This window comes from Sardina pilchardus, chromosome 6, assembly GCF_963854185.1.
Source record: "Sardina pilchardus chromosome 6, fSarPil1.1, whole genome shotgun sequence".
Classification (NCBI taxonomy): Eukaryota; Metazoa; Chordata; class Actinopteri; order Clupeiformes; family Clupeidae; genus Sardina; species Sardina pilchardus.
Window position 1 is genome coordinate 33,284,923 of NC_084999.1, and position 71,223 is coordinate 33,356,145.

Genomic DNA, 71,223 nt, shown 5'->3' on the forward strand with positions numbered 1-71,223 from the left:
TAAACAGTCTGATAATGGCCCATAAATGTAAAGCAGACTTGTTTTCTTACTACTGGAATGTGGACAGTTGGCAGCGGCCTCGTCTAGAAACAGTAGCTCACTCTTGCACACAATCTCGCTCTCTCGCTCTCTCTCTCTCTCTCTCTCTCACACACACACACACACACACACACACACACACACATACACACACACACACACACACACACACACAGGTGTTATTGCAGCAGTGAGCAAGGAGAGGTGTTTGGGGGGAAAGTAATGGGCCGTTCAGCCAAGTGGGCCACCTGTCACTCCATTGCCGTGGCGATTAGGACTTCCTTTCATGTGGCGTGTGAACGCTGGCGGTGCGGGGTGGACGCCTGGAGGCCAGACGCACAGGCGTGTGTGTGTGTGTGTGTGTGTGCGTGTGTGTGTGTGTGTGTGTGTGTGTGTGTAGGTGGGGTGGGTGGACGCTGTGCCCAGGGGCCCGGCGGAGCTGGTAGAGGTGAGTGGCAGTGGGTGCGCTCGTACAGTACGCACGTCCCTGCGCTGACCACAGCTGTCTGGAGCACTTAGCTCCCCATTACAGCCGACCCAGCTCGGCCTCTTCCCAGGCAACCTCCAGCAGAACTGGGCCAAGTCGGGGAAGATAAGTATGACAGATGATTGACACACGATGTTTGTGTGTGTGTGTGTGTATGTGTGTGTGTGTGAGTGTGTGTCTATATGTGTACGTGTATCCTTCTGGCCCAACTTGCAACTCCATCAAGTCATCCCACTGCGTCAACTCGTAATTAAAATGATTTTGGAAATTGATTTTGAGACCTGGCTGGAGCGAGGCTGGGTTGCTGTTCAAGGTTCCTTGGTTTCACTGTGCAGCTGCAGCAAATTGATAGTTTGACAAACTATTCAGAATTTGGATCTGGCTTACCTCATGCAATGTTTCCAACTGCTCCACTCCTAGTTAGGATCTGATTCCCCCTCACCTCTGGCTAGAGCCCTCGCTGGCGTGGCACAGTCGTGCGGCTGTGGCTGGGTGTGGCTAGGTGGGGTGGGGTGGGGTAGTCGCTCGCTAAAAGCAGATAACCCAGAGTGGGGTGTGGGGATCGGGTTTGGGGGGCACCTGCTGCCCTCTCTAAATGGCTCGTGACTTGCGGCTTTTTTTTGTGTTTCAGAAATAATGAGCGCTGGGATTTTTTATGGCTGGAGGCGTCGCGGTGCAGCACATGCCTGTGTCACATAAAAGAGACGAGAGCCAGCTGCAGCACACCAGGGGCGCCAGCACCACTCAGGACTCAGGGACCCGGGCATCGCCACGCCACGCCACTCCACGCCACGCAACACCACTCCACTCCGCGCCAGTCCATGCTGCAGAGTTTACTCCCTGACGTATGTATCCTGTCATGTATCCACTCTAAGTGATTGTGGTTTGTGAAGTTCACCTCTATGTTGTACCCATCCACTGAAGCAGCTGAGTCTCATCAGCCCAACTCTTCACCTGGTAGATCAGCTAATAAAGGTGCAGCATAAACACATGGAGGGCTTTTCCAACTCTGTTTATTTCTCAGAAAGACGCCCCCTTTTTATTTTGCTCATCCCTCCACTATCCCTACAAAAGGAGACCCAACAGAACTGAAGTTTCAAGTTAGAGTTTTGCAGTCGTACTGACATGTACTGTATGCACACCTTTGGGTCCAACATCAATAGGCAGTGTTTTTGTTTTGGTCTGAGGCTTTTGTGATAAGTCCTACCTAAACATCAAGGATGGATTTGAAAAGTCTGTTGCGATGATCTGTTGTTATTCCACATACACGCTACTCGATCCTCTACAAGGCCCTTACACAGAGCATGAGCTTAGAGTTCAGCCTGTGTAACATCTGAAGGAGTCCCGGCTATCGCCAAAACCTCAGTTATATGAGACAGCTGTTTTCTAACCATTTGTGCAGAGAAAGTCTCCCTCGCTGAGGCAGACCTGACTAAAATAACAGTGTTTCCTTCGCCCCCGAGAAGTTCATTGACCAACGATATTTAAATCAACAGTCCTTTGATGTGGATACATTTGCTCACTTACCTCAAAGTGTCTGCTGGCCTGGTCTGATTGTAATGTTGTTACTGTAAAGTCACCCTTCACTGACTTGCACATCAACAAGATATCAGTACTCTTTCAGAGTTGTGAATGAACAGTTCAGGAGAGTTGTTGTGCTAGCTAGAGCTCCTCTCCTGCGCGTCCGTGGTATGAGCACAGGTGGCTGTGCGTAGCGTAGCGTAGCGGCGGTTGAGGAGCGGGGCCTGTCTGTCACCCCTCTGGCTGCTCCTCCGGTGGTCTTTTAATGAGGATCCACAGCCACGGGACACGGGGGGATCTTTATTGGCTTTGGCAAATGGCCTCTGTGGAGGAGCAGGGCAAGCCTGGCTGCTGGCGTGTGTATGTGTGTGTGTGTGTGTGTGTGTGTGTGTGTGTGTGTGTGTGTGTGTGTGTGTGTGTCTAGCTAGAGCAGCCTGGTCTGTGAGGTGCCCCTTCACCAGGCACAGCAGGGGCCACGGAGCATGGGCTCTTTTTAATGAGCTCACACAAAGTGCCCTGGATTTACATCGAAGAATATATACTGTACTCTTAGAGGAGCAGAGGGCTCACGTGAGGAGGAATGCTTATTTCAGAGTGTGTAAGAGATGTGTGTGTATGTGTGTGTGTGAGAGAGAGAGAGAACAAGAGAGAGAGAGAGAAAGAGAGAGGAAAAAGGAAGAGTCGGTGTGTTTATTTGACCGTAGGGCTGTGTGTGTGTGGTGGAGTTGAAGTTGCAGACAGTCGTTGGGACGGGCAGTGTGCCGCAGTTCTACCTGCAAAAGCCATCTCCTCCTCTCCTCTCCTCCTCTCCCCTCCTCCTCTCCTCCTCCTCCTCTCCTTCGCCTCCCCAGTATCAGCACGTATCTGGGGGAGCAACAGACAGGCCCCCGCTTCCTGTTCTAGGGCTCTCTGCTTCCGTCCAACCCCCCCCCCCCCACACACACACAAACACTCCTCGGGCCCCTCGACTCCTAACGCATTTCACAGACAGCCCCATCACCTCCTGCACATGGAGCTGGGGCAGGTAGTCACCAATGCATCATGGGAGACGCATTTCACTATTTTACGTAATAGATGTCTGAATTCCAGAACATTCTATCCTATCAAGACACACACGCTGCCTTCTCTCTGTAAATGAGAATGTGAGTGGTCACACTTCTTCAGAACTTGTTTTTGTATTGATGGCTCAGCTCTGAATGTGTTCCAGTGAGGGTCAGTGATCCCCCTCTCTCTTTCAAACTTGTCTCAGTGCTCCTGAGACCCTAAGCCAAATCAAATATTTGGTTAGACATGAATATACTGCAGCAATAGAAAATACAGACAAGTCATTGTAGAATAGTTTTAAATACATTTGTATATTTACAACAAAGAACACAGTATATACATCATAGAGATCTTCTTATTGTGACATTTTGGGTCTTCAGTATTAGTTCCTTATTGCTGATTTTCTGTCACGGTCCTTGTTCTGAAAGAAACAAATTATGCAAAATAAATTAATTGGACCTGAATGTGTTTTCATCAAACTGTATGTCTACACAACATGTCAGCTAACCCCTGTTTAACCAATCAAACCTGCACATCTCAACATGTTTAAAATCAGTGAAACCAGGCAGAAGAAAAGTAATACACTACTCAACAAAAACACAAACTCTTTCATTTTCTCTTACCAGAGGAATGGCTTTTTATTCTGTGCAGTTCATGTCACTGCTCTGGTTCTGCCAATTGTATTAAATGGCAAAAAAATCATCTCCATATAATAGGCCATCAGCGTGAGAACTGTCCTCTGGGTTTTAACAGACAGGCCCAGAGCATAGCTGCTGTTGTGGATGAGAAAACGTCCACCTTATTGCACCAGTCATGTTTATATAAATATACCTCTATTACATATGGCTGAGTGGAGCAGTATGTCTAGATGAGCTGTACAGCTGATCCGTCTGCTGATAATGTAATCATTTAATGTCCATCACAGGGCCAACACAACCCTTCTGATGGAGGGGATTAGGTGTCCAAGTGCTTCCATATGTGTGTGCTTTGGCTGCGCAGCGCTAAACACAGCTCTGTGTAGTGGACTGGGAGCTCTGGGACTTCCTGTGAGAGGCCATCTTATCTGTCCTTGTCATCGAGGCCCCCCGTAACCACTCGCATCTCTCCTGCTATCGTCTCACGCCGCGTAGCTCCGCACACGCTCAGAATACGCCCGGCGTCGCCAAGCTCTCGAGCGCCGACTGCAACATCTGTCCAGATGTCCCGTCCACCCCTCAATCAGCGCAAAACATCTTACATCATCAGACCACTCCCGTCATCCCATCTACCTTGATAATCACAAATCCTCTGACAACACATCACTCCAACATGCCCTTAGATACCACTTCCTGTGATGACATCACGTTATCCACGGTATCACACTCTCTCCTGTCCTATCATCACGCAGCACCAGGCCAATGTTTGTTTTGCTTTTGTTTTCCTGACATGTCTCAGCTTCCCTTGCTTTGGGTTCACACAATCTCTCCTAATGCCTGTGATATGTGTGTATGAGGTGTGTGAGACGTGTGTATGAGGTGTGTGGATCAGGTGTGTGTGTGTGTGTGTGTGTGTGTGTGTGTGGAGACTGCAGGAAGCACCATATGTGTCTCATTACCTTTACTGGGCAGCAGCAGCTCTGAGTTGTGAGCAGCAGCCTGCTCCTGCTCTTACTGGAGCTGTGCTGAGGAGCGGTCAGACATGCCACCTCATAATGAGGCACAGAGCACGCTGACCATACTCATGTGTGGAAGTGACCAGAGCACTACGGAGACGCACACACTTGATAATGTGACTGAGGAGGGGGTGTTGTTAGATAAGAGTGGCACTGATTGGAGAGTGAAAATGATTCAAGAATCACTCAGGCATATCTTTTCCCCGCTCGTGTGCAAGACGTAATTATGTGCCAAATGTGTTAGCCTACAGATCAGAGTTTCAAATAGGTTTTATACATTCAGCTGATCCCCAGGCCAACCCTGTCAACTCTAGCTGGCATAAGTGAAATAAAGCACGGCAGCTGCAATCTGTTTGAAAAGCATATTCATCTTCTGAAACTCAAAACAAAACTCTCATTTTTCAGATCATGGTGACAGTTCATTGAAAACATTCCCATATTTTAGTGTTACTGTTATAACATTTTGTATGAGTGATTATAAACTCACATCAATGTCAGAAGTGCTTTTTCTTTTATTACTAGATGTTATTTTGAGCTAAAGATACAGTAATTTATGCACATTTTTCTTTCAGGTAAGCAGTTCATGTGAGTGGTAAATCTCAGGCCAAAAGATCTGTGTGTCTCTATGTCTGTCTGTATCCCCCAGGGTCCCTGCCACAATTACAGGGCTACCGTTTATTTTTCCTACTTTTTTATTCATGAAAAAATAAACCAACATTACTGCAGAAACAGTAAGGCATTTGCAACTGCATTCACATCTCTTCACTTAAAAAAACATGTGATCGTGTAATTTGCCAGGTTTGTCTAAACATTTGCATACAACTGCTTATGAAATGTAAATTGCTTGCATGCATAATATACTGTGAGTGGTTCTCCAGGAAAAATCCAATGTATATTGTATATCCAGTTTGTATCATAGCTTTACTTGCAGAACATATTATGAACCACTAAAATGCATATAGTCCGCAGTAATACTTGTTTTACTGGTCTGTAGAGAATATTTTTAAGGGTTGTAAAAACAATATATTTAGCTCAAGAATTCATGTGTCTTTCTCAAAGTATTACTAATCGCAGGATATAAATTTTCAAGTAAATTGTTGGTAGAAATGTACTGGTTGTGGGATTAGAACAGATGTTTCCAGAATGCTGAACGTGTCTGGGACGCTCACTGGGGACTGGGGCCGTGCAGGCTTTGGCCTGCACATTGTTTACACGCACGCTGCTCTGCCCCTTCTGTTCCACACCATTCATATTTCAGTTTGTTTGCTTCTCAAACTCCCAATAAAAGCCTCACTGCCAGCAGTATACTTTTCAAATGTTAATGAAATAAGATAGAGCACCACAGACTGGGTCAGTCCTCTAGTCTTTTTCCAAGCCATTGCCTCAGAAAGGATATTGGTTAGACATACAGTGCTTCTGCTCTTCCTATAAACCCATGAACAATAATATCTATTATTCCACAAAACTGTTTGTGACCAGACGAATACAGAACAAATTTGCCCTTTGCACTCTTGACACCAACCACAAAAAAAGTAGTTTTCTAATTTCCTTCCATAATCTAATTGTTCTATACGATAAATTTTGCATAGAAAAACAAAATGTAGGGAAACATACAATTATTGTGTTGTCCTCCATTAATTTTGCCTATAAGTAGTGAAAAGAAATACAACAAAAAATAGAATACAAACTACCAAGTAAAATGTTGACTTCCTTCCACCCTATTACCACCCTACTCCCTCTGACTGTACTCTCAGGTTCAAGAGTAGTATTTATCGGTGTGTAGAGCTAAAGTTAGATGAAAATACTTACATTATCATGAAAATTGAGTATAGATTGTATAGATCAAATATAGATCACAAAACAAAAGGAGAATAGATTTGAACCACATCTGCTAAAATGTATTGATCTGATCTGTGTTTGTTGGTCTAGCAGATGAGCCGTGCGGCTGCTCTTGCTGAGTGTGCTAGTGAGCAGTAGCAGTGTGCCATGGGGGATATGATACTCACCATCCTGCGCTGGTTGCTGAGGCAGAAGGTGCAGATCTGTTTGGGCTGGGAGTTCTCGGTGTCGGGGCCGGGGCTGGGGGGGGCGTTGCGCGTGTGGCCCCGCGGGGTCCGGTGGAGGCCGGCGGGCGGGCGGTTGCAGGGCTGTCCGTCCCCGCCGGCCTCCCCCAGCAGCAGCACGTTGCCCAGGTGGGAGATGTAGCTGGACGCCAGGCGCAGCGTCTCGATCTTGGACAGCTTGCGGTCGGCCGGCTCGGTGGGGATGAGCGTGCGCAGCGCCGTGAAGGCCGTGTTGACGCTGTTGGTGCGGTCGCGCTCCCGGGCGTTCGCCGCGTTGCGCTGCCGGAACTCGGCCACGAAGGCGCGCGCCTCGCCCGCCTGGCAGCCCAGCTTGCGCTTCCTGGTCGCGGCCTTCAGGCCGCCCAGGCCCGCCGCGTCCAGACAGAAGGACTTGTGGTCGGAGTGCGAGTCCTCGCTGCTGTTCTCCTCGTCCCCTGACAGGGCGGTCAGCTCCGAGCACAGGAGGTGTCCGGCGCTCGGCCGCACCATGGCGAAGGACATCTCGGCGCCCCCTCTCTGCTAATCCACTCAGCAGCAGACGCGTGGGCCAGAGGCGGCCCGCTCTCTCCCCAGACTCAGGGCAGTCACCGCACAGCACAGTCTGTTTCTCATAGAGCTGACAGGCAGGCCTGTGGTCCTGGCAGATGAGGCTTTTCCACGGCAGAGCTCCTCACCCAGCTCTGCAGAGGGAGAGCAAGATGCTCGTCGCCGACTGATTCATCGCTGTTGTCCCAGCAATCTTCAAGGTCTGTGGATGTGTTCTGTGTGTGTGTTTCTGTAGCTAGTGTGTCTGCGTGTGTTGTTGTGCGAGTCAGGATGTGTGTGTGTGTGTGTGTGTGTCGTCGTCTTGACAGTCTCAGCTGCTCATCTGCGCAGCCCCAGGTCCACGTGTGCTGTGAGGCTGAGTGTTTCCGTATGCTGGGGCTTTATAGCCAGTGGGAGGGTCCTCTGGCCCACTCCCCCCCTCCATGAAGGATCCAGAGCTCAGTGAGTTAGTGGGTGAGAGAGCTGAGTGAGGGTGTGAACCAGACAGAGGGAGAGGGAGAGGGAGAGGGAGCACCACAACAGATGACTGAATGAAGAGATTCATGAAAAAGGGGAGACAAAGTGCTGTTCGTCATTGAGATAAATAGGCATTGAGCTGAGTGTGACAATGAGTCTGAGAGTGACTTACTGAGAAAGTGAGATCACTAGAACAGAAGTGGTAACCAGTGGAAGTGAGTGGATGCTGGGAGTGTGAAAGAGTGAGACTGAGTGAGTGGATGAGTGACTGTGGAAGTGAGTTTGAACACAGTTGGTAGAAGAGGGTAAAATATTACATTAAAAGTAGTACATTATTATACTCTGATATGGTGCTATGAACCAAACAGAGATTTAATTTCAGTCAGATATCTCTTGTTAATGGAAACGATAAAATATTAAAAACTAGGCCTATATTCAATGGCTTAGAATGTACTTCAGCACAATGCAGCTCATTACAGTCTCATTAAGATTACTAATATTACTCATTACTATAATTAATATCATATTGTCGTATATGTATCACATTAACCGTACAGTAACCTCTATTGGTAATAGACTGGCTGTAAAATAATCATTTTACAGCTGATGATAAATATAGTTTACAGATGAGTGGCCTGCCTTCCATCTTTGTTTCCTGTGAAAGGAGCTAGAGCATGGTGCTGTGTGTGTGTGTGTGTGTGTGTGTGTGTGTGTAGGAGCTAGAGCATAGTGCTGTGTGTGTGTGTGTGTGTGTGTGTGAGGGAGCCATGAGGAATAGCCTGCTGCTCGTGAGTGTGGTGATATCTCAGTCTAATATTTCAGTCAGCATGTCAATCCACATCATTCCCATCACTCCAAATATTTACTCAGCAGAGTGGATAATGGCCACTGGCCGTTGGTCAGCACACTTGTTGATTAAACAGGAAGTGCTCCAGGCTCTCGAGGACTCGGGAGGAAGTGGAGGGGAGCGTGCGGCCAGCCCGTAGCCAGCCAGCCGCTGAGAGAATGGCCGCCTGTCATTTCATTGACATGCAACGGCATGATTTCCCCCCCAACTCGTGGGAGAGTGTGGCATGCACAACGTTGGATTCCGTCTTCCTTAATGAAGTGCTTCAGGGTACAAAACACTTCTCTGAAATAATGAAATGACCCATCTGCCAACAAAATGTCCTCAGAATGTATAGCATTGCACAATATGGCTGACTTTGTGCTTCCCCTCCATGGTAACAAATCAGCGAGCCACACAGTTTTATGAATTCATTATGTTTTCAATAACACATTGCCTGATAGTGAAATTCTCCTGCCACTGGCCAAAGGTTACATCACAGCGCATCATATTTCCTCATATGCATTCTTGCTACATTAGGAAAGCCACAGACTGAGGACCAAATGTTCTCTTTTAATTGCAAAGCAGTGATTTTTGCAGAAGAATAGATTTGATTTTGCAGATGCTCCATTTACACAAGCGGTTTCGTAACACGTGCTCGGCCACTGGAGGAGACTTGTCTGAAGGTCCAGCCTCTCTAAAGGTCACCTATAATTTGATTTGACAAGCTTATAATCCATGAAGCATAGTTACAATGACACGGCTGTGGAAACAGCACAATACTGTAGCACTGAGGCCTCACTAATACGGGACACTCCTTAGTGGAGTGGGTTTGCTTGGGAGCTCTTCCCAGGGGCGTTGCAGCACTGTCCTATGGTGACCCACACTTGTTGAGTAAGAAATGACAACACTCATTATCTAGCCTACGCCAGCCTGTCTCCATGCAGGACACCCCAGTAGTGCTATCCACCATCTGAAGACAATCCTTCCCACTCTCCAACATCCTCCCTTGCTTCGCACCTAAAATATGATCCTCTCGGCTGATGAATAAAGACCCCCTTGACCATGCGGCAGCGGCACCAGTCCAGCGCAGGTCAGCGTCCTGTCAAAACGAGGAAATGCTCCTGGAGAGCCGCTGCACGAGGGGCTCGGCGGGGTCATTACGGCGTCTGCAGCGGAGCACGGCGCGGGACAGGGCTGCGTCTGTCTGGTCAGCCTGGGGAGCGGCCAGCGGCTCTCGAGCTCCGCTCCTGACACGACAAAACAACCAGCAGCTGCACCAACGTCTGCTGCCAGAGGGAGAGAGAGAGGGAGGGAGGGAGAGAGAGAAAACAGTGAAATGGGACAGTAACAGAATAGGTAGGAAACAAAGTATAACGTGACAGGTAATTTTCTTTTTTCCGCCTAATTGAGAGCTGAGAGAGAGAGGAGAATGAAAGAGAAGTGTTGTGTTATTTATGACTTTACGTTAAGCGTGTGGGAAGAAGAGAAAGGGAAAAAACAAGCCTCCAGTCTGAAAAGCCCTTTGTGGAAACAACGCTGACTCCGACTTTTCCATTTGGTTCCTATTTTTATAGTAGCTCTTATGAGTTACTTTACAGAACAATAAGCAAAAATAGCATTATAATAAAATCACTGTGATATTTTTATGGAACTTTATTTCCGTCAGGTAATTAAAACAGACAATGAACCTCCAAGCGGTCCTCAATGGTCTCTGGTTTCTGAATGTCATCAAAGCAAATAGAGCAGAACGAGTTGACACTGTTAAATGTAATTACAGAGCAAAGGCATCAGGCACAGCCTTTCAATCACTGCTGATTTGGGACACAGCGCCATGTGATTTCCCACCTGTGCCTGGACTGCTATGCACTGCCATGCCTCTGACCACTGCCATTCCTCAGTCCAGAGCTACAACAGAGGAGGGAACAACAGGTCGTCTCAATGGAAACTCTCTGACCCGTAGCTATCTCACCGCCATGGAGCACGAGCACGATGTCCCTCTTGCTTTACGAGACTCCGGCCCGGCAGTGGAGTTGAGGTAACACCGGCGAGAACAGTGCAGATGAGGTAAGGCTCCGTGGAAGGGGCTCAACTCCTCCGGCCGCAGGGAGCCGGCTTATTCTAGATGCCCACTGGTGCTGGAATTTCTTGGGCTTCCTCTTGCGTCTGCCATCCAGAGGTTTATTTTTTCATTACAGAAAATGAATCAGTCGGCTACACGTCCAAATTCCATGGCGTTACACTTCAGTCCCTTGGAAGCCGAGCTCTCCGGCTTGTGAGGAGCTAAGTGCAACTGCTGTCCCCGATTCCACGTGGGCCAGAGCCAATATCTGGTCTACTGCACTCAACGCCGCAGAAAACACTCAACAGTGTCTGACTGAGAGACACCAATTACACTTATCATATCAAGCTATTTTATTTAGACACTAATTAAATCATTATAATTGGCCAAACTGTAAACTGTATGATTTCACTCTACTGACAGTTGTGGTGAACTGTCTCTGAGGTCATTGCAGTAGAGTGTGACATATACTGTACAATGATGTGTGTGTGTGTGTGTGTGTGTGTGTGTGTATACGTGTGTGTGTGTGTGTGTGTGTGTGTGTGTGTGTGTAAAAGTATGCATGTGTGTGTGTGTGTGTGTGTGTGTGTATGTTTGCATGTGTGTGTGTGTGCGTGTGTGTGTGGGTGTGCGTGTGTGTGTGTAGGGCTACTTGTGTGTGCCCCTCTTTGGATGTGGGTGCTATAAAGCAGGTGAGGCTCAGCGGGGTTCTGAGGCCAGAGCTCATAAAGCGCATTGCAGAAGTGACCTTCCCACCGGGGCCTGTTCTCCCTGACCGCCCGCACCGAGGCTCTGGAACCCGTCCGCAGTCACCCTGACACAGGTCAGCCCACAGTGGACCTCCCCTCTCCATCACCCACCGACCACAAGCACACCAGTAAAACACTAACAGCTGCACTGAGCTCTGGACTGCATTAGCGCGTCTGCATGAGACAATAGAGATGACACTGTGTTAATAGTTTAAATGGCATCTAGAACATCAAATTTACAGTTTAAGATTTTTTTTTTTCTCAAAGGAAAACTGTCTATTCACACCAGTGCAATCGTTCTGTTGTTGTTATGATGATCCCCTGACCCTAAACTGGATGTGGGGAAAGGACTGAGTTTCTAGCGTTCATCACTGAGGCTTCAGTGCATGTAATGGGCACTTCACAAAACTATTCCACTGTGCATGACCTGAGAGGGGGGGAGGAAGAAAAATCACATATTTAAATACACATTTCCTTTACGGAAAATGGCCTACGAGACAGGAAATTTCAAATTTGCAATGATTTGTTTTCATTAAGCATGATTAAGAGACTCCGTTAGCTCTTGTGTGAATGGGAGAAGGAGCAGGGGGTAGCCCTCCATATTCATCACAGTGCGAGGACATTAAGTCAATCAATTACAACTGTTCCATATGAATACTAATGTGCGCGATGGGTCAGCTGTTAAACGATGTCGAGGAGAGTGGGGTCGTAACCCTGCATATAGATCATCTACTGCATACTGTAGAAAACACCCTCCCCTCTGAACATGCATTATTGATCTCAGATGTGGAGTCAGCTTAGATCCATCAAATGAAATCAACTAAACACTCAATTAAAGTAAGCCAATTTTGAACTAAAACTTTAGAAACTAAAGCAATGTTTTAGCTAACCTGCTGTGTTGTTGAATCCATTTGTCAAAATGTAGTCACTACATGTCATTGTTAGACTTAGACATTCTTAGACTATACTTCATAAATGATGAATGCAATGATTCATTACATTCATCATTTCCATGGTGGATGGAAACTTTAAGATGTCTTTAAATGGAAATATTTCATGAATAAGAAGTACAATCATTGCCATCAGTTGCTGAAATTGTTTATCAGTATTCTTCCACAGAATCCATGCTAGCCATTGGTCAGTCCCACAATCTGGTGGAAGTTAATTCATTAACAGAGGAATTCTGACCAATCAAAAAGTAGCCAGCACAACATTTGGATGGTGCTCATCGCTGAAGAGAGACACTTCCATTTCATCCAACTTGTTTCTCAATATTTCATGACACAGAATAAGTGATGGTGTGCTTATCTAACATGTCCTCCCGGTGCCATGGGTGTCCTGGGGGCGAGTGATTCACTTCCTCCCGCTGCGCTGGGCTGCGAGTGGGCCGGGCTCCAGCTCCATTTCATCTCCGTGGGCTCCCTGCTCCTCAGACGGCTGCTTGTGGTCATTCGTAATGTAAGCAGTAGCTAACTAGCTGCTTATATCATTCCCCACTGTATGCTGCACTATGAGGTCATGCCTCTGGCTCTCGGCTGCAGTTAGCGCCGATTACAGCCCAAAATCACTCATCCGTTTTTGGGTGTGGGTGAGTACATGCAGATGGATTTGAGGTACAAATATTTGCTGGCTCTCTGTGTTGTAAAGTAAAGCAAAGCCTTAACTGAAAAGTGTATTAGCTGTAATACTCCACGGTGTCAGCTCCAACCCCCATACTTTGCACTACCTCCTCTCTTTTTTTCTCTCCCTCCCTCTCTTCCTCTCTCTCTCTCTCTCACCCCCTCTCTCTCCCTCCATCTATCCAGCTTTATGGCATTTGGCAGTCTACTCACAGTCATATGCCAGATGAGGAAATAATATGAAAATGCTTAATGCAGATCGTAAATGTTCCAATAGTTTATAGCATAGCCCCTGTGAATTTTGCTTTAGGAATTAAATATCAGTTGTCAAAAAGGCAACTGACACGTTTGGATATAAGATTGCATTTACTCGCAGTACATTTTGAAATGATGTTTGGATTATACTGGACATCGTTGAATGTTTTGCAGTCTCCCTGAGCGATCAATAGTGTGATTCTTTACAAAAGACAGCATAAGCCCAACAACGAGATGACCGTAACTTTGTCAAGCAAATGGTCACTCACACCATGCTGACCAGAAGCCATGACCTTGATGATGTTGAGGTTGGAAGTGGAGTGCACTGGCTGGAGAAGCAAGCTCAAGTAAAACCTACACCAGTATGAGAAATGGACTTGCTTAGACAAACATCCTGTCTGACACCGGGGTTTTGTAATTCTACTCGAATGCTATGAATCTCTCTATGTGAACCTTGGGCTTTCAGGATTGTTTTTCACTGAAAAGAGAGAATGACCTATGGCCATTCATCATTGATAAATACTACTATGAATTACTGTACAACTTCAATATTTAGTCAAAAAAAATCTTCAAACCTCCCACATATTTCATAACCATTTCAGATCCATTTTCACCTCCAATCAAACAACTGATGGAATCCCATCCAGCGTCTGTGTGCGTCTGATCCCACTGTCATACCCTGTGGTGTCCTGACTTGTTTGCAGGTCATATGAGAGCATGGCCCTCACCCAGACTACATCAGGGGCAGCTTTTAGAGGCAGCTAAATCACACCAGCAGAGCATATAGTGACGCTGTAAAAAGAGAGAAATCAACATTGGGAAGAGAAGCTTATGATTCAAATCTGCTGCATGCTTGATGAAACACCATAAATTACCACAAAGACCCATTACAATAGAGTTTTTATTGTGCCTAAGAATTCAAACTTTTTCCATTCCTCCAGCGGGGAAACTGTGGATTTATGATGGAGAGCCGTTTTGGCTGATTGTGAGTGGAGAGGATGAGTCTCTGCTGATTTGCGCGAACGCTATGATACAATAATCTCTCCGGCTCAGAGGGCGTGCAGCTCCAAATCCCTGTCCCTTTCTCGCGCTCCGTGCCCAGTGTATGGCATGACGCCGCATGGCCCTCTGTAGCTCAGCTGTTAGTGAGTCGAACACAGCACTGCAGAGCCACTGAGAGAGGCTTGCAGACTTCTGACATCTCTCTGCCGTAAGCCAGCGAGGACTTTAGGTGGTATTCACCTATATTACAATACAATAAACCAAACGGAGCAGTACTTCCTCTAGGGGAAACAAGAGGGATTTCATGACTGATACTTTCAAGCTTCTCTTACTCTGACAGGAACATTACATGAGTGCGATCCGGCCATGTACAGTGCACGTTCTCACAGCTCGCACTAGTAAAACGAAGTACCAGGGCTATAAAGATCAGTGTGTGTCACAACAGCGCCAGCTCAGCGGCCTGGGAGGGCCCCCCCTGGTTCAGGAAGAAGGTCATGAGAAAGCGAACCTGAATTTCTCTCAAGGGTGGCCGAACGCACCCTGCGCTCAATGAGCCGCAGTTTCATTTAGTCAAATGCCGCATATGAAACCGTTGGGCCATTATAGCCGTCAGCGGGGAGGGTGAGGCCATCTGCCATTTTAAGTATGCAGATCAGCACAGCGAGCCGATGTCCGAGACCATTTCCTGCCATCAGGTTCACTCAGAAGTCACGGACTAAGTGGTCTCCGTGCCTCGGCGAGACCCTGAGCGCGCTCGAGGCCATGCTCAGTTTCACACCGTAGCGCAGCTCCGGACTTGACAGGGGAGGCCCTTCCAACGGATGAAATGTGCTACTGCCACTTTTGTCTCGCGAGCTCATAAAACGCAACCACACATGCATGGACCATGAGACTCCTCGTGAAAGTTAGATCTTCGTGGAGGATCTTGCCAATGGAAACAGCGGTTGACAGAAAAACAGAAGTGGGCCTGAAGGACATTCTTCGCTTTATGGCAGATCCATCATTTTTAGGTCACCGCATGGTTTATGTCAGTGGTATTATTCCACAAATGATAATATTTTGAATTTGTGGAGTGTGTTTAACCTTTTCCCCCTCCTCAACGCAACCTGGGACCTGGACTCATTGCTGTGTAAGACGGAGCGCGGGTGTTACGAGAGCTGTTGAGAGCTCCCAGACCTGGGGCAATGTGGTTGCCTGAGGCTGCGGTGTTGTGTCTTATGTGCAGGCATATTGTCTGTCAGACACCATTCTAAATTACACTAGATCATCCTGTATCCAGAAGAGGGAACTGAGGTCCCCTTGGTGGCTGATAGAAAGTGACAGCATTGCTAAATGACCACAACCCTCAGGTGCGTCAATAAAGTTTGTGCCATGTAGAATGATTTATTTTTTGCCTCATTTTATTTGCAAAAAAGTAATGTTAGTCATTCATCTATTTCATACTTGACACTGTACATTACTCATAGTTTGATATCTCCCACACATGTTCAGGGATTTTGATCCACATTCACACACTGTTGACCCATCACAAACACTCCAAGTGATTAGATGCTCAAGGGCATGGGGTCAAAGGTCAAGTTTAAGTTTTGTCCATGTCCACAATTATGGCCGATAGACATCAAGTAATGGATTTAGTTAATTTAGTTAAAGTTAATTTAGCATTGTTATTCAACGAGGAGCTATGTGAATGTTTTATCATAATCATACATTTTTGTCACTTTAAACATGAACTTTTCAGGGAACTTTTCATGTATAATCAGGGAGCTCTGATTCTATACACCACATTAAGAGCATGGTCCTGCTCTCTCTTCCAAACATCTGAGAACAGTAGATAACACCTAGTCCCTACGCAATGATGTGTCTCCTATTAATCGCATTGTGACACGAGACGGTCCAGACTAGGCCAGTGTGTTTGCTATTGCAGAATCATGGGTAATGTCCTCCAGCTCTCATTAAGGTAAACAAACCCAACTGAGCTTAGCTCTGCACTGATGGATGGTGGGAGTTCAATGCTCTTTCTCTATAAGCACTGCAGTGATGAACTATTGATGATGAGCTGATTATTTTCAAACCACAGACAAAAATTCAATCCCACAGCATCAATCACTCAGGTCATGTGTGAGTGCTAGCTCCAGAGCGTTCACATTTGGACATCGGAGCCCCTCCTCTCATTACTCTCCTATGACCGGGCCAGCTGATGGCTCTGTGTGTAATTATGCTGTACTATCTTGATAGGGCCTTATCATTAGGACATTAGTTTAATTTACTGTTGGCAAACAGCGCTCAGGCCATTATTGATGTCTGAGTCTCACTTGAGTAGTTATTGTGGAAGTGGTTGAGGGAATACCGAACCAGACATGTTATGACTTTCATTTCCAATATAAATCTACTTAAGTAAGGATTTAAACAGTGCTGGATTTTTGAGGAAAACACATATGGCTTTCAGTGTTGGTTTAACTCCACAATGTAACAACACTATATGCTGCAGTAGTGTTTGAGAATTCTTCAAAGCACTCAATGTGCAACCACATTTGAGTATCATAAACTTGTGGTGAATCTATTTAAAAAAACAGACATTAGAATACTGTCTTCTTTTCACTGAGCAAACTATGATTGAATCAGTAATCTGCAATGATTGAGTAAAGAAAAGCTATTGTATTCTACATGTCATCCTGAACAGCACAGATAAATATTACTAAAGTTTCCCTGGACATTTTCAATGGAAAAACCTTGACATACTTCATCCATGTGCACATTTTCCCTGTTTCCCTTTCTTGAAAAATCTTTTTGACACTAATATCGGAATTTTGGTATTAAAATGCTTCCCTGATGATGCATTTGAAAACAATCAGTCTTCTAGGTCTGCCTAATATAAAATATTTTTTTGGTAAAGAACAGAGGAGAATGTTTTGTCTCAAACTGAAGCAGAGAAATATAATGGGGTCAAGCACAAAAATCATGGAAAGCTAAATGAACAGGAGGTCGGAGCCATTGTCTCAGAATACTTCCATCTGCTCATCACTGTTATATAATCGTTTTATTTGTTGCATTAACTTAAATTACTTTTATTCATTTGGCAGACGTTTTTATCCAGTTGGACTTACAGCAAGAGAATAACATTCAGGCTACAGTGCAGATGAGGCCTTAGCTAGGATGTCTACTGCATCTGTCAGTGCTCTTACTGAATAAGAGTGCCCACATTATAAGGACGAGAAGCGAAGGTGCTAGAACGAGATAGAGGAGGGAAGAGAAGGAAGCGGCTGTTTGTGCCACACACACACACACACACACACACACACACACACGCACACTCACACGCAAAAGTCAAGTTCAAAATGAAAGACCCGGGTTCAAATCCGATTGGTGGGCATTTCCTGACTCCACCCCTCTCTCTCCCACTTGTCTGTTCTGTCACTCTTCACTGTCCTATCTGAGTAAAAAGGCCTAAACCACACCAGGGCACAGGCCTCCATTTACCCCTATGAACTCTGCTACCATGCCAGTGCTGTGAACCCCTCTCCTGCTGGACACCCACCACTGACTAAAGCTACTAAATGTTCTCTCTGTCTGCTTGCTTTTCAGTTTGTGAAATTGTGACTGTGGAGAGGAGACTGCCATTTAGCCTGAGCTTTCCCAACCGTGTGGCGTGTTGCAAAGTGAACTGTGTGATCTATGAGCAGAGGTCCATTCTGGTAAGCATAAGCACATCTTGTGGGGTTCAGTTTAGAATCTGTCTTTTCCCAAACCTGCCACTGAAGAGACTGATGATCCAACAGACTGATGATTTTGTTTTAAATGTATGCTCCTTCTCGATGCAAAATCACTATTTTTTACTGTTATTTATAGTGATATGACTGACATGTATGGCAGTTGTTAGGGAGAGTTGTGCAGATTTCTCCCTGGTGGCTGTTGAAGCTATAGAAACCCCTTCTCCCATCTCTGGAGACACAAGTAAATGTTATGATAGGAATATGAGCGCGGTGTAATTTATGCACACAAAGTCAAGCCACTAACACTAACAGAGTGGAATGTACGGGATCCCGTTTTCCAGCACTGCCGCTCCTGCTTTTCCTGGTTTTCCTGTTGCCTCCAGACCAGCCCTCAAGTTCCTATTTCTGTTGCCCCTACATTTTCTGCTGTGTCCCTCCTGCCATTTGAGCTGGCCTTTTGTTTCTATTGGCCACAGAGCTGTTATCCATAGAGCTCACCTCACACAGTCCAGGCCTACGGCTGAGCTAACTCTAGACCTCCGTCATACATGACTGGTGTCATTTAGAATTGGTTAACAAAGGTCTACCAATTTTATAGGTCAGCTGTTATGAACAGAGGGCAATTATTTATGACAAAACTATTATTTTTGCATCATAAATCAAGAACAATCATGATGACAAGAAAATGGTCTGTTTTGTGTTTTTTCAGTTGGTGGACAGAAGAGTTACCGTAGATGAAGAAAACTCTTCTGTGTCAAACCAAAGGCCTGGCATGCAGTATGATCACTCAGTTTGCTCATCGCAAGACGGTATTGAAATCAGAAAATGTATGGCTTAAAATTCCAGTATAGGCTTAATATAATTATTTTCCGGTTTACTGATTTAATGGATAAAATATCATGTCACCTGCTTTGTGAATCCATTTTTTAGTAATAGCCTTTATCCAAATAAGCAAGGCTAAAGTTAGTAGACAAATGATAAAATATCATCAATTAATTATCATTAATTCATTGACAATAATCTAAAGGTGATATTTTTAATTAACTGAATGATGAATAATGATCAATCTATATTACATGTTAGTATGAGGGTCACTGAAACGTAAAATCGAGAGCTTCCTATTTTTGTATACAGTATAAGACTCACTGGTCTTCATTCCCACATGCTTTCCCACATTATTCCCAATGTCTCTGACATTCACTTGCAACACTAACATACTGGAAAACATGTTGCCTACTGTTTTGCTTTGATGCCAGTTAAAACTGAGCAGTGAAACACAAGTCAATCACTGTGGTCAAATGAATATTAAAAAGCACGAGTCCAATGTTGTTGGGTTTATCTTATGAGCTGAGGTGGCTCAGCCTTGTTGTTTAGCTGTCGAGGAGATGCGATCCTGAAGCAGACGTGCCTCTGGATGCTGGCTAAGCGTTCCACAACAGGCCAGTTTCCACAGCAGTGCGCTGATATTACATCCCTTTAGCAGTCTGTGGGGGAATATGTAATGGCATGCGCAACATCCAAACAAAACACGAGAAACAGGAGACTGCTCTGTCTCTCTGTATCAAACCAAGCTCTGCAGAGCCAAAACATATTTTCACCTTCAGTAAATGTCATACGAGTGCATGTTTTTTTTCTTCAAACAAGAATAGGGAACTATGATTTATGGAATTTGGAAATTAAACTGGCAATTAAGGGATCCGCTATCCAAACATTATCGTATGTCGACCCCTATATCCATGTCAGCGCGACGGGGTCAGCCCAACACAAACACATGAGCTCAGGGACGGGCAGCGCGGGCGAGAGGGAGCGAGGGTGGCCCGCTGCTGCGACTCAACTCCGACTTTATGTGCGCAGATTTACGGATGTACAACCTGGCAGAGGTCAGCTGGAGAAGTGTGAAAAAAGTAAAGTGTGCTCATATTTTGCAAGTGTTGAGAGCCCTCAGGAAAATTCAAATTCTAGTTAACAGCTGTTCAAACACCCAACTATAGTTAGTTAGAGAGAGCCCACTTGGGTTGTAAAACTCCATAAAAATGCCTTGTCTACTTAGAGGGGAACATGGCAGAGATGTCCCCATTTTCCTTAGTGCCAGAAAATGTGCACAAAGTGATATGACCGGGGGTGATATAGCATACTGTAGGCTACAGGTGCTATAGGATAATGTGAGGACACCGTGTGTGAGCACATCAAGGTTCTTAAGAGCTCTGAGATTCTCTGAGAATTTTGAGACTCTTTCCCTCTTTTAAATGTTGAAAGAACAATGACAAGTGTTTGTTACAATCTTCAGTGGAACACTCCCTGTGGACAATAAGTGCTGAAACTTTTACCGATAAAGTAACTGCTTGTTTTTTACCATTAGGGGGCAGTTCTGATTGACTGACATGACTCACTCCCCTCATGATGGCCCTTCTAAAGTGAGCTGTGAAATACAATCAGACCTTTCAAACAGGGACATACCTAAGGATGTTTGCCTCAAAGTTTTTCTGGAATTCCTGGAGAAATACCGTAAGTCTTTGCATTTAATAATTTTGTCTTAAATGAATGAAATAGGCCTCCTCTAATTTTATGATTTGGATTATTTTCCACTTTAGAAGTTACCCTGCATCTGTTTTCAGATTAAATTAGCATTCCCACATGGCTTTTTAAATTGTACTCTCTCATTTTATTGTCTTTAAACCTACAATATGTGTCCACATAGCTATGCAACATGTAATTAACCCCATGACATTCTCTCTTTCTCTAACAGAGGTGGGTGTGCATGAAGCTAAATCAACATCTCCTAAATCCGGACCATTCCGTGTCCTTGCCTCTCCTGCAGGCTGTTATTCGCCAGACGCTGCATCACCTGCTTTAATCCAACTGATTAGTTCCCTCTAATTGGATCAGAATGCGAGCAAATGACTCCATCAATGGCGGAGTTGAGCAGTCATCCACGCATCATGAGTGCCATGTGTGGCCAGTGACTTTCTCTTTCACGGCGTCTTTCACACTGAACGCGTGCTCTTCATAATGAGCTGCGTGTGATCCAGCGTGAACCACTGTAAACACAAATCCCCTCAGCTGGATGACACGGCTTCACCTCACACTGCAGCGTCTGCTAAGGTTTCTCCTCCGAGCTTAAGGGTGATTATTCCACATTAAAATAGAAAACACTGCGATGCTATATTAAATGTCATTGTAATAACAAAGGTGGAGGTGATCGATTAGCCATTTGATCCACGTGGACATGCACACATAAACACACAGCAGACATGACAGACGCTCATTCATGTCTCCCCTTTAGGTCATATATGATCTTGGATTTACACAGTGCCAAACCCACGGCAGGTAGATTGATTGAACTGTTACTGTATTTGCCTCTGGAGCTCTCAGCTGAGGTTACATTTCTGAAGCAACAGCTCCTCAGACTACAGCCATGTATCTTGGGCAAAATATTTGGAGCACATCCTCATTACAAATACAGCAACCAATAAGCATTGACCTGCCAGCATAACGAGCCAATGGTTGCTGTGTACATCATCTGTCCCACAGAAATCCTCTTCTCCATCTGTTCAGCACCACTTAAACTGCCAATCTCGGCGACATGACTTATGTCAAATGGAATGGAATGATTTTTTTCCAGCAAACTGTAGATAAAAATGAGTGGCTCCATCGGGTCCCTCCGGACAGAGGTGTTTGGGTTTAGTGTGGGACCACGAGCCCTCAGCTGAGCAAACACACCTGCTTTCCCCGTCTTCATCGGCGCTGGACAGTCTTAACAACTCTGCTGTGAGCCTGAGACCCAGCTATTATTGCGCATTACACTGGCCTCACTCTCTCTCTGTTTAGAAGTCTCAACAATGACAAAAAGCCTTGCCAAAGAGGCATAAATATGTGTATCCTTTACCTCAGTTCCACCGTGCCACAACCCTTATTTATGGCTAATATTGTAACTGAATAGCTATGGTCAGTAGCATAGCAGCTGTATTCTACATAGCGCTTGATGTTAGTAACATGTTAAATGTTTCAACAACACCAATATAATTTGAGCAGCCTAGCTAGTGTAAAACCCCCAAGCAATAGGGCCAGCGCTTCTCAGACTTGACTTGTGTCTCCTGCCATCCCGTCGTTAACCTCACATTCTCAACAGGACAAAAACTCATGTCCTGATGGCACTTGTCCATTGTCCTCCACCCACCAATACACACACACACACACACACACACACACAGTCCTGGATCTGAGCACACTCACTGCTCTTTGACACAGTCTCTGTGGCCTCATCATTTGGTGTGTTATTAGTGTAGTGTCATTTAATGAGACAGCAGTGATGCGCTCTGTCTGGTCTAGCTCTGTAAAGCTGTCAGTGGTCCGTCAGAGCTGGAGCTCCAGAGCACCCAGAGGGAAGTGAGGCTGGCCCAGACCCCTGTGCAGAGAGACACAGAAGAGAACGGCCAGATTTGCAAATCACGCTTTTAATTAGGGGGAATATAACTTGGATACGAATCAGTCTGGCATCCGGTGAACTGGATTTTATGTTCATTTAATGGTCAATTAGGTAATACATCAGTATTCTGCAGAAGTCACCAAATCATCTGGTAATTCATAAAAAATCAAAGAGAGAAATGGAGAGAGAGAGAGACTGTGTGTGTGTGTCTGTGAATGCATGCACTTTTCCACCTGCCCGTTAGCCTACTTTTTTTCACAGACGCGCAGACACACACACACACACACACACACACACAGAGAGTAACGAAATCAACATAAAACGTTTAATAAACATTTTCATTTGTCTTATAGGCCTACAGTCGGCTATCAAGATTGAGGCGAGGCAGCCAGGTGCAGATCATGGTGCCATCATGGAACAGCAAATAACAAACACACGTTGAGACTTAATCCACATTTAGCCTACACACTCTGAGTTGGAGATGCACACTGATAAAATGTACTTTTGAACAAATGCTGCCTCTACTGGCAGTTGGATGGAGGAGGAGAATAGTGAAACCTTGAGGGGCCCATTCATCTGCATCTAAGTGGATGGAGTGATGATGCACTCCTGTGAGATTCTTTGAATGATAGGCTTTTGATTGGCCTGTGCTACATATAGTTCCTTCCACTGCAATTAATGTAGGCCATGCAGAGCAGGCTTGAGTTGATGATGAAATGAAAAAATAATTTGGATTCTGTAGCCTACTGACTGGCATAGTAGCCCATAGGCTATCATGGGAGAAAAGACTGCTGTCTTCAAAAGAACGCGAAGTGATAGAATTATTATAATTCAGTGATATAATGATAAACCGTTGAAGCAAGACTTCCCGATCCACACTACAGTAGGCTGTATCAGAATAGGATACCATTCTCCCTACCAGTCTGCAGTAGGCTTCATTAGCTGTTTCTTCCTGGTTAAGGTTTGGTGGACAGGTCTGTCTGGCACGCCCACTCGGATATGATACGCTCTCGCTGAGTAGAAGCACATGATTAGGCGTGTTTACATGGAGTGTTTTGTGCAGTCATACACTACATGACAGCGGTTTCACCATAGCGATTGAGAAATAGCATTACTGTATCGAAACATCAATGACACTCCCGTAACCTTCTGTATGTTGCCGTCTTCATTCTCATCATTTTGCCTTTGAAACTGACTGGCCTGCACAGGGATCGGATTAACTTCGTGTAGCACCTTCTAGGAGAGGAGGAGCGCTAGCTACACACTAAAACGGTAAATTTAACCAGACAAGCTTATCTTGGGTTGTAAATGATATCGGCCCTGCATTCGTGGAATCGTTTTGGGCTAATAGGATAGTGTTGTGTTCTTAAAGGTAGGGGAAATAGCCTATGCTAACAGTTAACAGACACCAAAGCTTGACGGCTGTTTGGCTATAGAGCTAGCAGTTGTCATCAGCAGCACATGCAAGTTAACGTCAGTGCATAGTCTTTTAACAAGGAAGTGCAGTAAGCTAACCTGTCCTTTCTTCCGACCGTGGAGCTTCGTAGCCTGCAGACAGTGATAACATAATCGGGTATTCAATAGTCTTCATTTATTAGATGTAATTTATGGAATGTGTCGCTGTTAATGTTGCCTGATAGCGTTTTGGTTGATAAGAAACTCGATATGTCAAGGTGGCTGAAAGTGTAATGCATACCCCATGATAAACACAGCACCTGGACGTTCTTATCGTTACAGAAAGGTTAACAGAGGAGGGGACCATTCTGGAACGTCATTCCTCGATGCATTCCTAATTCGCGTGCTGTTAGCCTTTCATCAGGCCAAATGGAGGACTTGGATGTGGACCGTGAGTAGACCCGAGTTACAGTGCTGCTCTGATAGGAACCCATCAAACATGTACTGTAACAGCACGACCTTTAATTGAGATTGGTTCCTAAGTCATAAGCCTAGTGTGTAAAGTATGTTACCTTAAGCAATTATCATCCACAGATGACACACCTCTTGTTGTTGTGTATACCCCCATTGCATTTTAACCATAGAGTTGAGAACAAAGTAAAGCTTCAGGTACAGGTGAAGACTGGTTGGAGTTCTGACTCTTCTGTTTGTGTTTGTCTTGCCCAGAGGTGACCCTGGCATTGCTGGATGCGGCTAATGATAAAGACTCATTAGTGCAGGAGCAGGTGCGGAAGTCCATACTAACTCTGGGCAACCAGCAGCCAGAGAGGGTCCTCTCCATGTGCCAGGACTACCTAGTGAAGCATCCTAAGGTCAGTCACTGCTACCAGTGGTTAGAAAGGACCGCTGTTTTCTTGCTGATAGTAATTCTTATTGCTAGGACCTGTACATGATGTATAATGTGTGTAGCCCATATGTGCGGAGTTTATGTGGATGATTGACATCTTCATCATATCATTAGACATGTAGACACTGCTGTGTAAGCATTGGTCCTGTTCATATGCAGGGTGTGTCTTCTGTAATTGATTGATCACAGCATGATGCCTGACCCGGTGCCCTCCTGTCATGGTGATATTGTGGTTTTCACGATAATGTCACATGATATCATGTGATTGCTGGCCTGTATCAGTTCAAAACAGGAAATCAGGCTGTGTGTGTGTGTGTGTGTGTGTGTGTGTGTGTGTGGGGGGGGGGGGGGTGGCGGGGGGGGGGGGGGGGGATAGATGAAGATCTCAGATTATCTGCCTTTTTCTGTGGTATTGCATAGAGGTGTAAAGGTGTAATTAAGGGGACTTTAAAAGCCAAAAAATCTGCATCAGCAGTATTGTTGGTGAATTTTAGGGTAGTGGTACTTACAGGCTTACTAATTTTGATCCAAACTGTGACTTAAGGACATGGGTACAAGCCAACTTGTCTGTTACACCCCAGGTATTGCACACTGCTGCTCTGGAGGAAGTGTTAGGCCTAACTTATGATGCTAACAAGACTAAGCATGTGATGACTGTGGGACTAATGTTTGAATCCCAGTGTTTGACTTGGCAAGCCCTTCAGAGTGACGCAAGATCCCAAAGCCAGTTCCACCTGAATGACAGGAGCTGCTCCCTTCTCCCTGTTTCCTTTGCAGCTGATTGTTGGACACAGAGTTGTCATCCTGCAGACTATTGAGCTGGTGGTGAAGAGCAAGATCGATGAGATCAGTTACCCTAAAATCAAGAGCACCATTTCTCTGGCCTCAGATGAAATGACCAGGTCAAAGGTGAGACAGCCCCACTGTTCATTTTCATAGTATCAAAATAATTAGAATGTTCTAAATAATTCTAATATTAAATATTCTATTCTAATACATCAAGGCATCTGAACATTAATATCAAAGTGCTCTAATTATACATTACATTATACATTAGGATGTGAAGAGCCATGATTTTTTTCTGATATTTCCTCCTTTCAGGAGGTGGTTCCAGATTGGCAGCAGGCAGCTAGCAACATACTGGTTGCAGTTGGTAACAAACACATCAATGACATAATGGAGGAGATCCTAAGCAAGTTCCAGCCAGGGGTCCTGCCACATTTCTTTGTGGTCCAAACATTAGCCAGTCTCTCTGATTCTAATGGTGAGATATGCAACATGTCTTTTGTAACAATTTGCTTTCAAAAGCATGTAACACACTAGACATGTTTTGCAACCTTTTTGTTGTCACGGTGCTCTGCAAAATTGATTCACTTCAGGTGTCATGCTCAGTGTTGAGTAAATGTTTCATACAAAATGAACTGCATCCACTCCCATATATAGAATATAGAGAATCCTTTATATTTATTTTCTTAGTTTTTTTTAGAGCTGTAAGAATCCAAGGAGAGTTGTGACAATATAGACAATAAATGCTTAAAATGTATATCTAATGTGCACTAAAATACAAACATATAATTGTTTTATAGTTTACGGAATGGTTCCCTTCCTCAATGCCATCCTGGGGACTATGCTGCCTATGCTGGGCATGGCTAAACAAGACAATATGAAGTGGGTGTTCTCCTCTGGTGAGTCAACTTGATAGCATTTATTTCAAGGTCGCCAGGGCCGCCATGAGTTTGTTTAGTTACTGGTTGGTGTTGCCTTTGTTTTTCTAAAACCGAATAAACACCAAGTCTGTGTTTAATCTTTGGCTATGTTAGGACAGCTTTGTGTTGTGCACTGTGACTCATTGCGGCGTGTGGATTGAACTGAGTCAGGCCAATCTGTGCCTTCTCTCCCTGTGCCGCAGCACTCTCGCACTTCAGTGAGAGCATTCTGGAGTACCTCGCCAACTTGGACAAGGCCCCGGATCCCACCGTGCGCAAGGACACCTTCTCCAGCGAGATCTACGCCTCCTATGACATCCTCTTCTCCAACTGGCTCCAGAGCCGCGAGTCCAAGGTACACTTAACGAGGGAGAGCAGCGCACCAATTAGAGCTAATCCAGTTTGTGCACAAGAGCTGTGCTTTTGTTCAAATAGAAGTCACGGCCTGCCGTCTGGCCCCTGATCTCCCTCTCTGAAGAAGTCTCTCTGCGCTGTCTAGAATTAGCTCAGACTGCTTCAATTCAAAGGTCCTCCTGGAGTTTGAGACTGAATTTAAAATAGGGGAATAATAATGATACCATGGGAGTATTCTCTCTATTAGTTCCCCCTTGTACATGTTGTGCATTGGTGAATAACTAGAGTTGCATCATTCAAGCATTTTAGAGGAAGAAGGCTAAAAGCAGATGACACATTTTGTCAACCCTGCTCTGCCTCTAATTGGGCCTCAATTGAGAATAGGTCTGGACACTCTTAGTTCACTTTCAATGTCCAAGGGATGTAACCAGTGGTGAAATTAAATGGAAGTTGTACATTAAGTTCTTACTGAATCCTTTTGGAAGTACTGCAAACATATTGTTCTTGTAAACAGAAGAACAGCAGTTTTTAATGCAGTTGTCTCTTCAATTTGAATGAAAATACATATCTGTGTTGTTTAATATTGACACCATCTATTGGTTATGTACATTGGTTAAGTGGTGTCAACTGTCCTCCTCTGTCATCATATAAATCCTGCTCCATGCTGGATAAAACTGCCAAGATTCGACTGGTCTCCGTCATGACCACCTCACTCCTGACCTATTAACCAGCAGAGGGAATCTCTTCCACCCAGTGTAGTTTTAGCTTTCCACACAATGTTCTCATCTTTTCAGTTCTATTTCTGGGCCTTGTAGCTTTTCTATCATAGGACAGTGAGGAGATGAGAGGAGATGCGTAACGGAGAGAGATGGGAGTAGTATAGGCCCAGACTCCAAATGGAATGGAACGGCAATGCTTCCGTTGTACTGGGACATCTGCACTCTTTTTTCAACACCTTTTTTAACCATGACCAGTGTGCATCCCTGTTTAACATGGTGTCATGACCACCTTGTTTCGTGCATAACTCAAAGCCACAGTGTGGCCAGAGCAACAGTGTAGATGACTGAGGATGTGGGCTATGTTGCATCAGCCTCACAGATAAGCCCAGCTGAACCGGTTTTGTGTTGCTAACTGAGCGTGGAGCCCTGACTCTGTCGTGTGTCGTGTTGTGCACCCCAGCTGCGGTTGACTGTGGCGGAAGCGCTTGGTCCCATGAGCCACCTGATGGCACACGATAAGCTGGAGGAGCAGTTGCCCAAACTCCTACCCACAATCCTCTCTCTCTACAAGAAGAACCCCGAGCATTACATCATCAGCAAGGTAAGCCCACTCATGAGGCTCTGTATGGAGGCTAGACTTGTCTTGTCCAGTTGTTTCATTTCAGTTAGCAGTGCATGTGAATTGCAGTGTTGTTAATGATGTACGTTATGGTGGGCATCTGTGTGTTAATGTTTGATAACTTTGGTGAAATGCTCACTCAGGCACCTAGCAGGTGTTTAGCAGTTCTGGGCCAGAGACCGGGCATGTTGTACTGTAAAGGGAGGCCTTTCAGGGGTACAACCCTGTCCAGCCCTGTTGTGCATTGTTGTTGTATCCTACTGTACATGTGGTGCTATATTGATAATTGACATTTTGTTGATTGACTGCTGTATGCTCAGCCAATAGCACAAGGAATAACACATTTCCTGTGTGTAGCTAAAAAGCTGATGCATGGTGTGTTGTCCTTTCAGAGTCTGTGCCAGGTTCTAGATGCTTCCGTGAGCATGGGGAGCCGGGTTCTGGAGACTCAGCTGGACAGTCTGCTTCAGGCTCTGCACCAGCAGGTAGAGTATTGCTGGATCCTCTTGTGCTTGCGTTGGGTTTCAGTTCTAATGTCTGAACTGAAGATGGTCAATAAAGCTTGACGGCTGGATCAGGATGGGCGATTAGATGATGATTTATTGTAGATGATACAATAAATGAATAACAGAACACATGCTAAGTCTCTCAGCGGCTGCTGAGCATCCTGACAGAAGACTATCAGATTCGCTTCCTCGATCCATCTTTGATTCAAATCCTAAGACCAAGTCTGTTACTAAAACATTGTGACGTTAAAGCATGCCAACGTGGTACAGTAGGTGGCAACCCTTGTACAAAACCGGCTCTGACCAGATGGCAAAATCCACACATACAGCTCCAGCTGCTATCTCCTTTGGCCCATGTTATCACTGATGTTCCTGAGCTACAAGGCCTTGGTGGTAAACCGGCCTAAATGTCCTACTTAATGTCGGCCTTTCTGGAGCCAGAGAAAGCCCTGTACAACGGGGTGCACTTTACTACAAATGTTCTACCTAGGAGTAACATGAACGCATCAGAATACAGTAAGAATGTTTTACTTACGCCATCACACCCCACCTGGTAGACCCTCACCACACTAACACCTACCTAGTGTAGATCATTGCAGTGCTCCCTGACCTTTTAACTGCACTTGTCTGCCAGTCAAACTGTTATGAGTTCTGTTGTACTGATGAGACTTTAAGATAACCCATATTGCAAATCATTCAGTATGTGCAACACCACAGGATGTATCACTTTTGTCATATACTGTCATTTGCTGGGGGCAGCCGTGGCCTACTGGTTAGGGCTGCGGGCTTGTACTGCTCCGGGTTAGTGTGTGCTTCACCTCACTGTGTATTGACTGTGTGCTGTGTGTGTTCACTAATTCATGGATGGGATAAAGGCCAAATTCCTTGCATATGCAAGTACACTTGGCCAAGAAGCCTGATTTGCATTTACGATGTACATTACTGGAATTATAGATATGTGTTGAATATTGCTGAAAATTGATATTGTACTGCATGTTGACCTGGTTGAAGTGGTCTGTTGTAAAGCTGCATTGGTGTAAGCCTATATACCTGTGCTACATTAACTTCCCATCATCAACTTCCTATCAACTGGGTTGAAAGGTTCCTCTTTATACTGTACGTGCCGAACAACCATGTCAGACTTCTGTAGAAGTCATGAAGGAGTCCATATTCTCATGTACAGTTTATGAATGAAAGCGCCTCAGTCCACTAATTCTCCACTAATCTCTCCCATTCTAGATTTGTGCGCCCATTGACTACAGCAACCCTCCCACTGTGAAGAACCACAACGAGATCTTACGATGCTACAGTATTCTAGGTAGGCAGTAGACACTGACCCGAGGACACACGTCTTCATCTCCATGTCTCTGTTTAGCACCTCGTGTATAAGGCCCTCCAGTGTTCTCAGTCACAGTCATTTGACCGGGCCGGTTAATCCAGCAGTCATGTGATGGGGATTGAGTTAGTCCTCACAAGTCTGGACACACACAGCATGCATGTGTACTCTCTCAGGTGACACACGGGCTTCATGTGCCTTCAGTAAAAAGCAGTCCACTTCCAGCTGGCAGCTCTGCTTTTCTAACACATTTACACCGAATTACTGTTGGTGCTCTGGTTCTAACCCAGAGCTACTACTGTTTGGTGTTGTGAGATTTAGCTCTAGTCGCTGAGAAATATGAATGTTCCGGACTTGCAACGGTGATGTAACTCTTGACTGCAGGATGAAAGGAGGATTTTTTCACTCTTTCTTTCCTCTTTGCCTCTGGCCCTGTGAAAAGTTGTCAGAAACACCTGAGGCAAGATGGAGAGGAAGCATAGAAATATTGAGAAGTGTCACACTCCTCTTTGGATTATGACAACAACATCACCAGTGCCTTGATGGAGAGCTTGTAGAGGACATGCCGTGTGATCTGTCCCGTTCCCAACATGTCCCATATCTCTGACTTCCTCTTTCCTCTGTTCCAGCCAACACCTTCCCTGACAGGCTGCTGGTGTTTGTTCTGCAGAAACTGGAGAACAGCAACGAGAGGAACCGTGTGGGTTCTCTGGCGGTCCTCAGACACCTCATCAACTCCTCCAGTAAGAGCCACGGCTCAGGCCCTCCTGCTCCACATGCTGAGTCACTCAGACATGCGCTCATATCCGCCATATTTACATATTTCATATGTGTCTCAAGTCCTCTGGGGCTCTTTGTAGGTCAGCTTTAGATGCAGTGTGTATGTGTCTGTGTCTGTGTCTGTGTCTGTGTCTGTGTCTGTGTCTGTGTCTGTGTCTGTGTCTGTGTCTGTGTCTGTGTCTGTGTCTGTGTCTGTGTCTGTGTGTGTGTGTGTGTGTGTATGAATGTGTGTATGAGTGTGTGTTGTCTGTGACGGTGCAGATTTTCACTGGTGATTTACCTTCTTCCCGCAGCGTCCATCATGGAAAGTAAGAAGCTGCTCATCCTGGCCAGCATCCGCCAGCCCCTGGCAGACCACAGCAATAAGGTAATCCAAGTCCAGGTCCACTTTTACACTCCGTCTTACATCAGTTTAGCCACACTTCTGCTGGACATTAATGGTTGTATTTGTCCTAGTCGTCCAGCAGCAGCTGCCTGTTAACCTTTCTGCTTTTCATGACTAAGGAATTAGGTATTCTCATTTGTGTCATTGAAGACCTTTTCTTTTCTGAGCAGCTTCCTCTAGTTCACATCATGCAGAGTCTAATGTGATGTGGGTGAACACAATTGTGAAGACCATTTGTGATTTGATGGCTAAATACTTTATGTTTAATAAATTAAGATGTGTACACGTGTTGGTTCTGCATGTACAGTATGTCTCTCAGGACATGAGAAAGTTCAACTCTGTGTGTGTGTGTGTGTGTGTGTGTGTGTGTGTCCTCTCAGGTGAAGAAAATGGTTGTCCAGGTGATCAGCGCCATGGCTCACCACGGCTACCTGGAGCTGGACGGAGGAGATCTGCTCGTGCGCTTCATCGTCCAGCACTGCGCTCTCCCCGACACGTACTACGTGAGTCTCCTCCTCCTCTCCCGTGACCGCTCCAGCTGTAATCAGGAATGTGTTCCAGTATGTGTGACCTCTGACCTCCCTTCACTCTGCAGCGTGGGCAGCGTCCCGCCGACCCTGAGGAGGTGACCAATGAGGCCCTGCGGAGCATGTGTGACAACACCCTGCACCTGTTCACCACCACAGTGGGGCGGCTGACTGACGTGAGTCCTCCTCTCTACACACTCCTGTTCCCAAGCTCCAGCTTCAAGAGTGCTAGAAGTGTCTGTAGCTCTTCTGATTGAGCAATAGATCCATAACCCCTAAATTCACAGATCATAGCCAATGTCTAAATGGACATTTTCACGACTTGTGTGAGCAGTGCAGAGGTGAGGTGTGGTAGGCCTGTATGGGCCTAAGCCACCAAGTGAATGTGCTTGGACATGCAAAACGAATGGAACTGGCACATTTGCATGTGACTCTCCTCCCTGCCAATCTATCTGAAGTGGCTGACGCTGCTGTACGAGAGCGTGTGCTTTTACACGGCACCCCTGAGATCGCCGCCTTCACTCTGAGGAGCGTGAGCACAAGCAGCATCTGAAGACGGCTCCGCCGTAAATCAGCCGCCGCGGCTAGATGTCCTCGTCTGTCCCCCCCCTGTGGGGTCAGCCTCCCGTCGCGCCGCGCGGGGGAGGACGTGGGCTCGGCTTTCCCACCGCTCCGGCGCGCGGGCTTTAGCGCTCCATCAGCGCTCTCTCTCTCGCGCGCTCGCTCGCTCGCTCACGGCGTAATGGATGAGCTCAGGAAGCCCTGGGCACACAGCACCGCGGCCCGCCGGCCAAGTACAGCAGCAGTCAGGAGATATGAGCCCTTTTTCCAGCCGCGCTCCCAACACCAACACATACCGCGCCGCCGCTGCCAAGACGTCTCCGCACACGTTTTACAAGCTGCTGAAATCTCCCATGTTTGTTGCACTCTCTCCACCAGAGAATGATGGTAGCCGTTCATTTTATAGGGTGTGCTATTGGATGCTTTTTGTCAAGGAGATGAGATAAACTTTTAGATAAAACCCTCGTAAATTCTGCTCCTCGTGCACTCCCGTATGGTGAGAACGCAGAGTTTGTAATTTAATTTGTTCACAAAAACTACTTATTTCCAGATGATTAACCTTTGCCATTTTATTGTCTTTTTATGGGTCTCCGTAGGTGTTATGGCCAATGCTGATTGGCTACTTGACTCCGGGACTGTATTCCAACGCCACCACGCCCCTCTGCAAGAGCCTGATCCTGCTAGCCAATAAGAAGCGAGCCGCCCAGGATCCCAACTTCACCATCGACTTCAGCGCCCCAGGTAGCCGCGCCGGTGATGTCATAATGAGCCGCGCGTTGCCGTGACGAGGGCTTTTCCACTGGTGCGGGCGGCGGGCCAAGGCCCCTGCCCGGTGTCGGGGGTGTGAAGCGTAAACAGGCCGAGCGCGCGCGTGTGCGCTCCGCAGTCTCGACACGTCAGCTCTTCTCCGCGTGGCCAGGCGCTCTCTTTTTCCACCCGGCCGCTGGAAGGGCCTCGCCGCCCGCCCGCCGCAGACATTTTGTTTTCATTATAGCCCCGCGCGGCGGGCCAGACGTGTCTGCTTTTAATTAGTCGAATGAAAAGCCATATTTATCACCGAAATAATGTGCGCGGGGTCCTGAACTGTGTGCCATAATCGTTTCTTTGGGGGGGGAGACGATGATTAAGCGCGGGCCGTGTGCGAGCGGCGTGTAGTGGGTAATCATTTACTCGTTAATTGTAATGCTGGGAGATTGGTGTGTCCCGGGAGAGCGCTGGCCTGAGTTTGCCCCCCTGCTCTGTCTCCTCCCACAGGCACCCACCTGCCCTCGCCATACGTCCTGATGACCCGGCTCCTGGTAAGGCCGCCAGCACACCTCGCCACACACCCACCTGAACAGTCCTGCATGGGGACATGAGTGTTACACACACACACACACACAGACGCACACACACAAACATACTCTATTCTGTATTTGAGCAGACAGTGCTGCTGTGTCCCGTAAGCGCTGGCGTTGAGCCAGAGTTCTGTCCTCAGTTCTACTGAGTAGAGGCTCCGTTTCTCTCTCTGGTTCCCTCCTCTGTGTAAGCGCAGGAAATGTTCAAAACAACAAACCTGACATTGTTAGATTATATGCTCACAAAGCAGCATGCTACAGTATATTTGACGTCACTTTGTGGGATGAATTGTGCCTTGTTTTCCAGTGGTGCTGCATCTCAAACTGTTGCTGCTGCTTTGGTTTGTGAGTGACCGCTGGTTGGGTGTGCCCTGTCCCCAGGTGAACGCTGCCTTCCCGCTCCGCTCCCGTGGCCACGGCGCCCCGTCCCTGAGCCTGCTGAACGTGCTCTCGCCCAACATCCACCCCAACGCCGAGCAGCTGTGGGACAAGGCCATCCCCCCGCTCCTGGCCCAGCTGGACGGTGAGTCTCCTCTGGACGCCCGGGTCACCTGCGGCCCCGTGCCGCGCGCCCGCCCGCCCGCTCCCACTTCTGCGGCGAGGCCGACTGGGCACAGTCCAGTGTGAACCCAGCTTTTATGGGCCACTCATTCTGCCATTCACCCCAATACCGGCTCGCCAAGCTTTTCTTTTTTCACGTGGGATTTATTTCATGAAGGTTCATAGTTTGGAGGTATTGCTGGGCTTGTCATAAAAAATGGATTTGTGGTAAATGAATGGGGCCCTTTTTTTTCTCAACCACAACACCTCTACTAATGGGATGTTATAAGAAACGGCATTTTACAAGTCCACCACAGAATATTTCTTAAGAGGAAAAACTTATCTCACTTTTTGGCTGCGTTCTAATCCCCTTGTGAAAGTGTGCATCTTGCCCCCTAACATTCCACCCAATGTAATCGCTTGTTCGGAGTCTTGTTGACTTTTATGCTGTGGTGGACCACACAAAGTGCTTTTATGCTGCTGCTACTTATTCTCAGTTTGTGATCTGTATGATCAATTTATCAGGCTGTGTGTGTTCATGTTGTCTCGGTCTTTCACAGAATCCTCGTCTGACACTATAGACAAGTACAACTGGGAAGATGGGATACTGCAGGTAGGCTGGTGCAGTTGATATTCCAGATGTATTCCTGAGCTCTCTACTATCACCACGTCTTTGCCAATCTTGCGTTAAATTGTGTTAAATTGTGTTAAATTGTAAGAGCTGGCACTTTTCTGTGTCATACAGGTAAGGCTAGAGAGGGACTGGTGACCGTTTTAGTTTGCATTTAAGTATGTGATCATTCTGAACATAGACTTGACTGTTTTGCCTCCAGCTCTTGTCCAAAACTCTGGTGGCCATAGCTGATGACAAGTGGAGCTGTCAGCTGGCCACTGAAGCGACGCGTTATCTGTCTACCTACAACCACTCCCTGGAGGAGAAGGTCAGTTCACTGGGGGGTGTTGTGTACTGCCATAATGGAGTGTGTGCTAGGACCATCACTTTACTCTGTCAGTGTCTACACAGCTGAAGACTGTTTTACACGGTGTGATCCCTTTCATAACTCACCACACACACACACACACACACACACACACACACAATTTCACAGAAATTCTTCATTCCTTGTATTGTATATACTGTATGTATAGAGTGAAGTAGTTAATGGAGACGAGGTGAGTGTTGTCCTGGTGGTGATGGTGCTGTGTGTGTGCAGAGTTTCCTGTACAGGTTCATAGGGGTGACCCTTCAGCAGTGCTACAACAGAGAGCTGGTCAAGAAGCAGCTGCAGGAGGTGCTCGTCAGCGTGCGTCACCATGACGCCATTGAGAGAGAGGTACGTACAGTATAGCACGAGCCCTCACTGTACTCCCCTGTACTGCCTACTGGGTAGTGTACCTCTGGACAACGCTGCAGCCAGGCTGCATATGAAGCTGATGTCTGTCAGTGTCCGTCTGCTGTATATGGCATACAGAGCAGTTTCCTGTCAGCACAAGCTACTGTATCTCTGAGTGGCATCTCGCTTCTGATGTGCTTCCTGGCTTTCTGATGTTGCTCAAGATGTCTTGTGACAGCGAGTACACTTCGTTTCCAGTGAATCTTTCAAACGAAAGCCTTGACCGTTTTTCAGAGCTATCATTTACTGTACGTCTCAAGTTAATCCCTAGTTTGAGCGCAGCTTTATCAGAATTGAGCGTAATCACCTTTCTCAGGGCCGCATGAGTAATGAGCGTGTGGTTGTTATTGGAGGCCCAGGCTGACTTCTGAGGTCCTGTATTATGTTGTAATTGCTCTCACAGGGAGTTGCAATGGGAGTCGGGCTTTGTGCCAGCAACCATCTTGATGCCACTCTGGCGAAGCTGGACGAGTTCGGGAAATCTGATGCCTTCAAAAAATCCTCAGGGATCTTCGGTCTGCTCAAAGTACGCAACACATTGATTTGCCCAATATACTGACAAGGAACAAATAAGCAGAGATACAAACACTTGTCTGTTTTTCCCCCAATTCATTTTGCTTTAACAGATAGCATCGTATTTTCTTCTCTCTGGGAGTTGTTGTTGATGAGAGATGTAGAAGTCCTTTTTAGACTGTTGAAAACACCGAGGCATTAGCGGACATTCCTGCTTGGTAAGTTGATCATTTGTAATTAGATCAGCCCGGGACTGACCGTTGGGGTTGTTGTGGCGTTGCAGGACAAGAACGAGGTGGACACGGAGAAGATGAAGAGCACCCTGATCCTGTGCTACGGCTACGTGGCCCTGAACGCCCCCGAGGACCAGATCCTCGGCCACATCGACGGCCAGATCCTCAAGAGCATCAGCAAGCACTTCAACACTAAGGTACAGCCGGCTGCCTGGCCCCCACAGCACTGGGGGTGGCCTCTCTGAGGGCCCAGGTCCCCTCTCTCCATGCCACGGCTTAATTAGCCATAGCAAGTATTTCTAAACAGTGCGATCACACTCCATTAAATCTGCCATTCTAGCGAGAGACGGCTTGTTTATTGAGCCTGACACAAACAGTCTCTGGGAGGGGACCCCAAACACTCCCCCCCCCCTCCCCCTGACCACCGCGGAGCGCTGTGCTTTTGCGCCGTGAGCCGTAATAGTTTCCTAATGGTCGGTGAGCGCCGTCCAGATAGTTGTGGCTGAGCCCGTTGGGCGGCGAGCCGCTGCCTTTTCCACTGCCCGCCCGGAGCGACGGGCACAGGCCGAGTCTGAGAGCTGGCGTCCGCGGGGGATGACCTCACGTCACAGGGGCTCACGACACTCGGCGCGGCCCTGACGGAGCGGTCCGCGGGCGACACGTGTGGCATAGTTCCCCCAGCGGTCCGCCTGTGCCCGTTTAACCCCTTACCAGTAGACCACCACCGGCAGGCCACAAGGCAGATTGGCAGATTGGCAAGACTACACAGTCATGCCAGAGTGACACAATGTCTCCAGTAAAAAGCTTTTTTGGACAGACTCTCTAATGAGTGTGGCATAAGCCTTGAAAGGTCATTGAATTCTTTGTTTTCCATTTTTGACGATGAACTTTCGCTGACTTAGACTGACGCGCTCCCGTCTCATTTTCTGACCTCTCTAAGCATAGCTGTGTGTGTGTGTGTGTGTGTGTGTGTGTGTGTCTGTGCGCGTGTGTGTGCTTGTATGTGTGCGTGTGTGTGTTTGTGTGCCTGTGGTCATGGAAAACTGTTGGCTGTGGTTTTCATTGTTACAATCATGCTCCTGGCAGTGGCCTCTAAACCTGAACTTCTTGCAGGGCTCAGCTCAGATTGACGACTGTGTCCTCACATCTGCTTGGAGCTTCTCAGTTTCACACAAATATGAATCGAGAGCTCGGGGCCAGCTTTGGGCATGTGACATGAGAGTTAACTAATAACAGTTAGTGGTTGAATTGATTCCTGCACCGCAGGGCTGTTGGTGTTGAGCTCCAACAACAATTAGCTTTAGCCAGATAGCACTGACTATTTTGGGGTCAAGCTATTTGTTTTCCATTCGGCAAGTTTCACACCTGCCTAAAGCGTTCCGCATGTAGGCGTCGACAGAAGTGTGCCGGCACTTTCCATCAACTGCTCGCGCACACCAGCACCGATATTTGTAACGGAGAAGCATACACAATAAACAAATGGATTTACAAAACTAGAACCGAATGGTAATAGACAAGATGGCGACAGCAGAGTACAATGTTGATGTGCAGGGCTGTATTGAAAAATGGAGTGGAGTGGAATTAAAGATGGGAAGCGGAGTGGACCGCGCTCGTGTGTGCAGAGGCCTTGAGTGGAGCCAGTCAGTGGAGCACTGAGCTGCATGGCACACTGCTAGTGAAGCTGCTACTCTCTTGGGTCTCCTTATTGAATGTAGTCTTGCCTCTTCTCTGGTCTACTGTATGTGATGCCCTCATCGGTGCCCCACAGCATAGTTTCACACATCATGCTGCAGTAAAAGGAATGAATTCATGTGTGTGTGCTCTAGAACTAAACATGCTCCAGAACTAAACATATGCTCTAGAACTAAACGTATGCTCTAGAACTAAACGTATGCTCCAGAACTAAATGTATGCTCCAGAACTAAACGTATGCTAAACACTCACTTGGCTGCAGACTGGCAGATGCACTCCACTTGCAATCTTTCAGATGCTCCTTTGAAAAGGAAACTGGGATCTTTGTCAATTTGTCAATTTGATTTTATGAATTGGTTTCAATTTCAAAGTATTCATATACCATGCAAGTAAACATCATTGTGACTGAATTGCTGGCCTACTAACCACCACTAACACTGGTATTAACAACTGGTCAGTGGTATTTGCTGTTTTTGTTCAACAGTGCCTTAAACTCCTTCTTAATTTTATGTTGTGCAGGTTCTGGGGATTAAAGTAGAGACCAAGGTACCGTGAGAGGAAACCCCACAGGAGGAGAAGCCCTCTGCCCCCTCTCCCTCCCCCCACCCCCATCTTCCTCCTCCTCCTCCTCCTCCTCTTCCTCTTCCTCAGCCAGACTCTCACTAATGCCATTCACTGTCTGGGGCACTGGCCCGCGGACCCAACTTTCTGAACCTCTAGAACAAACTAGCGAGCTGATTTAGACCGCTGCTAATTGGCATGGGGGCTCCAATGGGGCGTCATTAGGCGCTAATGACTGGCGTGGTGGAGTGAGCATTTGGTGATGAGCTGTTAAGCCGCTGGTTTGGGCTCCATCCAGTGGCGCTCTGTGTTCCACACAAACACGTCGTTGTCTGCCAGAGTTTCTTTTTTTTCTTCTAATTTTCTCGTCCTCTCAGAAGTTCAGAAAGTTAGGGGCTTTTCGCCCAGGTCCCGCTCACTAACGCAACCGTCTTTTTCTTTTTCACTAATCACTGTGCAACGATGTGCTCTGAGCTCGAGAGTCTTTTTTCCTCCATACTGGGTTTCAGATACTCGTCCTATCTGATTCATGCAATTACACTTGGCACGGTGTGAGCTCCCTCTTGATTGCAGGGATCTTCTCAACTTCCTCTTGGCCTGCCTCTCACCCAATCACAACCCGCCATGCAGATTGTGATGCCTGTTTTTCTAATCTGTTTATATGCGATGCTGGTTTAAAATAAGCTCATTTAAGGTGTGTACGGCTCAGTGGGCATGCTGTAACTCGTGTGTGATGTGTAATCGGACTTTAATGATTTTTTAAATGTAGTACACTTGGGCCAACCTTGCACTCTGCTCTGTCTGGAATGGGTTTCTCTTTGGGCTATTCTTAGTCTCTGTAACATTTCCACAGTCTTAGTGTGTGTGTGTGTGTGTGTGTGTGTGTGTGTGTGTGTGTATGCGTGCGTGTGTGTGTGTGTGTGTGTGTGTGTGTGTTTTCCGCTCCACTCCTGTGCAGGACATGACCATGAAGATGAGTCTGATCCAGAGTGTGGGTCTCATAGCCAAGGCCATCAGCGCGTGTGTGCGTCGACAGAGCTACCTGTTCGCACGCAAGCAGGAGCTGTTGGGAGTGATGATGGTCAGTCAGTGTCCAGTGTGATCCCCACACACCTCAACACCCCATCACACCACAGTCACTCAGCTGTCCATCAATCTACTCTGTAATCAACTCAAACACTGTTTATCTAACTTCAGTTCATGGGTTTCATCAGGTCCCTTATACTGCGTTCATGCGGTTTTGAACCTCGGAGGCCCGCCTTTAAAAAGTCCCGACCTCCGAAAAAAGTGTGTTCATGAGATCAGTTCGGAAAATAAATACAGGAAACGCATAAATACGTTATTACAACTGCTTATTATGGTTGAGCAAGAAGGAAAATGTCTTGGGCGAGTGTCTCCGTCTATGTTGTTAATTTAGTGACAAATTACCCTGCCTATTCGTAAGGACAGTGAAATTCACATCTTGTGTTGTTGCAAGGGAGGCCGTCGTGGTTGGAGAATAGGATAGTGACGTCAAGTCGGACACCTCGGGGCACAAAACTTCCGCACGAGTCTCCGAGCAAAAAATCCAACCCGACCTAGCGTTCATGTCATTTTTCCGCTATCGGAGGTCAGAAATTTCCGAGGTTCCGAGCTGCATGAACGCAGTATTACTCCCTTTCCACAGGTGTACAAAATCAAGCCCCTAGATTATGAATGCAGACTGTATGGTGCTTGATTAACCCACCTGTGGAGAGGGACCTGATGAAACCCATGAGTAGCAACATAGCAGCTTGTTTGTCGATTCTTATGCAAATTGCTATTGTATCATAAGGTTATTATCAGTACCAGTGCTGATCCTGCAGCATTGCTTATTGTCATCGTTATCATCTGTTAAAATTGAGATGCAGCATTGATTATTGTCATCGTTACCATCTGTTAAAATTGAGATGCAACATTCCACTGGCACTGATACCCAAGCGTGTTGAACTGTCATTGCAGGACTTTATCAAAGCAGAGCCCACAGAAGCGATGAGGACACCTGTGCGCCACCTCGTCATGACCACGTGTGCCAACCTGGTGTATCCTTTAACCCCTCACCAGACCGGTCAACTCCTAGGGGACAGAAAGGGTTGATGTTCAGGCGTGAAGGACGTTTGAACCGAGTGTGTTTTGGCCCCATTTAACTCTAGGCCATTGTGTGTCTGTCTTGTTGCCATGATGTTGTTCTGTTGTTACCTGGTTGGTCCTTGACGCGGCGGTCAGTAACCTGGACCCTGCGCTGACGGAGAACGAGAACTTTGAGCTGCTGCGGACCTGCGTGAGCAGCGTGTACTGCCTGCCTGCGGTGGACGCGCCGGACAAGGGCAAAGATGACGAGGTCCTGGACCCTCAGCAGCGGGAGGTCAGACACTGTGGCTACTATAATGGCCTTCACTCTGCATTGAGTTCAGCAGTGCTACGGCTAAGGGCTCAGTTCTTACTGAACACTATAGTGATAAACAGGACGCTGTTAAGACACTGGTTTGTGTCTTTGAGATGGCTACATCAGAGTGTGTGTAGAATCCTCGGCTCTGCTGTTTTTCCCGCTGCTACAAATCTGTGTGTGTGTGTGTGTGTGTGTGTGTGTGTGTGTGTGTGTGTGTGTGTGTGTGTGTGTGTGTGTGTGTGTGTGTGTGTGTGTGTGTGTGTGTGTGTGTGTGTGTGTGTGTGTGTGTGTGTGTGTGTGTGTTGACGAGAGCTGGTCTCCACTGCTGTGCCTTTTGAAGTTGCGGAGTGGATTCCCGACGCTCCATAAGCCGCAGCACTGAGTCGGGCTCGTCGTCGTCCACTCCCCGCTGTGCGCTGCTTAGCTCCCAATCACCACGCGCATGGCAGCTCTGGCAGCCGCAGCTCCTCACATTACCCTGATTAATTCTGGCCTGTGAACGTGTGAGAGGAGAGAGTGGAGATAAAAATGTTTTCTGTTGATATTGGATCACAATGAACTCTTTTTATGGACAGCTGGGAAAGCAGGCTGTGCAAAAGCACTATTGCTCTGGCGCCTCGCCGCGCCGTCCAACCTCAGGTTTGTCTTGCAGGTCTTGTACTCGGAGACGTTCAAAGCGCTGAGTGACCTGCTGCGCAGCGTGCTGGCGCGTGACCTGAGTCCAGATGGACTTCAGACCGTCTTCAAGGTATGGAGCACTCCGCTGTCTGTACTGTACATTACTATTACATGACTTTCCCCTGGTGTTTGACCTCCCTACTCCACCCCTGTATGGGTTGTGTTGGTATGTTCAGCACATAGAGGGATGGTTGAGTTCCGGGCAGGACCACGAGCGAGAGAGGGCGATCCTGACCACGCTGGAGGTCCTGCAGTTCTACTTGGATAGTCTCAGTGTGAAGGTAAGATAGAGAGGTTATGTCTTGTTTTAGTATCTTAATATGCCCCATCTCATAAAGCATATCTAATGTCATTTTCATGCCATTGCCTACATAAACTGTATTAGCTTGTGTCTGAACTTACTTCACAGTATTTGCTATCATCACATAGCATGAGTCTGTAGGTGTGTACTGTATGTGGTGCATGTGCTTTAAGATGTCACAAAGGGTCTATCTCTAGCCTTGTGTGTACGGGTTCTGCTCCTCTAGAACATGGTGACGTTCCACAACCTGGGCGCTCTGCTGGGCCGGCTGGCCCCGCGCTGCACTGACCCGGTGTCTCTGGTGCGCCGGGCGGCCGTGGACTGCATCTACACCCTGCTGCACATCCAGCTGCGCTACGAGGGTGAGGCGCGCCGCCAGACACCTCCTCCCACACCTCCACCCACACCGCCTGCGCAATAGCACTGTCATAGAGCTGTCAGCCTTTTGGCAGCCCCGCGCTCCACACGCCGTAAAAAAAAGCGGTATTGTTATCCTGGTGATCGCCGTTAAACCCTCTGACATTTCTCGGTGGATCTGGAACGCGCCACTTCCTCAGCGAGAAGTCTCGTCTTACCTCTCGGCCCCCGGGTCTCTGGTTGACGTTCCTATTTAATGTTACTGCGAAGGGCCTCGTCCCAGCCAAGTCTCCCAGCTCCCTCCCTCCCTCCCTCGCTCCTGCCTGTGATGAAGAGTGCGTGTTGTTTTTCCTCTCCGCAGGGTTCTCCCTGGACTACCGGGATGATTCAGTGGAGGGCCTGATCAGCCTGCGGGAGCGACTGGACAACCCTGACCACTCCGTTCTCTATAAAACCTGCTCCGAGCTCACCAAGGTGAGAAAGGACTCTGGCTCACGCCGGTCCACTGAGATCACAGTCTATGCTCTACTAGCACTGTGATGAATGGACGAATTAAGATTGGGGGGTAACAAGCATTAATCACACATTAATCATCTCTCTCTGAACTCAGCAGTTAGCACTGCAGATGGGATTGAGATTACACTCTCCTGTCTTGTACTTTGGATTGAATTAGCAATTAGTGTAGAAGTCTCTCTTCTTGTCTCGTGTTAGATCATCAGGAAGTGTCTGTGCTCTCTCCTTTGTTAGATCATCAGTAGGCGCAAGTGCTTTCGCCTGTGTGTGTGTTAGATCATCAGTAAGCGCCTGTGCTCTCTCCTGTGTGTGTGTTAGATCATCAGTAAGCGCCTGTGCTCTCTCCCTGTGTGTGTTAGATCATCAGTAAGCGCCTGTGCTCTCTCCCTGTGTGTGTGTTAGATCATCAGTAAGCGCCTGTGCTCTCTCCTGTGTGTGTGTTAGATCATCAGTAAGCGCCTGCCGCAGCAGCAGCTGAGCACGCTGCTCTTCATGCTGTTTGAGGGCCTGGTGGACTCCCAGTCCAACTGCTCCAGGGCCTCCAGCGTCATCCTCAACACCCTGATGAAGAACCGAGGGGCCAGCCTGCAGGACCTGGTACACCAGCACTGCGAGAACTCTCTACTCGCGTTCTACACCCTCTCTCTCCCCGCTGTTCCACAGATCTTTTTCAGAACACCATTGCTCAGTGGTGTGGTCTAGTTAGCTGTAGTGGGTATACTGTGATGTAGTAGTTAGCTGTAGTGGGTAGACTGTGATCAACCCCAAATGTCAATACTTATCCTTGCCTATTTTAAGTGGCTATACTGAGATGATGGTGCTTTTTAAGTGGATATACGTACTGCGTATTCCTGCATATCACATCACACTACACCACTGCCATAGCTTTAGTGCTCCCCACTCTTATACAGTTGAATGGACACTCTCCCAGATCCAGTGCTGATGTGCTTGAGTTGTCTCTGTGTGTGTGCGGTAGGTTCCCGAGGTCCTGGAGGTGCTTCACATGAGGCTGCAGGTGATCTCCGAGGATCAGGTGAAGGTGGCCGTGGCCCAGTCCATCCTCATCCTCGCCACGCAGCACCTGCAGACCGTGGTCAGCACGCTCATCTCCTACCCACTGCCCTTCGACAGGTGAGCGCTGCCCCTGCCAAGCCTGAGTGTGTCAGGAACCTCTACACACACCGACAAGTGGCTGTCAGCTCATAACTGAGCCAGACTTCAGAGGGACATGCTTGCGTGCCAGTTATGGAATCATTCTGAAAGACTTCTCCAGAATGAGGTCAAGATCCTCAAGATGGGGATCGTGCTTTATGAGGTGTCGTGTTCTAAGCGCGTTCTTTCCCTCTGTCCAGCTGGAGCTGTGAGATGTGGATCGCCCTCGGGGCGGACAGCAGCATCGCCTCGCGGATCATGGAGATGATGATCGAGAAGCTGAACACGATGGCGCCGTACGTGGACAAGAAGGAGTCCATGATGAGGCCCGGCCTCACCAAAGTAGCCACCAGCCAGCCGCTAGCCGTGAGTGCAGCCGCTTCAGAGACTCCGCGATCAATCATGACCTCTAATGTGTCTCCACATGCTGTTCACATCCATGGGTGTGTGTCTGTGTTTGTGTGTGTTTTGACATGCTTTATCTGTTTGTGTGTGCACGTGTGTGTGTGTGTGCACGTGTGTGCACGTGTGTGTGTGTGTGTGTGTGTGTCCAGATGACGTGCGCGCTGCGGGAGCTGATGCTGAACGGTCAGACGGTGGAGGCGGTGGCGTCGCTGTTCCCGGCGCTGTTCAGCGCGCTGCTGCTGCGCGTGGGCTCCAGCGTGGCCGTGCAGCTGCCCAAGGACATCAACAGCAACAGCATCGGCCCCGACAGGAAGGGCCCCTCCAAGAGCGCCGCCGCCGCCTTCGACGTCTGCGGGTGAGTGCAGCGCCAAGGGCTCTGGGACCCTGAGGGGTTAGCACTGCACTGTGTGCTAGTGATAGAACACTGTTGGAACCCTGGCTCAGAAACGGTGCTCCTCACAGATAACGTATGCATAGGGATAAAACTGGGTGTTGATGTGGGGCGGTGGAAGTGTAGTGGTTAAGGAGCTGGGCTGGCGTCCAGTAGCCTGAAAGTTGTCAGTTCAATTCCCGGCTTCCACCGTTGTGCCCTTGAGCAAGGCACTTAACCCCAAGCTGCTCCAGGGACAATGTAATCCCTTGTAATGTAGTTGACATATGTAAGTCACTTTGGACAAAAAGTGTCTGCTAAATGTAATGTAATGTAATGTAATGTGTGAAATGAGGAAAATGGAAGATGTTGAGCATGTGTCTCCTGGCTTTGGTGGTTTAGTACACCTGGGGGGAGCAGGGAGATCAGACTGCTGGTCAGCCTTTTGGACTGCGTGAGCCACTGGGGCTATAAAAGACTACTGTCTGCTGTCGCTAATCTATCTGAGACGCACTTAATGCATTGTGCTCCTGTGCTGCTTTAAGGAGTGCAGGCTTGCACATTTGAGTTTGCAGCCAAGTAATTGCTTTTCCTGTAGCTGAAAGCAGTTGTGTTGGTGCCCTTTAGTAGAGTCTGGGTCCAGCCTTAGACAAATGAGGGTGGAGGGTTATTGACAGTCCTGAAGAGAGTGGTGTGTGTGTGTGTGTGTGTGTGTGTGTGTGTGTGTGTGTGCCCACAGGGTGGCGGTGGAGGCGCTGCGGATCCTGCTGGCCCGTGCCCAGCTGGAGGAGGTGGTCAAGCCGCTGGACCAGGACGGCGCCTGGGAGAAGATGAAGGACCCCCAGCAGCACATAGAGGGCATCACTCTCCTGTCCAGGTGAGCTGGCCTAATACTGCTGATCACCAGAGTTTGCCCTCAGGGCACTGGGGTATTTTACTATGCACTTTTCTGTATGTGTGTGAATGTGTGTGTGTGTGTGTGTGTGTGTGTAGCTTCAGCTGTATGGCAGGAAATGTGCAGGTCGGAGTTTTGCATTTTGTGCAGAGAGGCCCCTTGTGATTTGTGGCCAAGCTATTTACGCGGTGTTATTATTTCACATAAGTGAAGTGCTTGTGTGACAGATTTTCTCTGTAGCACAGAAATGACTCTGCTGTTGCTGAGGCGTGTGTGGAGTACTGTGTGTGTGTGTGTGTATACGTATATGTGAGTGATTGGCTCCTACTCCCTGCAGAGCCATGGCCAAGCATGCGGGGCCTCGTCTCCCTGCCATCGTGGAGGCCTTGTGTCCCTCCCTCAACAACATCTACGAGTGCCAGAGGATCGCCGTCACTGCCTTCTTTGCTGAGGTGAGACCCCAGTCAGCTAGACTGCTCCCTTCTCTACCAAATGTGCTAGTCCTTCAACACCAGCATCCAAACTCTACATCAGCTATTCATTCCCACCTGTACAAGTTCCTCCAGTGTCCTACAACTGCAGTTAGTCTTATGCATGTGCAGCAGGATATCACATACTTACTCACTCACTAGAGATTTGGCATTATTTAGCCTAGCTGGTTCAAGGGCACATTGGTGGAGCAAAGTGTTCAGCCTCTTGCCTTTGTTGACACTGTCTCTGTGTGGGTGGTGTATGGTAGCTGCTGAACCACCACGTGGTGACGGAGCTGATGATGATGGACCTGCTGATGAACAACATGATGGAGCGCATCTCGGAGCCCTGCTGCACCGTGCGCATGCTGGCACTGCGCGGCCTGGGCAACATCGCCGTGGGCTCCCCAGAGAAGGTGCTCATTTCTCCTAACCCCCCTCACAATGTCCCAGACACAGTCACAGGTTATATAGTCTCTACACAGGTTATAGCTCCCGTTCAACATTCTCTTAGATGCTTTTGGAAAGGTTTTCATTAATGTTCTAGCTATGCTCTGAAAACCAATAAGAACAAATAGGCTGATTGTTACAGCCTACTTGGATGTTGAATTGTACATGCATTGTTAGCTTCAGTCTGATAGGTCTGCGTCTCTAGGCATCTCCCAGCTGAATGTCTAGATTCCTAACAGGGGTGATGTAGAAACGATACACTTTTATAATTTGTCCTTTCAATAGCCATTAAAGGCAAGAAAGGGAACGCTAAAATTTGAAAACCCTACCTTATTTCAAAGCCAACCAGAAAAGATGCTTTCCTGCGGCATAACCACCTTTAAATGTGTCCCGATAGAAAAGTGCTATTCCAATGCATTCATCCTTTTTGCTCACTCTGGGACCGTGTGAAGTATTATTTCATGGCTCTTCAAAGTGCTGCAGAAAGTTCCATTCACATGAATAGGCCTCCCAACGTTCGGAGGTCTGTTGAATCATATATTGCATAATGACCGCTGCAACATATATAATGACTGCTGTCGATGGTCAGACTGAGCTTGGCTAGTTTTGGTTAATAGCTGATGTGGGCTGTCTTGTGTGTGTGCTCAGGTGAATAAATATGCCAAGGAGCTGTTGGCAGCCATGAGTGCTGGGATGGAGGAGAAGGACGACCCCGGCAAGCACATCACGCTGGAGGCCATGTCCGGCCTGTCCAAAGTGCTGCTCTACCTGGACCAGAAGAACGTCCACCTACTGGTGGTCTACATCTTCATGAAGATCAAGCCCTTCCTGGAGAACGTGAGTGCCTGCCTTTGGACTCTGAATCCTGTCACTTGTGCACGCTACTAAATGTGCAACTTATTACTACATACTTACTTTACATACTTATTAGTACATACATACTTACATACATACTACATACTACATGCCCCAAGCATCATTAGTTTAATACAGCAGTGAAACTCCTGCACAGGCGTGCGGTCTATTGCTGCGTCCTCCACTCAGTCCACCCATGCCCTTGCCCTGGTCTTGTGCTCCCTGCTGCAGGAGAGTGATGAGATCCGCTGTGCTGCCATCATGCTCCTGGGGAACCTGTCCAAGTTTGGCTCGGGAGAGCCCGTCTTCAAAGACCAGATCCACAACGTGCTGGTCAGCATGCTGCTGCACCTGTGTGACCCAAGCCAACAGGTGGTCAAGGTAAAGCACGAGCCCTTCCACACGGTCAACAAGGAGAAAGCAATCACATTTACAATCCTGAATCCCAATTGCATTTCATTCTACCCCCTCACTAGACTGACTGACTTCAGAATGTAATGCCACTGCTCTGTGTTGGTAGATGTCCAAATGAAAACCCATTATATTCTCCAAAGCATATTAGAAAAGGCTGCTGGCTGCTCCTTTGTGCCTTTCTGCTTGTTAAGCGAGTGTGTGTGTGTGTGTGTCTGAGCTGCTGTCCTGTTGTCTGCTGGCAGGCCTGTAAGTACTCCATGAGGGTGTGTGCTCCACTGGTGGGCTCCGAGCAGATCACCACCATGTTCCAGAAGCACCTGCACGAGGACAAAGGCTTGCACTACGGCGAGTTCGTCAACGACCTCACCAAATACCTAGTGAGTAGCACACCAGCTTATTTACTTTCCAGGCCCATCCCACGGCTGCCTTTGGCCCAATAAATATGTGGCAATGTCCTCCGACAACAGCACATGAATATGTGTCTGGGAATAAATACTAAAACGTAGTTAGTATTCACAGTGCGCTAAGTAAACGCAGCCACTTCATTTTTAAGTGGGCACCCGGTTCTTGTTGACTTGTTAGACTTGTACACAGTAATTCATTAGAAATTAAACAGAAATGCTATTCTCCTGTTTCAGCGGTTCAGTAGGTGTTGCATCACCTGTGAGTGTGACTCTCCGGTGGGAGCCAGATGAAAGTTGTGATGACTCTTTTGATCCTCCTGCAGATCCAGGACTTCCCCAACATGCTGAACTTCTACCACAACACCGTCGTGCAGTTCTTCAAAAGCAACTGGGCTGATATCCGCGCTAGTGCCGCCATGTTTATCGGTGAGACGAGAAGAGGGAGCATATTTGAGGGCACTGTGTTGTTGAATAAACGTGCATCAATGTACACACATGCACACACACACACACTCTCTCTCTCACTCACTCACTCACTCACTCACTCACTCACTCACTCACTCACTCACTCACTCACACACACACACACACACACACACACACACACACACACACACACTCGCCCGCACATGCTCACACAGGTGGTATATTTTGATTTTACTCTATACAGCAAAGTGACACATTGCCAATATGGTTCATTTGATTGATGATTTGTCTAGATTGTGAATAAACTCTCTTTCTGCCATATTTCAAAAACTGAAACACATGTGGCATGGTACAGTACACATGCAGAAGGCAGGGATGAATGATATTGCATGAAATGCTGCTGAAGTCTAGAAGTGCTGTTGTGGGGGAGTAATGTTCTCATGTTCTGCTCAGCCAATCTGTAGTGGCTACTGAACATTCATACCTCTGAGGGGACTTGTTGATATGGCAGTTGAATTTAGCTTTTTGCTGACAGGCAGTGAGACAGAAGTCACACCCACTCTGTCAGCCGTGTTTCCAAGTGTGAATGTGTGATTGTTCTGTACTTTTCCTCCAATAGGCTTTCTCTTGGGGAATCTTCCAGAGGACCTCTTCATCCACATGAACATGGCAAACATAACTAGGGGTGAGTAATCCTTATATATGTGTATGTGTGTGTGTGTGTGTGTGTGTGTGTGTGTGTATATGTGTGTGTGTGGGTGTGTGTGTTATCTGTCTGAGGTCCATTACAGCATAATATTGTGGCTCATTTGTGCAACCCCACGTTATGAAATTCCACAACTCATCATTGCTCAAGTTGGAGTTACTTCATGTTATTTTATGAAGCAACACAAATTGGTTATTCATCTGACATCCACTAGCAACTGATCTCTCTCTCCTTTTTTTCTTTCTCTCTCTCTTTATGTCTCTCTCTCTCTCTCTCTCTCTCTCTCTCTGTCTCTCTGTCTCTCTGTCTCTGTCTGCAGGCCTGGTGATGCTGTTGCAGGACCCTGACCCTATGGTGCGAGCCAAGGCAGCAGAAGCCATGGGCCACTTCCACTGACCACCCTGCCCCTGCCATTTAGAGTTAGCGCTGTTTCTTTCCCTTTAGAAAAGTCCAGAACGGTGAGGGAGAGGGGGGTTGGGGGGGTGGGGGGGTGGAGGGGTGCTTGACTTGAATAAGCCCTTGAAGGATTTTAGTGACCAAAGAGTGTGTACCAATTCCGCTCAGACACCCATGTCCCCCATCATTCCATGACCTTGGAGTTCTGTTCAGGAACTAGTTGCCAAAATGGTTCTGTTTACAACACATTAGCGAGAGGAGGTTTAGAGTGGTCAGAGTGGTGAGAGGAGTATGGGAGCATGAGAGGAGATGAGAGTGGTTATGGGGGCATGAGAGGAGATGAGAGTGGGTAGGAGAGTATGGGGGCATGAGAGGAGGTTAGAGTGGTCAGAGTGGTTAGAGGAGGATGGGGGCATGCTGGTGTTGGAGGAGTGCCTGGGGGCATGTGTGGAGACACGACCATCAGAGGCCATCTAGTGGTTCAGATGGTCACTTTCAACCAATGAGCCGAGTTGAGCATTAAGCGCTTGGGCGGCGGCATGCAGATGAGTGCTGGAGTCTGCTCCGTGTGGACGCTGTCCAGAACGCACCCAAAGTGACCACGTCATTTCAGTCCATCCTCAGAGCCCAGTGCAGCGATGCACACCTCATTTAGTAGATTTGATTTGCACTGAGTGAAAGGGCGCCTCCTGCTGGAGGTGACCGCACTGCCCAGTGTGGGCTCTCCCCTCTCAGCCCAGCCCTCTGGACACCCTGACCACTGGGCTGGGGAGACGGCTGGCCTTTGACTGTACCTCAGCACTTAATCTTAAGAGTCTTAATGGACAGGGTAGCTTTAGATGCCTTTTGGCTGTTCTTCAGGCAGGGGATGTTCGAGAGCCCTCAGCGCTTACGTCCTGCACAGCCTCCATGTTTCCTCTCAGAGGTGGCTCGGCCGTCACGCACTTATGTAAATATGAAGTGCCGGGCAGGAAGTTGTCCAGAGCATACAATGTTCACCATTCCCCCATCAAGAGCCAAATGTAACAAACACTGTTGAAGACTTGAACACGGTTGTAGCATGGAGCTGAAATGCTACTGTATGTTGAGGGTCTTGGCTGATGAGCAGTGATGTACGGTAGACCCCGGGTAGGACGTGATGGCTTCCCCTAAAGAGGTGGGGCTGATGGTGGAGGTTAGACTACAGATTGCTTATGCTTCCTTCCAAACTAAAGAGTAGGTCCTGAGACAAGCCCAGCCTGTTGAGAGAGCTGCCGTAGACACAGTGCCAAATATTTCCTATCGATAGAGAAACGGAGTTACCCTGAGAGTGATGCAATAACGTTTTGTCATTTTCATTCTCTGCCTTTAGCGACCTGTCTGCCATGTTAGATTTTGTATCGTCCAGCCTACCCCACCCCACTCCGTCCATCCTCCGCCTCGTGCGCTACGGTGTGTGTGTGTGTGTGTGTGTGTGTGGAGTGTGTCGGGGGAGAGGAGGCTGCTCCTACTGCAGTCGCTCCCACTGAGCCACTGAACAGTACATTGCACTTGTCAGCCTCCCTGCCCCATCTACACAGCACACACACACCCACACACACACACACACATTCACATTCACATTCACACACACACACACACACACACACACACATTTGCATTCCCACACACACACACACACACACACACACACACACACATTCACATTCACATTCACACACACACACACACACACACACACACACACACACACACACATTCGCATTCTCACACACACACACACACACACACACGCACATTCACATTCACACACACACACACACACACACACACACACACACACACACACACACACACACACACACATGCACACTCTATTTGTGGTGTTTCAGGTGTGTGTGTGTGTGTGTGTGTGTGTGTGTTTCATTTCAGTGGTGGGAGCACTTTTCCATGTATAGGGGGGATGTACAGTAGTGTCCGTCTCCTCTTGTGGACAGCATATGTGTGGGTGTTTGAGTTGGTAGAGATGCTTTAGTATGTAGTGCGTAGAGTAGAGTAGCATTGGGTGAAGTGAACCTGGGAAGAGTGTTGTGTCCATGCTTGTGTTGTGTCATGTTTTTTTATATACTGTAATGATAATAATAACGGTACGTAATATGAAGATGTTACTGCTCCTCCCCATGAGATGGGATCAGACTACTGAGAGTGATGGCAATCGACTCCTTTTAACAAGTATCATTAAAGAGATCATTCCTGACAACCTCACACCAACATCTCCTCCTTCTTTCATCAGACGTCCGCTCACAACGGCTCCTCTCTGTTACTGTGCTGTTGACAACACTCGTCCTGAATTGATCTTCATGAATAAAGGATGTGAATCGTCTGAAGTGAGATTAAACTATTCATATACAGTATGTGCAATAGTGGCGTAGTGTTGACCTTTTTACCTGGCTGTTGTAGGCACATTATTAAGGTAAGTTGGTGTGATGTTATGTGAGTGTTGTTGCAGAGCTGCCCGTGTGAGGACTACAGCAGCCTCTGCTAGGTGCGCCTCTCCAAGGCTCACTGCTCACCACTGAAACTTCATTTATTTTATTATGCTTCTTCAGCTAAAAAAAAATCAACTCCCAGCTTATCTCCCGCATTACATATGCATTGTAAAAGCATTTTGCAGATTTGCAAACTGTAATAGCCTGTCGAGTCGCCTTCTACCAGCGCAGACAGATCTGATGCCAGCAAACGGAGGTCTCTGGAGGCCCATTAATCACTCTGATTGCCCGAAAATGCATGTCAATCAAAAGACGCCCGGACCAAAGTCAATTTTTGTCACTGTGTTAAAACAGATGGGTTTGTTGTGTTCAATTGGCTAACCGCTCCCATTTGCGGGAGGGAGTGCGCTCGGCGGCGGCCCAGGGTGACGAGGTGGCGAGATGAAACCCGCGGGCCGGGAGCAATCAAATTAGAGGAGCCTGATAGCAGCCGCCGATTGAATTGCACTCCCGCATGTGAATGACAAGCCGCTCTCCGCAGGTGGGCGCGGCGAGATGCGATTCGTTCACCCTGAGTGACCTGTGAGTGTTTACATTGAGATGCAGGTAATTTCAGACATCTGCTGATCCTCCCCAGCTGGTGACATTGAGCCTGATGTTTCATTACAGTTGAGCGGGACGGCAGGAGTGGCAGCTTTGGTATGCAGAGCAGAGCAGAGCAGGCGAGAGCAGGAGAGAGCAGGAGAGGCGGCTGTGTAGTGGGCAAAGGCAGGCCTCTCACGTCAGAACCCCACTCAGGACTCCTGCAGGGGCAAGTACATCCAGTACACCTACTACAGTACGCTACAGCATCAGCAAATGTGCCTCTCCATCTCGTGAGATGAGCCATTGTTTTATTAGAGAAAGGTCAGACAATTATTACAGTGTAGAGTTGTAGTTGTAGTTGTAGCATGTTTAATGGGCAAATGTGTTCAATTCTGTTGCTTCTCCTGCACATTGTTCATCTTCGTCCCTCCTCTTCATCAGTGAATCCTCCGGCCCTGCATATCATCACAGCAACCTCAGTTGAGGTCAGTGTAGGGATGGAAGGCAGCCACTTGAGGGCGCTGAAGTTCATGTTTAGTACAGTGTTCTGGATTCTCCTCGCTGCAGCCAGAATGACCAGAGGGGGGGCCTGCGTTAACACAGGGGAAGCTGGGGAAGAGTCCAGCTTACTTATCCATTCCAAGGAAAAGGCCCAGTTCAAAGGGTCACTCTTATTGTGATTAGATTTTTTATTTTCCATCCATTAAGGCTGACAAACTAATAGGACTACGTTTAAAGAGAAAACTTTATCTAAACGAGGCTATTTGCTAGATTAGAGTTGAGGTCGAGCGGTTGGGGGGACTGCGCGGATGGTGATGAAGGGTGCAGGGGAGGCTAATTGGCGGAGCTGGCACAGTGAACTGTCCTCCACTGTAATCAAGCTCATCTCCCACTTGCATCCTATCGACGTTTCTGTCTCCGCCGGCCTTTCAGAAGGGATTAGAGTTCAATTGTAGCGTTTTGATAACTCGTTTTATTACCCTACTTAATGCAGCAGCTAACATGATTGAGCGGACGGAGCGACTGACTGCCGCTTAATGACATGGCTGCAGAGTTCAACGCGAATATGCTCCGCCGTGCCTTTCACGCCTGCCTGGCTGCTTAAGTGAGAGATTACCGTGGTGAGATACTGTGGTGAGGTCAAGGTAGAGGTGGCGCTGCTGTGTCGCGGCGCGGCGCGCGGTGAGGTATTTATGCCGTTGCCGGCGCCAGACCTCTCTCTCATCACTGGCAGCTTTATCAGCCGCGAGCAAACAAATTCCTCCCGGGACGCCGCCCCACCGAGCGGCCATCATTTACTCACAGTCCCTTTCTGCTGGAGCGGCCGTGCCAGTCGGCACTACTCACTGTCAGCCGCACTCCCATATCTCACTGGACCGCAACCACCTGGAATTTTACAGGGAGCGTTCCCATTAAAATAGGGGAGGTGTCATTTAGGCAAGGACTTTCACAGCATCTCTCCCTTTGCATGCTCATACTATCACTCTCTCTTCTCTCTCCCCAACTCCCTCCCTCTCTCTCCCTCTCTCTCTCTCTCTTCCTCTATCAAACTCTCTCTCTTTCTCTGAAATTACAGTCATTCATTCCCTGCTGGCAGCTGAGCAGGGAGACAGAGGGTCTGTATCAGACTCTGACCTGACTGTGGGGACATATGGATCTAATCTTTGGCCGGATTGCTTTTGGCTCACATGTGATAGTTGCCATCAATTTATACCGCCGCGATGCAATGAAAGAAAATCCTTGTTGCGTTCCAAGGGCCATTATATTTTAGTTCCGGCTCTAATCTTGATGGCAGTTGAGGGGCAGGGTGATTGTCTATAGGTGGGGAGCAGCCAAGGGAGTCCATTGCTATGCTCCGAGCGCTGCTGCGACTATATGCTCTCACCGCGATGAACTTGAGTGAACTTCACCTCTTATCAAAGACATTACAGTTCCTCACGTCCACCTGCTTCCTTAATATGCAGCTCCTCTGTGCCTACTGTTAGTCTCATAGACAAACTGCATCTCCTTATCATAACGACACGGCCAGAATATTTTAACCCAGGAAAGTGGAGGGGGATTATACAAGGAACTGCGATTGAACGGCACAAAAAGCAAACTTAATGTATGTGGAAGCCCACTGCTTAATGTTAGAAATGTTTATAGGAGCCATTACCCCCTTTTATACAGAACTCTCATCATTATCATTGCCTTCTAAATTGTCTTCTATGTCTGCATCGAAAACTGCACTGAAAATCTCTGTTTCAGTTTTTCATTCAATACGTTCCCCGGAGTGTTGCAAAATTGTATCGGAAGATTTATGAGTCTTTATAACCCTGCAAAGGAAAATCCGTTAGACTGACATAGACTATGATATTGCTATCCAAATCATTTCAACAGATGATGAACGTCATAATCAGAGCTCCTTAGACCCTGGTGATGGATCTTCTGTGGAGTGACGGGGAGGGGAGGCTGGTGTGGCGTCGCGTCACTGCCGCCAGTGTGGAGTGGCACGGGGGATGGCGGCATGGCACTTGTGTCAGGTTTGGGCCCACATCTGCTGCTGTGATCCGAGCTACTTCCTCTTCTTTCACAGCTCTTCTTAAAGGTCTCCAGGAAAAGACACAGAAGAGGAGGCAGCAGTCTCCACACTTGTCAGGCGCTAAACGGAGCCCTATAGCTCATGGTGTTTACCACTGGGTGCTACATGTACTGAGAGACGAGCGAATGCTTCTCATAAGACAACTGTTTGGGTTCCGAGTGTGGCCAGGGTCAGTGCCAACAGTGCTGGCGTTCCTGAGAGCCGAGGCCTTGGAGTGGACCTGCTGCATGTCCCCCTCCACATTTAGACCAGATTCCCATTTGACTATTCTTTTTCCCATCCACATTTAGACCAGATTCCCATTTGACTATTCTCTTTCCCATCCACATCTAGACCATATTCCCATTTGATTATTCTCTTTCCCATCCACATTTAGACCATATTCCGCTTTTATTATTCTCTGTCCCATCCACATTTAGACCATATTGCCATTTGATTATTCACTTTCCTAAGTCTGTTGGAATAATATTTGTCTGGCTATCCAAGAATGAACCAGAGCTGAAAGAGTCCAATGAATATGCAATGATTTTAACTTTGCAATTATTTTCTAAATGTAACTATAATATTCAGTAGCATTTGAAGAGCTATTTGAAACCCCTCATGAGAACGGACATACAGCATGTATACCCAAATAAATATAGCAATGGCATTGCCTTCCCACAGCAGCCGTTATATTTCTGGACCATGAGATGGACATCAGACTGCATTGTGAAACATTGCCAATTAGTGCCCTGCAACGGCAGCCTCCAAACATCATGTCACCAGAAATACACCTAGCCAATAATGTCAGGTGCCACACGATGCCAAGTCATTTCAACTCATAAAGTATCATAACATCTTATAGCTGACACCTTGCCCTCACAGAATACAGATTGCAGCCATAGCTACACACACAGCATAGCCCCAAGCACAAAGTCTAGCCTGTGTTTTAGCCACATCATTGCAGGACTTGAAGCTTTTACTATCGCACCAATAAATGAGTTCCATGCATCTTCTCTGGTTATTTAGGTGGCACTATTAATGAGGAATCATCCCACTCTAATTCCCTCTTAATTAACTAGAAATCACTCACTTCCTCAAACTCATTAAATGACACTTGGAGCATTAAATCGGAGGAGCTCTTAAAGTGTTTTTAGTGGATTGTGTCAGTGGCTACCTCTGGAGAGCAGCTCAAGTGTTTATCCAAAGGGCTCTTACAGACCTGGTGTGTTTCTCAACATTATGTTGTCCTATTGATGAGTGGAGAATTGATTTTGAAGGATGACCACGGCATCAAAGTCTAATGTTTTTAATCAGTCCATGCACCCCCTCCCACTCAATTCAAGGATCTGTTAGAGGAGATTTAGCAGTGAACATATTGAACAAGCTAGACACACCCACACACCTCAGAGTGAATCCTTACCAATCTTGTTGCGGACGTAATTGGTTTGATTTAAGGGATCCACTCAGGGCCGGACTGTGTGGCCTGCCGCGTTGTGTCCATCCTGGGGGCCGGACGGTACAGCTCACTTCTGACCCACATGTGATCCGCATGCAGCCCAGACCTCTCTACTGCTCTCTCACTGGTGTGTGTGTGTGGGTGTGTGTGTGTGTGTGTGTGTGTGTGTGTGTGTGTGTGTGCGCGTGCGTGCGCGCTTCCTGACAGGAGGGCACGTGTCTGCTACAAGAGCACTGAACACGGCGAGCGAGAGGGAAGAGAATGAGAGAGAGAACACAGGGATAGGCGCACAGACGAGGGGAGGGAGGGAGGGAGAATAGGAGATGGAGGGAGAGAGAGATGGAGATAGATAGATAGAGAGATGGATGGAGAGCGCTAGAGAGAGAGAGAGGAGCGGAGAGCGAGCCCTGGCCGATGCCAGCGGCCCCGTGTGTCCCTGGCCAGGCTGCTCGTTAGTGTGCCAAGCCCTCCGCTGCACCTCGCTGGCCCGCTCTGCCCGGGCAGAGCCAGGGGTTACACAGAGCCAATTTAGAGTGATGTACATTCAACGTGTCAGCTCCCAGTCTCCAAACAGGAAATAATTACTCACACAAGCATCTGCTTTCCCCCTCCAAGTGACTGTACCGTAACAGCGCTCCCACTAAGCCAGCGACTGAGACCTCAAACCTCTCCGTCTTCCTCTTCCAGCGCTCTTTTTCCTTCTTTCGCTCGTTTTTCTTCATTTCTGTCTTTTCTCTCCTTTTTTCTCTCCTTTCTTTTTTTTGTGTTCATTGTGGAATCAAGAGTGGCGAGGCAGTTAAACTATTACCATTATACCAATAATGGGGCTTTATGTGAGAGAAGTGCTGTGATGGAGGCAATTAAGTACTCTGGAAGACGGGTTTTAAACTGGGGATATGGTCTGATTTCATTTTGTGCAAAATGTGATCAAAAGTCTTTCCGTCTTTCCTCCCTCCCTCCTTCCTGTCTGTTCATCCATCCGTCCGTCCGTCCGTCTCTGTGTGTCCCTCTGTCGGCCTGCTGTGATTGGTGGGCCACCTGGTGCAGAGCCCTCCCTGAGAGGCGCTTGTAGAGGCCTAATCACCCCACCTTGCTCCTAATTAGAATAGCTGCCCTGTGTTGTGCTGCACACACTAGTGGGCCGTGTCCCGGAGAGAGCCTGCAGACGAGAGGAGAGGCTTCACACATATGGCTCACCTGTCTCCACAGCAAGCTCATTACTCCACACACACCTGCACTCTGTGCCCATTTGTCTTGCTGTCAGGGCTTGGAGAATATGCTGCAGAACTTTTTATGTACAATATACATATAGTATGGAATACATACTGTCATTGACTATAGAAAGCCTGGTCACCGAAGCCAATCATAAGCAGAGTATAATCTCATCTGACCTTTAAACTAATTTTGTCTCTCAGACACATTACACGCTCACACACACACACACACACACACACACACACACACACACACACACAATTACTTGTGAGTGTGGCGGTTGTCACCTAATGCAAAAATATTTAGATGAATTCAGCTTGCTTCATGGTTTGCCATACATTTAATAGATGTTTGATTATTTAAAAGCCCCCCTCCTGGGGTATTTATTCAAATGAGAGCTTTCTTATTCCAGCCCACATCTGTGTGATGGTGGCAAATCCTTTATGACCCTTTACAGGCAGCTGCTGGGAGCCAGCGGGGGGGAGGCAGTGCCAGCCATGGCTCCAGTGTCTGTGATGTCTCTGTCCCAGGTCCGCGTCTCCTCACACTCATACTCATACACCCATACACACACACACTCACGGCCTGCAGCAAAGCCCTCACGTGTCTGGCACACACCAGTAAAGATATCTGATACAAACCAGTGGAATTGTTTGCTATGGAGTAATAAATATCTCTGACAGAGACGTGAGTGGAAGTGGTTGATAAAGCAGGATAGGGGTGGCCAGGGGTCAGCGCTGGCCTGGATGGTCCGGTGCTCCGTACCGCTGAAAGATTCAGTGGCGATACGCACTACAGGAGGAAGAGGAGAACAGCTTCCTGCCAAAAGCCGTCAGCGCTGCACTTTCATGTCGTATCATCTGAAACAACGCGTTATCTCCTTCGGAATTGCTCCTAAGCGAATGGCCCCCAAACTGTCCGTGTGGTGTTCTGATCTGGGCTGGACGCAGCCCAGCTGCCTTTCATTACTGCTAGTTAGCGTTAGCGCCAGCGTGCTGCAGCTGACTGGAATCCAGTTGTGAGGATTTGACATTTTCACCGTAACCTTTAAAACAAATCTTTTGTACTGTATGTAATGTATTGTATTAAATCTTTTGCTATACACAATGTCAAGTGTTTCTTATCTCTCTCTATTCCATACAGGTATTAAAACATTGATTTCTTTTTTTCCAAGGATGCATGAAGCTGAGGAGAGGTGAACAATATGAAGTGATGAAGGTTGTGGTAGTACCAGCAATAATTTAAAACCATGTAGCTGTGTGTGTGTGTGTGTGTGTGTGTGTGTGTGTGTGTGTGTGTGTGTGTGTGTGTGTGTGTGTGTGTGTGTGTGTGTGTGTGTGTGTGTGTGTGTGTGTGTGTGTGTGTGTGTGTGTGTGTGTGTGTGTGTGTGTGTGTGTGTGTGTGTGTGTGTGTGTGTGTGTAGGGGGACGTTAGTGAGGTGATGCAGAAAGCGGAGCTCTATCGGAGGCTTCTCTTCAGTGTTTCCAACCAGAGCAGGGATTTGACAGAGGTCAGTGTGGATATTTGATAGAAGCGCTTCACCCAGCGTCACCCTTTGTGGGGTAAAATCCGTGGCCTCCCATAGTCTGTGGAAAAACATGGCAGCTCAAGACAACCCATAATGATCCCTCCATCTTGATTTTTGTAGGTTTTGCCTCTGGCCTTCTGCTGTTGGAATCCCCATGCTCTGAAAACCCTACTGAAGAAATCAACAGCATGAAGGCCTTCATGAACACCTGCCTGTCCACACTGCCAGTGGTAACTACTACAGTAACTTTACAGACCTTCGTTTTCAATATCCATCGAGCTGATGAATGGCAACTTCCACACTGGATAATATAACAACACTAACATGGTGGGCAATACACAGCGATTGTGTGGACCACAGAAACACTTACAGAGCCCATTGAGTTTTAGGTATCACATTCATTAAGATGATGGATATCAATGAGAGGCTTTTTATCGTTATTGTCAGCATGGATGCTTATTTCATTATATTCACAGTTATCTTTGTCAGTGTCATTTTTCCCTAACAGTGAGGGAGGATTATGCCTGAAAGCTCTTTATTTTTGAGCAGTTGATCTTGAGCTCTCTGTTTGTGGATCAAAGGTAAATAACATCCGTAGGAAGAGCTGAGACAAACAAGGAAAGTAAAACTGCCATGGGGACATTCTTCTCCATGTCTGTCGTCTCTTAAGCTGACCTTACGCCACTCCGATAGCCATCCCTTCAGTCCAGCACCTCCTTTACCCTTGAGTTGCTCTCCAAAACATATTTCTTGATCAAACTGACACCGACAGCGCGCACTCCCCGCAGATTTATCAGCTCCGACTTCCTCCTGCTGCAGCGCCGCGTCTGTCAGGAGAGACGTGAGATTTTGGGATGGAGCGACAGCTGGGCTGAAAATAGGCAGATGTAATCACAGTCCAGATGTGGCGCCCGCGGCGGGTTTATTAATGTACACGCTGATGGCGCCGCGCTGCCGCTCCGCTCCGCGCAATCCACGTCGGCAACGACGACTAATGAAAACAGCAGCTCGCGCTCGACACGCGGCGCCTAGGTGGCAGGGATGCTGCCGGCGCCGGGGCCAGGTGGCGCTGGAGAGAACCCAATCTGCCTCCGACGAACCAACCGGCGAACGAATGCACGAGGTGGCGTTTCTCACCCCTGTGCCCTCTGCTGCCTCTCAGATGGCACCCGGCCATGCCCAGTCCCAGCTGTGCCCTCCCCGTGGCCCCGCAGAGATGCTGGAGGCCAACCATCTCCCTCCTCTCCTGCCTTAGCCTACACACACACACACACACACACACACACACACACACACACACACACAGGAACATGCGATCACTTTTCTCTCCTGTGGTACCATCACTAATCCTGCAAGGTGAACCTTTCATAGAGGCTTCAAAAGAAAGTCATGTTTACATTCCTTTTGGACCCTGCTGAGGATATATTGATGATGACACAGTAGGTGGCATTCTCAGAGGAGCTGTTTCCCCTCCACGTGGAGAGACGATTCATTTAGTGGCGTTGGGACATGAGGCCCACCATCTACCACAAGCATAACAACACACTTCATGCGCTCACGTACCCTTGATCCAGTTCTTTTTGCTTTCAAAGGCGGTCATACCTTAAAGGGAAAAATAGTCGCCCCACTAACATAAATGCACTTACATATATGTGCCCTTCATGTCTCACTATGTTCCATATTCACCTCATTCCATGCCCAAACAGGGTTCACCATCTTTCAACCATACACCGTACAGCCATTGCCATACACTGAGATGGCAGAATTCTATCAAGATGGCATCTGGCATATGTTATGGGTCAACTTAAAGTTAGGAACGTTTATTTAGAATTTTGGTGACTCTGTAATGCACCTTTCCTAGCTGAAGTTAAGAGAACACTGACTTAGGAGTGGATGTTGTTGTGATGACTTTCTAAACAAAGTTACCATGGTTATAATACAGATAAGATTTGCGAGAGGTCTCTGTAATATGGCTCCACAGACTAGTAAGTGTTTTGGTTTTAGCATTTTAGACAGTAAATAATCAGGTAATGCATTGGGCTTGAATAAAGAGAGTACTTTATGAGAATATATTATGACAATTGTGTATTGGCATACTGTGCTGAGAATGGCCAGCGCCACATACTGTATCACCTGCTGACGATATTTTTTGGTTTCCTCCCAAGCTAGCCTCTCCATCCTCATCTGCCGTGTTATCCCAATGAAGCTAACTAGCCGGAACTAGCCAACCGGAACATTGAGCACAAGGCGGAAGAAAACACATTTCTGAAATGGGCTTGGCGGAATAAGGTGAACACGGAGGTTTTCATGGTGCAGCCTTCAAAAGTTGCCTTGGCTGTGGGAGGTGTCTGGAGCATATGGATGTGTTGCACTGGTGCTAGTACACTTTTATATATTAGCTACACCTTTCAACAACCAACCACACACATTTGACAAATATTGAATTGTTTTAAAGATTATAATAGAATACCCATGTGAGAATAGACATTGAATACACATGTCAACTGGTCCTAATAACCACCACCACACCTGCATCACATTTCCAATTCATGAAATAGCTCTTAGCTTATACTATGGTTCTGCCTTTGACTTTACTGCTGTTTGGTTGTGCACAGCACCCGTAAACATATTGCATACTGCAACACAGAAAAACAGACTTCATGCCTGATTTTACATCTCTATAGCCGAGGTGGCTGGCTGGCGGCTCCTGCAGGGCCTGTTTTAATTAGAGCTCCTCAGAGTGACTTTCCAGGTGGGGGAGAGCCGGCCCGCTGCAGATCCAGGGGGAGGGGGAGTGAGGGGGGGGGCGATTGCTGGCTGTGACACCCAGGTCTTTATGTGCGAGGAGTTCTCATTCATCACTGTCTCTGGGGACAAAGGGAACCTGTGGCGCATGCTAAGAGCCGCTGCCCCTGAACGGTGCTGGGAATACATTAGAGCCCCCCCCTCTCCCCCGCATCCCATAATGATCCCTCCTTCCCCAGCCCGGTTGCTGCGGCGCGCCACTCCGCTCTCACAGCCCACAGCATGCCCTGGCACTGCAGACGGCCGAGAGGGGAGCCTCCATTACACACTCCTCCTGACAACAGTTGCTCCCCGTGTTGTTCTTTCAGATGAGAACGCTAGTGTTTCTCTCCGTCCTCTCTCTCTCCCTCTCTCTCTCTCTCTCCAGCTCACACAGAGCAGTGTGCTCAAAGGCTGCATGGCACTGTGGTTTACCATATCAGCTGTGTCCCACACCATCATTCCAGACTCTATTTACCTCTCATAACAAAGCTGTGTGTGTGTGTGTGTGTGAGGTGGGGATGTGTCTGTGTACGTGTGTGTGTTTGTGTGGTGGCGATGTGTCTGCGTGCGTGTGTATGTGTGTGTTTGTGTGTGTGTGTGTGTGAAAGAGAGAGAGAGAGATAGAGAGGGAGAGAGGGAGAGAGAGCAAGAGAGAGAGAGCAAGAGAGAGAGGGAGAGTGAGAGCGGGTGGGGGGCACTAATCAGGCTTAGCTGGGAGCAGGGGTCTTATCAGGCTCCGTCAGACCTTGGGGGGGCGCCGGCATGTTCAGGACTGATAGGGAACTCGGCAACAAAATTAAATCTAGATTTCCCACAAAAACGGTGCGAATAATTGCCCCAGTTAGGGCAGGGAAACAATACTATCCTAGAGTTGATGTACCCTCTCTCCCATGCCAAGACCTCACTGAATCCTCATTACACTCTGGGCAATCCCCACCACCCCCCTCCTCCTCCTCCTCCCGAGGCCCACTCCATCCACCTGTTTGTTTTTCTCCATTTGGCAGAGAGTGTTCACAGGTAAAATGGCTTCCAGTGCGTGCGATGAATGGTCTGTTTGTTCCTGAGGGGCTCTGCTCTTCTTTTAGACTCCCTTCGCGGCCTCTGTTCTATTTGCAGGCACGCAGCCGGCGCGCTCCATTGTGGCCGGGGCTCTTACAGGACATTAAGAAGGTGGAGGCGCTCTTCAGAGACACCGAGAGCTCTTCAGCGCGGCTGGAGTGGCCGGGAGACGGCCCAGCGCCGGGACTGAATCGCGCAGGGGGGGCGGACCAAATGGAAGGGTAAGTAAGCAGGAAATGAGTGTGTGAGAGGCATTAGGGGGAAGCACTCGGCATTCTTTGGTTTTAACGCTGCAAAAAGAAAAAGAGGCAACACTTCAGGCTGAAGGACAAGGGAGAGTGTTGCTTGTCTTCCTGAAAGGCTGTGTTCATGGTGGTAATGGCCTTTATTTAATCTTTTCTGATGTTCTTGTCTGCAATTACACATTCAAATGATCATCGCAGTACTGTAGATTTGGAAATTAATGAGTTCTCGTGTTCAACTGAGGATGAAAATACCAATAATAATTGAGTGGCCGGTAATAAGGGGTAATAATGAAGGAGCTGGACTTGCTGCTGTCTTTGTCCAGCTTGCGCTACATACAGTATGTCTCCTCACTCCCAAATGACTGAATCGGCAACACATTTAGAGGAGCTGCGTTCGGTGCATTTGTGTGTGTGTGGGGGTGTGTGTGTGTGTGTGTGTGTGTGTGTGTGTGCCAGTGTGGTTATTGGTGTGTGGTTTTGATCACGCTGAAGTCTTATTTGAGGACTAATCCACTGGGGATCAGGCGGCTGCAGCACACACTGGACATCTGTAAGGTGTCGGAGAAAGCTGCGCTGCTCTCTTCCGCTTCATCTCAGGATAATAAGGAAACCTTTGAGTTAGAACGCGCCTCTCGAGAGCCAGCCAATCTGACAGAGCGTGGTGTGTGTGCGTGTGTGTGTGTGTGTGTGTGTGTGTGTGTGTGTGTGTGGTGCTGAGGCTGCCTAAAGTGCCTGTAAGTCGGGAGGAGTGGACGGACTGAGATAAGCTGACCGAGGCTGCCCAAACAACAGCAGGTGGCCGGAATCGGAGGCAGCAGGCCTCTCTTGCCCTCTCCGGGGCTCGGGGGGTTGGATCCACGGGCCCCTGGCTGGGGGCACGGGGGGGCAGAGGATTGTGCCTGTTGCAAACTCACCCCCTTCAACAGCGCTGCCAAGTCCTCAAATGGCTTCCAATGACAAAGCAGCTCCATTGGACTGTAATGGATTCCTTTGGACTGAGGGCAATTCACCTTTCCCTGTCATTTTAATGCCATTGTATCACAGTTTATCAAATCAAGTGGAAACGGCCCCCTCCTCCACTGAGGGGAAAAAGCCTGCGAGTTGTGTTCCGTTCCCTTCCTCGGCTCTGCTTTTGGAGGGGAACGGGAGAAAGCAATCCGGGCCCCAGAAGTGGCTGATATTGGCCTGAGCTGCCTGTGGGGAATTCTCCAGTCTTGCGAGACATGGGCGAGCCTCCTCCACCCCGGCTCATTTCTCCCCCTTTCTCTTCTGATTATGCGTCTCTTTCATCCTGCCAGCTTGTCAAGCCGCCACCCCAGAGATTGAAAAAGGAGCGGCAGATAAAGAGCAATCTCCTCTCGGGGGCCCGCCGCTGCCACGCAGATGGTGACACACAACCTGATACCCCCATGCTCAGGGAAATCAGCTTTGGAGGCCCATCAGCCCCGCTCAACACTGACTCCCAGTCAGATGAAGATGTTTGCAGGTTCCTGGAGGACAAGCCTCCCCTCTGATGCACTGATGAGTGAAAATCAAGCCCCAGGGGCCAGACATTAGGAATCGGTGACTGGAAATCAGACCGTTAAGGCCACAGCAGCACACACAGATTTGTGTGCGATCAGCAGTCTTTATGGAGCTGCAGCAGGTCCAGTGCATTAGTGTGTAGAGCGCCTTCTTGCATACAGCTAGAGCCACAGCTACTACCAAATTTGTTGTCCCTCGCCTCGGATACTTAGTAGTTTGCGCGCGATTCTGAGGATCCCCTGCACTTCAATTGAGCTGTGTGATCGGCCGCCACCTCCAGACTTCGATCTCTGCTATCAGTAGCTCTCCCAGACTGACAGGAGTTGAAGGAATCAAAGTAGAGAGAGGAAGGAGAAGTCAAGGGCACTGTGCAGGTAATGCTCACAGCACACGGCGCCGAGCCATTCCGAGCCTTTTTTCATGCACACAATACATTCACTTCTGACGGAACAATGCCACATTGTAATGCCTTTTGTCCTCGCGAAACACAAGAGGAGAAGCACTCTCAGCCTTTTGTTTACAAAATAAAAAGCACAACAGTCAATTTAGTACACAACATAAATCATCTATTTTGTCTTGTGTACAAACAAAAGAATGTGCTCTTTCCTATAATTTTATGGACATAATTCTAATGTTTTCATGGACAAAACCATTACAATGCTACATGTATTGGCTAGCGCAGAATCAGTTGTGTCTACATAATAAGGTCTGTTCCACCTGCTGCCCCATAATGCAAAGGGGAGACACAGCAAACGCATCATTATTTGGCTATTTATATTGACCTATTTCCTAGTCTTTGTCCTCCTCGGAGTGAAATGTGTATTTTCACCTTGTAATGAAATATATAAAAGTGTGTTCACCTTCATTGTCATTTTACATGGCAGGTTTGTAGTTCCATCTAATTGTGGAATGGTATTGTCTGTGCTTACTGTCTGCTTCTCCTCCCAGTGAGATAACAAGTAGCTTCATTGTCACTCTTTTTTTCCACATAACAATGTTCCCAAGCCTGCTCATAATGACACAGTCATTTGCACTGAATACTGTTGTTCTCCCAGGCCACTGACAGCAGGTAATAGACACAGCTGACAACAAAATGAATAACAGGTGTTGGAATTAGATCATCCTAAACTAATTGATGTAGGGCTCTGTGATCCTATCCCCACATTGGCATGGCCTGCGACGCGCCCGCGCGAGGAGCGTAATATAACACCTCCCCGCAGTCAGCGCATCTGATTTGTTACCCCTCAGGTGAAACATGCATGATGCCTGTAACTCGTCCATAACTCATATAGACTTAATCCTCGTCACCTCCCAGAGCTTTGCATAATCAACAGAAATCAGGTGGCTTTAACCCGCTCCCCAGTGCTGGGCCGTGGGCCGTGCGGCTGCCCCATTAATATGGGTGAGGCCTAGCGGCTCTCGGGCGCGCGGCTAATGCGCCGCTGTGACTGGAATTCTGATAATTAGCTCCAGCGTGAGTGATCAAGGCCGTGGCCGTCGATGCAGATCGTTGCAAGGTGACTTCATGGAGATTCCTCCCCGGCGTCCTCTCCGATGCAGACGTCTGCCGTTAACACGGCCGCTCCGCCGGTCAGGGGGAGCGGAGTCGGAGACGGCTGATACCGATCAGCTCATTTCACGTATCACGGCCAATCCCGGGAAACTTTCTTTTCCGCGGCGGCGAGCGTCGAGGCTGAAACGGCATCAATCAGACGTGCGCGCTGGTGATGTCAGGCCCAGATTATGCACAATGCTGCCAATAACACTGGGCGTGCCCAAATTCAAATCTTATGGCTCTTGATGGATTAAGGTCCTTTTTCTAAGCCCAACATTTGAATGCATTAGGAGTCATTCTGAAGGTTACATGGTGGGCCGCGTTGGGGAGGCACGCTGCGTAGACCACTTAGCCTCAGCGCAGAGCTCATGGCTAAGGGACGACCACCTGTCAATTCATATTTTCCACCTGTGGTGGGACAGAAACATTATGGCCCCCAGTTGGAAGCAAGGCGAATTAACCTGAATGGCAAAAACAACTGAGGCTTGAAAAGCTTTAAAGTGCAGTGCTTTTTCACAAGAGGAATAAATAACATCTCTTCAGGCGGAGGAGGAGAGGGCTGAATAGAAAACAACAAGGAGCTGTTGATTCCAGTCAAAATGGACAGTTCGCTCTTCACCACTGCTCACAACATAATGAGCTTGAAGGAGCTAAAGGTGTGTGTGTGTGTGTGTGTGTGTGTGTGTGTGTGTGTGTGTGTGTGTGTGTGTGTGTGTGTGTGTGTGTGTGTGTGTGTGTGTGTGTGTGTGTGTGTGTGTGTGTGTGTGTGTGCGCGCGCACACTTCATTTGTGAAATGTGCTCATTGCTCTCCGTCTGGACTTAAAGAGCAGAAGGAGACTTGAAGAGAAAGCGCAGCATGAGGGTCATATGAAAGAGGGAGCAGGTGGACATTCTTTTCATTCAGTGAAAAGAGCACTCCTTCCTCTCCCTGCTCTTCTCTCTGCCCTCCATCTCTTCTCGTCCTCCCTCCCTCCTCCTCGTCCTGTTCCTTCTCTCTCACTCTCTCACTCTCTCTCCGTTCCTCACTGAGACCACGTCTCTGGAGTAGTTCTCTGAAGGCCTGCATCTAACCCCACATGAGAGTCCTACTGTACAGTGGGCCTGCAGAAACGGTTCATCTTGAGTTGTGAATAAGAAACAGCATGGAGTGTGCTTATGCCCTCTTGTAGCACCTCAAGTAAAAATGACATTCATTTGATTACAAACTCAGTTATGCTCCCTGGACCTCCTCCCACCCTATAAATCATCAGCAGCGAAAATAAATTACAACCCAGGCCTTGCTAGCGCAGCCTTTCTTCTCATAAATAGCTCTATGAAAATGCATTTATTCAGGTGGAAATATTGCTTTGGAGTAAATCCCTGTCTTTTCATTTTCATTTCCATAGACTACAAGTCTGTTTCAAGAGATGAGGCAGAAGCCTATCCATACGCGCTCTTGATCCGCTGTTGATTTCAGTGTTGTCAGCCCAGCCTAGTAGATCTACGCCTTTTCTTAAATCCCCCCAGTGACGAAGAGGGGGCACAGACGGGGGTGTTTGTCTTCTAGTGCCATCGCTGTAAACAGCCACACATCTCGGCGGCCTGCGGGGGCTCTGTGCTCTGAGCAGGGGACGGAGCTGTGGAACACGAGCTGTCATCTCCAGACCCCCAGGAGACGCCGGGCAGACTCGGGGCGCTGACTCGCTGTGTCCACTTTGTGACAGTGGAGTGACCGGGGAGAGGAGCCGCTCTGACACTCCGCGAGACGGATTAGAATTTCATATCTGCTTTGAAAACAGGAGGCTGCGCTAACAGAGACAGAGAGGGCTCTTGAGCGACTCCCCTGTGGGACCGGCCGACCGACTCTCTCTCTCTCTCTCTCTCTCTCTCTCTCTCTCTCTCTCTGCCCGGTCAGATCACACATGGACAAGCACACAGCCACCAACACAGACTCCACTACTCACTGTTTGCCGTCTCATTTCACTTGTGAGAGGGACAATGAACAAGATGCTTATACACTCCATTTAAATGTCAAATCACTGTCCTCAGATTACACATTCTCCTCTCTCTGTCCTCACTGAACATTGATGGCTCCTAAATACAGTCATTGCATTTGACATTTTGCAGAGACTCTTCAGTTGTCTCATATAGAAAAGGCTGCTTGTGTGTGTGTCTCTCTGCGGTGTGTGTGTGTGTGTGTGTGTGTGTGTGTGAGAGTGTGTGTTTTGTCAGGTTGTTGAGCGTTTGTCCCACATGCTGGAGGTGTGATGGCCCGTCTCACACACAGAGGGGAGTGTCTCGGGGGTGCATCTGATAGACTGACACCTCGCTCACATCGTGTGCCAGTCAGCGCTGGGCGCTCTCAGGTTGGCTGCTGGGACTCGGCGGGAGGCCGTGGCGCCGGGCGACTCCGTCCCAGCGTAGCGTGTCCGAAGCTGCTGCTCGCCCGGTTGACAGAAATGGCAGGTGCCCGTGTGCCCAAATCAACACGTCCCCGACGGTGTGAACATCATGTGACAACTCTTTCTATTGTGCCGCACCCTACGGGGCGCCGAGGGGTTCAAGGAGAGCCGGCTGGAACCACCCTGAACCGGAGCCGGCTGCTCGTCATTCATCATGCCTCCCACAGGTCAGTGGCACCGCTCTGGACATTACCGTCCCGTTAAACAGAACTGCAGCTCTACAGAAAGAGCACCATAGGAGTTCATAAAGCACACTGTGGCTCATAGGTTTCGATTTGAAATGTGACAAATTGATTTAAAGCAGAAATGATTGAGCCACACCAAATCAACTTTTGTCCCCCGTAATGTCTAAACCACGAAAACCTGTCTTTTGGAAAAACTCAAAGCAAAAACAGTATGAATTTAGATAGCTATAGCCTACCCAATAGCTGTCAGATTGCACTTGATGATACATGACAATTCTGCAGTTCCAATAGCACTACTACTTCCAAAGTTCCCTGACTGATCTTACGTGATGTGCTATCAGTTGTAAGCACACAAGCACCTGGGCAAGGTTGCCCATGCAGTCCCTTAATCACACTCCCTTACAATGTTCCTAATAACGCTGTATCATCTAACAAGGTCAGTGCACAGTACATGAGCACTTACTGAGTGCCATCAAGTAAATTACAATTAATTAGTCAGTAATTAGGATATCTAATAAACACATTAATTCATTTTAGACAATTAGTCAGCCAGATCACTTCCAGCCAAGACAGTGTCGAGCACAAAGTCCAGAAATATGGACGCAGTATAAGTACCAAATGGGTGAATTCTTTTTTGGCCCCTTCCCCCCTGTCTACTGTTACATTAACATGTACGCCTCCACAGATAAATAGCAGTAACAATGACCTGTTATTGTGATTTGTGCACCAGTGTGCCACGCAAGACACCAGTGAAGGCTATTTGTCTCATCTCCACACACCTAATAAATCACACATGATCTGAGGGCACAAATTAGCTGAACATTTGTGCATTAGCATATTATTATTGTAGCTATCGGCATGGCACCAACACCACTGGGCTTTCCCCCCTCTCGCCCCGCTCCTGTTCCAGCTGTCTCCAACACAACTACAGGCACGGCGAGGCGAAAACAAAGCCGTGTAAAAAAAGCCAGGTCACTCATTAGGAGCAGAGTAATGGCGGCTCATTCTGTGTCTGTCTGGGCTAATTAATCAAAAGCTGTCAACGCACAGGAAATTATTCCATTTTAGTCTTCTGCATTACATATACATTTGGTATACTGTGCGTGTGTGTGTGTGTGCGTGCGTGTGTGCGCGCGTGTGTGTGTGTGTGTGTGTGTGTGTGTGTGTGTGTGTGTGTGTGTGTGTGTGTGTGTGTGTGTTTGCAGACAGCCTGTGTCACCTGTGCCATCTGGAGGTAGGTGAGTGTGTGAGCATGTTGCTGCCCAGCGGGGGCTTCTCAGGCTGGATGTGTGGTGAGGACGCTCACTTCTCAGGCTGGATGTGTGGTGAGGACGCTCACTTCTCAGGCTGGATGTGCGGTGAGGACGCTCACTTGTCAGTGCAGGATGTGCAGCCATGTTCAGCTGGAGCAGCACAACCACTCTGCCATTCACACATCCTATCACACATGCGCTATGCTGCCATAGGCAATAACTGCAGGCAGTTGTGTGCACATAACACAGCCCACACACACACACACACACACACACACACACACACACACACACATAACATACTCTACATGCCACATGCAGATCTTTAACTCACATATTATCTCCTCACAACTTCCTCTAATGCACAATTTGTCTTAGTCCTTGCCCTTTAAACTTTAATATAATGCTAAATGGATTGGATCAGATCATAAACAACCAAAGCACCAAAGAATTTGTGGTGTTTTGTTGTTGGTTGTTGTTACCAAAATAATGTGTTGGTATTTGTTGGTGCCCACATAAAAGACTTGCAGTTTATCTAAATAAATCAAATGGCCATGGCCAGAGGAGCGACTGTTTTGTTGAAGGAGAACCCATCAGGAGAGTGGCGGGGGTGAGTCTGGGATGTCAGGCTGGACTGT

At 47.8% G+C, this 71,223-nt stretch overlaps 2 protein-coding genes across 5 annotated transcripts; one reads left to right on the plus strand and one right to left on the minus strand.

Moving 5' to 3' along the window:
• Window positions 1-3,402: 3,402 nt before the first annotated feature.
• LOC134082199 (basic helix-loop-helix transcription factor scleraxis-like) lies at window positions 3,403-7,589 on the minus strand. Its single transcript, XM_062537848.1, has 2 exons — window positions 6,749-7,589; window positions 3,403-3,512 (listed from the first exon to the last, which is right to left on the minus strand). The coding sequence occupies exons 1-2, from the start codon at window positions 7,304-7,306 to the stop codon at window positions 3,474-3,476; spliced, it is 597 nt and encodes a 198-aa protein (XP_062393832.1). The 5' UTR covers window positions 7,307-7,589; the 3' UTR covers window positions 3,403-3,473.
• A 15,921-nt stretch (window positions 7,590-23,510) lies between these two features.
• Window positions 23,511-59,224, plus strand: mroh1 (maestro heat-like repeat family member 1). 4 transcript variants are annotated; one of them, XR_009939726.1, is made up of 45 exons: window positions 23,511-23,728; window positions 24,194-24,302; window positions 24,578-24,723; window positions 25,536-25,667; window positions 25,860-26,022; window positions 26,345-26,443; window positions 26,668-26,819; window positions 27,998-28,138; window positions 28,549-28,641; window positions 29,902-29,980; window positions 30,628-30,741; window positions 31,072-31,145; window positions 31,544-31,666; window positions 31,759-31,866; window positions 32,848-32,992; window positions 33,506-33,549; window positions 33,970-34,111; window positions 34,689-34,741; window positions 34,962-35,069; window positions 35,343-35,462; window positions 35,926-36,048; window positions 36,319-36,465; window positions 38,480-38,506; window positions 39,480-39,602; window positions 40,502-40,581; window positions 40,766-40,904; window positions 41,581-41,676; window positions 41,783-41,887; window positions 42,134-42,269; window positions 42,626-42,738; window positions 43,222-43,374; window positions 43,754-43,908; window positions 44,130-44,295; window positions 44,484-44,689; window positions 45,444-45,581; window positions 45,937-46,051; window positions 46,339-46,485; window positions 47,168-47,356; window positions 47,606-47,755; window positions 48,031-48,165; window positions 48,516-48,618; window positions 49,238-49,303; window positions 49,644-49,743; window positions 58,465-58,537; window positions 59,182-59,224. XR_009939726.1 is itself a non-coding variant. In XM_062539585.1 (44 exons), exons 2-43 carry the CDS (start codon window positions 24,281-24,283, stop codon window positions 49,718-49,720), a joined length of 4,947 nt encoding a protein of 1,648 aa, XP_062395569.1. In that variant the 5' UTR covers window positions 23,511-23,728; window positions 24,194-24,280; the 3' UTR covers window positions 49,721-49,743; window positions 51,993-52,016. The 4 variants fall into 4 exon arrangements, 3 of the variants coding, with proteins under 3 accessions (XP_062395569.1, XP_062395567.1, XP_062395570.1); XM_062539585.1 differs by lacking the exons at window positions 58,465-58,537; window positions 59,182-59,224 and adding an exon at window positions 51,993-52,016; XM_062539583.1 differs by lacking the exons at window positions 58,465-58,537; window positions 59,182-59,224 and having other exon boundaries at window positions 49,644-49,780.
• The last annotated feature ends 11,999 nt before the right edge of the window (window positions 59,225-71,223 follow it).

Bases quoted from the DNA above. Each gene is read 5' to 3' on its own strand.
- LOC134082199 (XM_062537848.1), bottom strand. From the start codon at position 7,306: ATGTCCTTCGCCATGGTGCGGCCGAGCGCCGGACACCTCCTGTGCTCG. The intron at 3,513-6,748 runs GTGAGTATCATA...TGTTTCTTTCAG, and splicing joins TCAGCAACCAGCGCAGGATG to AACAAGGACCGTGACAGAAA.
- mroh1 (XM_062539585.1), top strand. From the start codon at position 24,281: ATGGAGGACTTGGATGTGGACC. The intron at 35,070-35,342 runs GTCAGTTCACTG...GTGTGTGTGCAG, and splicing joins ACCACTCCCTGGAGGAGAAG to AGTTTCCTGTACAGGTTCAT. The intron at 38,507-39,479 runs GTACCGTGAGAG...ACTCCTGTGCAG, and splicing joins GGATTAAAGTAGAGACCAAG to GACATGACCATGAAGATGAG.